Source organism: Brassica napus, chromosome C9, assembly GCF_020379485.1.
Source record: "Brassica napus cultivar Da-Ae chromosome C9, Da-Ae, whole genome shotgun sequence".
In the NCBI taxonomy this organism is placed as follows: Eukaryota; Viridiplantae; Streptophyta; class Magnoliopsida; order Brassicales; family Brassicaceae; genus Brassica; species Brassica napus.
The window spans coordinates 47,622,077-47,694,165 of record NC_063452.1 but is presented as its reverse complement, the minus strand read 5'-3'; the positions used below and the strand labels follow the sequence as shown (position 1 = coordinate 47,694,165).

The 72,089-nt window shown below is 36.6% G+C and overlaps 5 protein-coding genes across 10 annotated transcripts in view; all 5 read left to right on the top strand.

Moving 5' to 3' along the window:
- Positions 1-111, top strand: part of LOC106435858 (receptor-like serine/threonine-protein kinase ALE2) — a 5,133-nt gene extending 5,022 nt beyond the window's left edge. For all 6 annotated transcript variants that reach the window (XM_013876785.3, XM_013876784.3, XM_013876786.3 and 3 more), the window contains exon 11: positions 1-111. This exon is cut by the window's left edge and continues 2,083 nt beyond it. The gene's annotated coding sequence lies outside the window, so the exon portion shown is untranslated.
- Positions 112-14,027: 13,916 nt separating this feature from the next.
- Positions 14,028-15,001, top strand: BNACNNG68810D. Its single transcript, XM_013876779.3, has one exon. The coding sequence runs from the start codon at positions 14,252-14,254 to the stop codon at positions 14,720-14,722; it is 471 nt and encodes a 156-aa protein (XP_013732233.1). The 5' UTR covers positions 14,028-14,251; the 3' UTR covers positions 14,723-15,001.
- Positions 15,002-29,951: 14,950 nt separating this feature from the next.
- LOC125592691 (receptor-like serine/threonine-protein kinase ALE2) lies at positions 29,952-30,539 on the top strand. The gene has a single exon (XM_048768052.1). The coding sequence runs from the start codon at positions 29,952-29,954 to the stop codon at positions 30,537-30,539; it is 588 nt and encodes a 195-aa protein (XP_048624009.1).
- A 16,177-nt stretch (positions 30,540-46,716) lies between these two features.
- On the top strand, positions 46,717-49,844 carry LOC111209537. The gene has a single exon (XM_048768919.1). The coding sequence runs from the start codon at positions 49,179-49,181 to the stop codon at positions 49,644-49,646; it is 468 nt and encodes a 155-aa protein (XP_048624876.1). The 5' UTR covers positions 46,717-49,178; the 3' UTR covers positions 49,647-49,844.
- A 16,049-nt stretch (positions 49,845-65,893) lies between these two features.
- LOC106432839 (GATA transcription factor 21) lies at positions 65,894-68,103 on the top strand. The gene is made up of 3 exons (XM_013873683.3): positions 65,894-66,328; positions 66,597-67,079; positions 67,324-68,103. The coding sequence occupies exons 1-3, from the start codon at positions 66,080-66,082 to the stop codon at positions 67,756-67,758; spliced, it is 1,167 nt and encodes a 388-aa protein (XP_013729137.1). The 5' UTR covers positions 65,894-66,079; the 3' UTR covers positions 67,759-68,103.
- The last annotated feature ends 3,986 nt before the right edge of the window (positions 68,104-72,089 follow it).

Below are 72,089 nucleotides of genomic sequence, written 5' to 3'. Positions count from 1 at the left end.
AACAGATTGGAAGAGATCTTTCCCGGTTCAGTAGTCATATTTGTATCTTAGAGAAAACAAGAGACTCTGTTTGATCTAAATTTTAATGTACATATCACGTTAGAGGCACAAGGCATCATCACCAATCAAGATGGCTCGTAACGTTAAATGGGCGGCTCATAAAGACGTTCTTATTCTGATTGGTAGAATGTTTGTGGGCCACTGAGATCACAAATCATCACATAATAGAAAATTATAACTGGCATATATTTAAGAGAGGAAAAAAGTTCAAATCTCTCACTCACTCTACAGTCTACACACTGACCAAACAAATTACAGATGGCACCGTCCCTGTATATTTCAAAGGTCTGTTAACGTCTTTTCACATCACTAATTTTCTCCAATTTATTTTCAGTTTTTTCTTCTTCTTTATGGTGACATTAAACTAGGCCTGAGACGGATCGGATATCCGAACAATTTTAAGATATCCGGAACCGGATTCTTATCCGGCGGATCCATAATTTTACTATCCTTATCTGGATTCGGGGTTCTCGGATATCTGAGTGTCGGATATCCTTCTAAAAATTGTAATATCCGGCGGATATCCGGATTCGGATTTGGATCCTTAAAATAAATAAAAAATAATATTAACATATATAAAATATTAACAATAGTTTAAAAATAAAAATACATATAATGTTTTTAATTATTTCTATGTATAATATTACAAAATTTACATAAAATTTATATATACTATTATAAAAATGAAAATATATTAAATAAAATTAATTTATATATATAGATATTACTATTTTTGAAATATTTATTAATAAAACTTACGGATCCGGATATCCGGATTAAAAAATTAAGATATCCGGATCCGGATCCGGCTTTGACGGATTCAACATTTTACTATCAGGATCCGGATTCGATCCCTCCGGATATCCGGATTTTCGGATCAGATCCGGATCGAATCTCAGATCGAATCCGGATCTCGGATAAAAGTTCTAGGCCTACATTAAACCCACTCTGGATTTATCATAGAAAAGTCCAGTTTGTTTTAAAATTACTCACCGACTACTTTTCTATATTTGGTAACTCCTCATTAACTTTTCCACATTTTTCCTGGATTTTATATAGTAATCTATATTATAATAGATCAGTTTTTGCTCACTCCTTAGCGCGCCACATCATCGTTTTGTGGGCCCCATTTTTAAAAAGTGTAAAAAAGTGTCAAGCCCATGGCTCGAACCCGGGTTATTGAGACATAAACACCAACATTTATACCACTAAGCTAACTGATACCTTTGTACATTGATGGCCGAACCTAATATATATTTATGAAGGTCGGAAGCCCTTGCTTCTTCGGTTTCCTCTGTGGGTCGGTCCTACAAGTGTGTTTTGGGTTTCATTTTTAAATGGGATTCATCACGTTATATGAAAAAAAACTTAAGTTTGCAACAATTATGGTTTTCCTATATTGTAAACTGTTGTAGTTTAATATGAGTTCTTTTCATCATTGTCTCAAACAAGTCTGAGTTACAGAGTTGCGCCGTGTGTATGTTCATAATCTATTTTTTCACCGGTGAACTCTTCATGTCCCCATCTTAAATCGCTTGATCATAAATGTTCCTGATTTGTAGCCCCTTTGTAAACCATATATATATGATTCTCATCTTTGATGAACTCAATCTGCATCTCCACAAAACTCATTGATTCCTCTTAGCTTTAACCATCTTCTAGAAAATGTTTCTCTCTGCCTCTCCAGTTCGTCAAACCGGCGTCCCGGCGTCCGTCACTCAACCTTCGAGTCTCTCCGTCTTGGACTTAGTAGTCAGAGCATAGCCTCTGGCTTCCTCCGCTTCTGGGATTCCTGAACTTCAAGAAAGACAGGGAGTTTGTGGGAATCACGGTTCTTTTCCTCGATGAAAAGGTAAGTTAATCTTCGATCTATCACACTTATTTAACATAATTGTTTTAATTTATTTCCTGATTCTTTGTTGAATAATACTATTTGCAGATTCCGTGATTCATGGGTTTACTCCCGTCGGACGTGCTAATCATTACATGCCATCTTTGAAAGCAGATTTCATTGTGAAAGTCGATCGTTTTGAGGTTGCTAGGTGCTCCAAGTGATTGCGAACACAAACCTAGAAATTGGTAAACATAGCATATTTGGCAGCTCCAAGCAAGATTACAATCAGGCAAATTCAAGTGGAATGACATACCTACAACTGAAATTGTTAATTAGTCAACAACTTATCCCATATCTTCCTTATCTGAAAAAATTCTACTGTGTTTCTGATCTATTTTTTCATCTACGCAACTTTAGCCTCTGTCATGGATAGCTCTCTCCCAAGAATTGCATTGACTATGGTTTCTGGGAAGAAAAAGATCTTGCTCCTGAAAAAAGACCGTGACAACCCTGTTGTAAAATTTTAGTTTGTGCAGAACAAAAAACTTTGATTTATTTTCTATTTAGTATAGTGATAGTTGTTGACAATCATTAGTTATTTGTCAATATGTTTTTTATGCGGCATTTCAGAACTCTCCATTCCAAGCGGAACAGCAGATGGAAGCTAATTTTTATGGAAGCTCTTCGACTTCAAGACAAAATCAGAAGATAAATGTTGGTGGGAGAGGTTAATCAAGGGAATACTTCAGAGAAGTGAGACAGCCTAGCCAGACTTCATCTTTTGTACAGCCTGAGCAAAGAGTGGAAACACAAAACACGAGAGAAGAAAAAACAAAACACGAAATTAACATATTCAGATCTTCTCTCTTTCTTGTTTAACATCTGGCGCCGACGAAACTCAACACCCACGGCAGACGAAGCTGATGCAAGTAAACCTCTCATCAATCATGCTTAAAATCAATCTACGCTTTTCATCTCACAAACTAAGAAACAATTTTACACTACAAGAAAACAGCAAGGATTCTGAGGGGAAAAATCGTCGGAATTTCGTCGGAATATCGTTATTCCGACGACATACCGACTAAACAAGTCCTCGGAAATAATTCCTCGGAATTTCTTCTTTCCTCGGAAATCCCTCGGAAATTTCCGACGGAATTCCGAGGAACCAAATTTCTGAGGAAATTCCGAGGATCACTAGTTTGTCGGAAATCTCCTCGGAATATACCGAGGGAAAACTTCGTCGGGATATTTCCTCGGAATTAATCGATCGATGCGTTTTTGGACATATATACATCGATCAATAGGAATATACCGAGGGACATGTTCCTCGGAATATTCCGAGGAACATGTCCCTCGGACCTCGGAATATTCCGAGGAAAATGTCCCTCAGAATATACCGAGGAACCGTTCCCTCAGTATATTCCGAGGAAAGGTGTCCCTCGGTATATTCCGAACGTTTTTTTATAAACAGATCGATCGATGGACTTATGTCCAAAAACGCATCGATCGATCGAGTAAAAAATGTAATGAATTTCCTCGGAATGTAAAAAATATTAATTTTTTTTAAAAAATAAAATTTTTGAAATTTAAATTCGAAAATATAAAATTAAAATTAAAATTGAAATCATATTAATTAATATTCAAAGTTTCACAAATAAAAATAAAACATTCCGAGTTTTTGGAAAAAAAAAAACTACGGGTCTGGCACGTCCGGGAACACCTCGTTCGGGTACATCCTCTGCATCATCTCCATCATTTGCTGGTTCAGCCTCCTCTGTGCCTCATAGCCCGCCTGTTGAGCCGCCATCTGGGTCTCCAACAAAGATATGCGATCATCCTTGTCCTTCAACTGAGCCGTAAGTACTTCTGGATCAACAAAGGGCGGTGGTGCAGAAGAAGGAGGAACCGACCGGGTGCGACGACCCAAACCGACCAAACGTCCCTTCTTCTTTGGAACCGACTGAATAGAAAATAGCAAAATTTGCAAATTAAACCAAGAAATAAATGAATTGAACTTTAAAAAAAAAAGAACTTACGGATTCAACGATTTCGTTGATTCGAAACCGGGACAAGTTGGTCGAAGCCGTCGAAGCGTCATCCTCGGTTTGAAGCTGAGACACTTCGTCTACCACCTGAGTTTGGACCAGGTCGACCACGTCCCTCACAAGACCGTCATCAATCTGGCCGGTCTTCTTGTTGATATACGCCCTCCTCATTAGGGCGAGATCATCAACCGGCTCGCCATCATTTTCTTCCGCCTTGAAAAAAAACATAAATTAAAGAAACATTAGAAATTAGAAGAAATGCACAATAAATTAAAATTCTGAAACTCAAATAATTGAAGAAAAACGGGTTGAACTTACCATGCAATCTCCCAGAGTGGCAATAGATTGAGCACCCAAGTTATGCTTGTAGATGCCCTTCCCTTTACGGTCGCTCCTGCGGTTGGTGGAGTTGGTGGAAGAAGTTTCTTTCGTCTCTTCCTTATCCCAATGCGCACACAACTCCTTCCAGACCGTGTCGTTCATCGACTTTGGGACCTTTTAATAAAAAAAAAAAATAGTTTAATAAATTAAAAAATAGTTTAATAAATTAAAAAATTGTTTAATAAATTAAATCGAACCTTATTGATTTCCCACTTCTTCTTCCACTCGTGGATCTGCTTCCCATAGTTGTCCATAACTTTATGGACGAAGTGGTGATAGATAAAGAGCGTCTCATCGGAATTCCAGTTGAACTCTTGCTGAAAAAAAAACACATTAGTAGAAAATTTATATTAAAGATTAAAAATATAAGTAAAAAATTAGAATACTTACCGCAAACTGACGAAACCACAGAACCTGCTTGTCGGTAGGGAAGTGAGTGAAAGTCGGATGTCCCCTGTCGAGGGCCGAGTACATCATACGGTTGATCCATGCGCTGATCCCGTTCCCGGATCGGTTGAACCTAATAAAAAGAACAAACGGTTAATAATGAATCCAAATTTAAAGAAAAAAAATGTTTAATTACCATGTTTGACCCCGTCCATGTGGATACGGAGTGAGATACGGAAGATGGTCACGACCGGGCTGTTGAACCAACTCCGCAACACTCATCACTCCCGGAGGACCCGGAGGAACATGATCGGATGCAGCAGCGGGAGCGAGAGAAGCAGGAGCGGGTGCAGCAGAGGGAGATGTATGGTTGGAGCTGTGGGGCGAAGGGGAATCCTGAAAATGGCTGGAATCCCGAGACTGGCTCCCCGTACCACCACGACCACGACGCTGTCGAGACCGGGTCTGATCATCATGAGACCTATAAATTAAAAAAATATATTTAATAAATACAGAAATATATAATTTAATTTTTTTTTTTAAAAAAAATCCCAAATAATTTAATCACAAAAAAGATTTATATATATTAAAAATATTTAATAAATATATAAAAATAGTTCTAATAAACAAAAAATAGTTTTAATAAATAAAAAATAGATTAATAATTACAAAAAATAGTTTTAATAATATATATATATATATATATTAAAAATATTTTTAAATCCCAAATAATAGTTTTTAATCACAAAAATGTTTTATAGATATTTAAAATGTTTTGTAAAATCCAAAAAATCGAATTTATATACAAAAATGATTTTGTAAAATCCAAAAAATCGAATTTATATAGAAAAATCGTTTTGTAAAATACAAAAATCGATTTTATATACAAAAATCGATTTTATAAATACAAAAAAATAAAAAAATTATAAAAAAATTCTAAATCAATTCAACAAAACAAATTATTCAACCAAATCACAATTCTAAACCTATTATACAACCAAATCACAATCCTAACCAATCACCCTAACAAAAATCTATCAAAACTACACAAAAACCTAACAAATAGAACCTAAGAGAGTGGGATAGGGTCCTTACATGATTTGTGTAAGAGAAGGGGGAGATCGCCGGAGATATCGTCGGATTTCAGGGGGAAATCGCCGGAGAGAAGAGAGGAGTCGCGCAGAGGAAGAAGAGAGAAATGGGGAAGAAGAAGGGGCTCGTGGTTATAAAACCTAGGGTCCGACGGACATTTCCGTCGGAATTCCGTCGGAATTCTAATTTCAATTTTCGCGAAATATTTGCCCGGTAAAATGAAAATATTCCGAGGAAATTCCGACGGATACATAAATATCCGTCGGAATTCCTCGGAATATTCCGAGGAAATACCGAGGAACTAGTGTTTGGGGTTTCAAAACATCAATTTTTTTGCCGTATTTCATTTCTTATACAATTGTAATGCATACCATTGAGGATTCTTTGTATAGATGAGCATAAACCATGAAATAACAAATTTCAAAACTAATTGAAAGTATTCCCTTTACCGTTCATTAAAAGGTACAAGTGTTTCTCTTATGTTGTGGGATTTCGTTCATACAATTGGAAAAGTGTTAATTATACGGTAAGGAACAAATTTTTGACTTCATAATGAACGTAAGACACTTAATAAGGGTTATATAGGTGTTATTCAAACCGTAAAACGTTGTTTTCGGTTTAAAAACCCTATTTCCTCGAAATTTCCTCGGATTATTCCGAGGGAATTCCGATGAAACCCTCTACTTCCTCGGAATTCCGTCGGAATATTCAGAGGAAATTCCGAGGAACTAGTGTTTGGGGTTTCAATACGTCAATTTTTTTTTATAAACGGATCGATCGATGTATATATATCCAAAAACGCATCGATCGATCACTAAGATGGACCAAAGCGTAACAATGTGATCGATCGATTGGACTATCCCATCGATCGATCGAGAATCTCAAGCTTTCCTCGGAATGTCCTCGCAAAATCTCGTGCGTTTTTTTTAAACGGATCAATCGATGTGTATATATACAAAAACGCATCGATCGATCACTAAGATGGACCAAAGCGTAACAATGTGATCGATCGATTGGATTATCCCATCGATCGATCGAGAATCTCAAACGTTCCTCGGAATGTCCTCGGAAAATCGTGTAAGTTTTTTTATAAACGGATCGATCGATGGATATATATCCGAAAACGCATCGATCGATCACTAAGATGGACCAAAGCGTAACAATGTGATCGATCGATTAGATTATCCCATCGATGGATCGAACAAAATATCCAGAGCCTTTTTATTAACGCATCGATCGATCCGTATTTGTTCAAAAACGCATCGATCGATGCGTGTGCGGGAAACAGAATTATAAGGCAAAACCCAAACTTTTTGGATCAAAACCTCAGAACTCTCATCCCCTCCGATTTCCCCTATAATTCGCCCCCCCTTTTTTTCTCTCTATAATCATCCGATTTGAACAATTTTGGGCTCTATTCCCCTTGATTTTTCGAGCTCTACCTGATTCCTACACTCGTTTTCACCCTAAGACAGGTATACTCCGCGAATCTCCACATTCTGAAATCGTGTTCTTGAGCATTTTTTTGGGTTTTGTGAATTTCTTATTTCCGTGTTGATTCCTTGATCAAATATGCATGAAACAGATGTTTAAACATGGAATAGAACACAATTGTCTGTGATCAACGAGTTTGGAACATGATTTGAGATGATTTAGGGATTGAGAATTTTTTTCAATTTGTTTTTTTTTATCACAACTCGATTTCGCCTTTCATTTTCATGTTGCTTTGAGTTCTTAATTGATTATAACCATGTTGAGAGCAATGATTCTATTTTGTAGAGAATGAAGCGCACGAAAACATCAGCAAAGAAGAACACACAAGAAGAGGGTTCGTCTCAGCGAGAGAAGCAAAGGCCAAAGAAGTGGGATAAGTCTGATACCACCCACTACAACAACATGAAGAAGGTAGCCGTTCCGGCTACACAACTCGCATGTCCTGAGATGATGACAATATTGGGAATCAAATCAGACATTGAAGGGCTGTTCCAGAACATGGGTCTAGGCCAACTATGCAACCTCAACGAACCCACTTATCCGGAGTTGGTACGCCAGTTCATAGCATCTGCATACGTCAGCCGTCCATGATAGCCATCAGGAAGGTTTTCTGGCATTCGTAGTGCAGAAAGTATACTTTGAGGTATCTTTCACAGACCTCTGCGGACTATTTGGATTGAGTGCAGGGGAGAGGACATCTGGTCTTTATTGGACTTCAGAGCTGTTGAACTTCTGGGAAACGATTGGCACAGGGTTTTATAGATCTTCTCAGGCAAAGGAGTCACTTATCCGGAGCCCAGTACTGAGATATGCCACACGCCTCATTGGCTCATTGCTATACGGGACAACCACAGCCGCATCAGTCACGCAATGGGAGTTGTGCCTCCTGTACCAAGGTGTGAGGCATTTGCTACCGGCATTTGGAAACTCTACATTCCCACCTGCTACTGCCTTCAACATGGGAGCGGTGCTGGCCGCAAACTTAGCAGGATACAAGGGGAAAGTAACCAAATCCAAGAGCAATGCATGTGGATTTGGTGCAGTGATTACTCGGATCCTTACACATGTGGGTGTAGACTGCGAGAACCATCAGGTAGCACTGGACAGATCGAACAACATTGCTTGGAACTACCTGGATGTCATTTCTCTAGTAAGTAAGGAGTTCATAGCTGGTCCCCACTCGAGGATCGATCGGGATGGTCCTTACGTCTACGTATTCCAGGACCGAGCGAAGAAAACACTCTACTGCCACCTGCCTCAGATCGGCCTGACTGCTCTACTTTCAGAGGCTGCAGTTGAGTTCCTACCCCCTGCTACCGCACTAGTAGACAAGCCATCCTTCTTCACGCCAAAATATCAGACCAAAGGCAAGGCCGTGGTTGATGAAGAAGGAGAAGATGAGGCTGCACAAGCCATTCCAGATGATTCACAACCCCATCAGCTACTCCCATCAGACTCCAGCCAGTACAAGCTGCAAGAGCTTCCACCGAACGCCACTTCGCGCCAGCAACAACATTGGAGAGATCAGAGCATAAAGACAAACAACGACATGCTACACAAGATCTGGGCTGCCATTTCACGTATCAGGCCGTGTCGTTGCCAAAAGGATGATGTAGTTCATCGGGACAACTCTCCATCCAGCTCTGGTTCGGGTTCGTGTGGTACACACATGGTAAGAAAGAGGTCCAAGAGACCCACAGATGCAGGAACATCTGGAGCAAGAGACGAGGAGTATGAGCTATCACCGGCCAGTATTGCCATTTGATTTTCGACCGCGCTATTTTATTTTCTTTTCTATTCTAACGTTTTATGGTCTTATTTTCTGTTAATTTTGAACTTAGTTTTTTTTTTATTTTTTTTCTTAATTATGAGTTCGTATTTCTTTTACATGGTTTCTTCGTTTTATTTGGTTGTGTTTTGAGTAGTTTTTAATTCGTATTCAGCTTTGCATTGCTAGATAAACCAAATAACTAATATCCGAGGAAAGAGGGTATATCAAGTGTTCCTCGGAATTTCCTCGGAATTTCCTTGGTATTTTTATAAAAAAAAAAAAAATCAATGGTAGTCTGTTTCCGAGTCATCATCACCAGATGAATCTGAATATGGATCTTGGTGAAACTCTCCAATCACTGGTTCATCCTCTACGTGAACGACGGCTTCCTCTCCAAAGTCGGTTAAATCGACTACAAGGCCAACTCCAGCTAAATCTTCTGCTGCACTTAAGTTGCCGGATGTGCTTGGTTGTAGTGGGTCTTCCAGCTCAGAACTTCTCTGAACTCGGCCTCTCGGGTTGAGTCTTGTAACAGTAACCCATGGATCATCTCTGTTCCTTACCCGGGGGTACTTGATATAACAAACCTGTAACATTTCGAAAAATTATAAATTAATACACATGATGATGAATCATTCTGAATAATTAACATTTAATTACCTGATCGGCCTGAGAAGCAAGAATGAAAGGATCATAATATTGCAGCTTTCGCCTCGAATTTACTGATGTAACACCAAATGCATCTGTTCTCACACCTCGATCTGGAGTGTTGTCGTGCCAATCACAATAGAAAACAGTACAGCGCAATCCAACCATGCCCAAATACTTGATTTCCAAAATCTCATGTATGTGTCCGTAGTATACATCATCTCCTGATGCAGAACAAACGCCAGCATCATAAGTCGTACTCGAACGTCTCCTCTTCTGAGTTGTGAATGCATATCCTCGAGTACAAAATCTCGGATATGACTTTGAAACAAAGTTTGGTCCAACGACCATCTCACGTATCCAATCGTCAAATGTTTCACCTCTGGCCAAACCAGCAGACACCTATTAATAGCACATATATATATGTTATATCAATAAATGTGAATTAGTATAAATATGTGATAAAATATATTTTAATTTGTTTAAAGCACTCACATAAGTAAACATCCATCCAGTAAATTCTCTCTGCTTCATTTCTTCTAGTTCGTCCTCTGTGGCGTATCTATACTCGAACCGCTTTTCTGCCATGAAAATCCTGTATATGATGACAATAATGTAATTAATTAAGATTTAAATTTCAACTTGTTAAAATAAAAATTTGTAAGCTCATTTATTTACCTCTCATATTGAAGAACGTCTTCGCAGTTGGTGAGCAAATATGTTTGCAAATGACTGCGCTCCTGCTCAGTAAGTCGACGGTCCTTTGGTTTTCCGCTAAGTCGTCCAACGTCTGTGAAAATGTCTGGAACCGTAACATGATATGTTGCCCGTTCGCCTCTATCATCATGCCGAGCAGGTCTTCTGTTTTTGGTCTGAACTTCTGCTGGAAAGTAGTACTCGGCAAAGTTTGAAGTTTCTTCATTGATCATCTGTGCGACTATAGAACCTTCCACCCTACTTAAATTTTTCACCATCTTCTTCAAATGGAACATATACCGCTCATACAGATACATCCATCTATACTGCACAGGACCACCAAGTTCCAATTCTCTTGCCAGGTGAATAACAAGATGCTCCATAACATCAAAAAATGAGGGAGGAAATATCTTCTCAAGGTTGCACTGAATCACGGCTATGTTAGTCTTCAAATTTTCAATACCTTCAAGAGTCACTGATCTCGTGCATAAATCGCGGAAGAAACCACTTATCCCTGCAATTGCTTCATGAACATTTCGTGGTAATAGTTCCTTGAAGGCGAACGGAAGGAGGCGCTGCATCATTACATGGCAATCGTGGCTTTTCAAGCCAGTAAACTTTCCTTCCTTTCTGTCGATACAGTTACGCAAATTTGATGCGTAACCGTCTGGAAATTCCACATCGTTTGAAATCCAATCAAAGAACGCATCTTTTCCCTCTGCATCAAGTCGGTATATGGGAAAAGGAGCCCTACCATTCTCATCAACATGAAGTTCTGAACGAGCACATATATCGACTAAATCCAGTCTTGACTTCAAATTATCCTTTGTTTTACCTTGAACATTAAGGATCGTGTTCATGAGATTGTCAAAAAAGTTCTTCTCAATATGCATGACATCTAAATTATGCCTTAGCAGATGATCCTCCCAGTATGGCAGATCCCAGAAAATACTTTTTTGTGCCAGTTATGTAGTTCTCCAACAGCATCTACCGGAAAACGCTCATGTCCACCGACGTCTGGCGTCCTTTCTGCACCAAAATCTCTTAGTTGTATCTTCAAATCTTTCCCACAAATTTCCGGAGGTGGACTGTCAAACACCCTCTTGTTCTTCGTAAACAAATTCCTACTCCTACGATATGGATGATCAGGTGGTAGGAATCTCCTGTGACAGTCAAACCAACACGTTTTCCTTCCGTGTTTTAGTTGGAAAGCATCAGTGTTATCTTGACAATATGGACATGATAGCCTTCCATGCGTTGTCCATCCAGACAACATACCATATGCTGGAAAATCACTTATTGTCCACATTAGTACTGCCCGCATTTGAAAGTTTTCTTTACACGAAACATCGTATGTTTCAGCACCTTGAGCCCATAGTTGTTGCAACTCATATATTAGTGGCTGAAGAAACACATCAAGTGATCTCTTAGGATGCTCTGGTCCGGGAACGAGAATCGAGAGAAACAAAAACTCTCGTCGCAAGCACAAGTTTGGGGGTAGGTTGTATGGTGTAAGAATGACGGGCCATAGAGAATATTGTCTTCCACTCTTGCCAAACGGACTGAAACCATCAGTACATAATCCAAGGTAGACATTTCTTCTCTCATACGCAAAGTCGGGATACTTTGATTGGAAATGCTTCCACGCTTTTGCATCTGAAGGATGTCTGATCTCACCATCTGTTGAGTGCTCCGCATGCCATCTCATTGGTTGCGCTGTGCGTTCAGACAGATACAACCTCTGCAACCTTTCCGTCAAAGGTAAATACCACATCCTTTTATATGGCACTGGAACTCTTCCACTCGTATCTTTATAACGAGGTTTTCCACAAAATTTGCATGTAACCCGCTGTTCATCCGCCCTCCAATAAATCATGCAGTTGTCGCTGCATACATCTATTACCTGATACGATAAACCAAGACCAGCTACGAGTTTCTGAACCTCGTAGTATGAACCAGGAGCTACATTATCCTCGGGTAGAATACCTTTTACAAAATCAGCAATCGCATCCACACAGTCTTCAGCCAAATTATAATCTGTTTTAATGCCCATCAATCTTGTAGCAGATGATAAAGCTGAATGACCATCTCTGCAACCTTCGTACAATGGTTGCTTTCCAGCATCCAACATATCATAAAATCTCCTAGCTTCTGCATTGGGTAAATCTTCCCCTCTAAAATGATCATTTACCATCTGCTCAGTACCTACACCATAATCTACATCCGTTCTAATTGGTTCTTCTAATCTAACCGCTGGCTGAGGTTCGCTAGTACTACCATGTTCATAATCAGTTTCCCCATGATGATACCAAATTTTGTAACTTCGTGTAAACCCACTCAAATATAGATGAGTCCAAACATCCCACTCTTTAATAACCTTTCTATTTTTACAATTAGAGCAAGGACATCTTAACATACCTGTTTTTGCTTCCGGTTGTCGGTGAACTAACCCCATGAATTCGGTTATACCTCGTTGGTATTCTTCCGTAAGCAATCTCGTGTTCGGATCCAAATGAGGTCGATCGATCCAAGAACGAAAATAATTTGAAGAAGACATATTTTTTATGAATCAAATTCGTGTGTAAATAGAGTAAGAGGGATGATGAAGATATGGAGTGAATGAAGAGTAAGAGGAGTGCTTGTATTTATAGTTTAAATCCTGCCGACAGACCGAGGAAATTCCGACGGAATTCCGACGGAAAAGGCTAGTTCGTCGGAATTTCCTCGGAATTTTGTAAAATCCCCCAACGGCTCTCCAACGGCTATAATATTTCCTCGGAATTCATCGGTTTTTTCCGAGGAACACATATTTCCTCGGAATATTCCGACAGAATGATGTTTCCTCGGAATTCCGTCGGTATATTCCGAGGAAACACAAAATTTGGTTTCCTCGGAATTTCCTCGGAAATTCCTCGGGATATTCTGAGGATTTCTTTTTCCGTCGGAATGTCCGTCAGAATATGGCTGTTTTCTTGTAGTGTTACCTACATGAATCGGGAAATTAGTGCCCACATTCCCGACATAGAGAAAAAAAGGAGTTGAAGTCCTAACAGTTTTTTCAGTATTAGACTAAACCACAGATTCAAGGCTCAGTTATTTTGAAACCCTAACATTTTAAATCCAAATTTATTATATTTTTCCATGCATTATTTGATTTATATACCAACAACTACCTAAGTAAACACTAACAAGTTCCATCACCCTCAACTTTGAATATATAAGATATAAAAATATCATATGACTTCGTCGTTCATTCTTATATCAAACTCATCAACCTATGTAATATCCAAAGTCCCATCAATCACATTATAGACAAAAAAAACAATAAAATCTCGTAAACAAAACTATAAAATACACCTATAATGTAGTCGATTCCGCGCTTGCGCGGAGACTATGCACCTAGTGTATAAAAAGGATTGGTGTTCAAAAAATAATAATCAAAGATTGAATTATGAAACAGTTACATCGTTTAGCATTTACACAAGCCGACATAAAAAAAAAAGTCAAATGATTTCTTCATGAGTTGTTTTATCCAAAGGAAGATTGACATGTGTTTCTTTGTCTATCATTTGCTTGGTGAACAAATAATTATATCAACGAAACGTCAAACGTGTAACATATTTCAACAAAAAAAGGCGTTTATACTTTAATACAGACAGCTGATAATTGATTTGATTTAGACATAATTTCATACCCATTTGGACCCACTTTACAAACCTGATTCACTGTATTCGTGGATATTATCATAAACATGTTATCTTTTATATTGTAGTATATAAAGGTGATCACAGAACATAAATTACATAATGGTACAGTCTTAGCTCTCTCTCTCCATCTCTCTAAATGGAGGAGACACGGAAGAAAGAAGTCAAGAGGGGAAGAGATACGGCGGCGAAGGAAATGCAAACGCCGATGATGATCTCCGGAGGAGGCGATAACGAGGACGAGTATACTCCTGAAGAAATCATGCAGCTCGTCGAGTCTTCTTATCCGACGACGAACATCGACGGAACTAACTTTTCCGGCGAGGATCAGAGTTTCAGAGTGAGGTTTATCGACGATCCGTACGCGGTTCCGGTGGTTGTTCAGTCATCTACCGGTTACATCACGATCAACGTCAACGAGGAAAGCTGTGGTCCGTCGTTTTCAGACAGCAACGCTTCCGCCATGGCAAGCGTCGATGCAAGCGGTCTGTTCGGTTGCTGCCTCGGTTCGAACGGCGCGTGGAGTACAAACGACGTGAGAGCGAGTGAGAACGAGTGTGAGTGGGACGACGAATTGCTGGCGAGGTTTCTAGGTGAAGACAGTGTTTGACCAATGCGTCGTCTTGCGGAGAAAGCTTTTGAATGTTTGGGGGTATTTTGGTCAATTCGAAGGACTGTCATTAAGATAAAATTGATTTGCATGTTGTTAATAGGTAGGTAGCAAGAAAATGGAAAATCAGTTAATGGTAGTAAAAACTAGAATAGTTAGCTAGCATCTACCTAGTTTAATGTGACCATTTTGGTAAATTATGTCACATAGTGGTGCGAATGAGTAATACCTTGAGGCTAGGAAATTATTTTGTAAATTTCAAAAGAATTTTTTTTTTTTACTGAGAGTACTGTTTTTATTTATTTATTTAACTTTAGGTTACATATCAAGGCCCACTACTATCTCTACCATGGATCTAACTCAAGATTTCCCCCTCCTAACAAAAGCCCAAACCAAGGCATCAAACTCCTAAGGATTTTTTTTTAAAAAATAGAGAGGCAAAATGCAAGAACTGAGCTTTTCCTTGTCCCAGAATTTGTGCTCGAGCTAAGAGATCCAACCTTAGTCGTATCGTTTGCTTTATCTCTGCAATGATGGCTTCAAGGGGCCGAGCATATCAGTGTGAATCCTGGAGTTTCTCTCTTTCCAAATCAAGTATAAACAAACTTAACAAATCAACCTCACAATCAACTTCACATTATTATCTCTTGCATGAGCCTACAACCATCTCAGCATGTCCTCAAACAACCGTGGAGAGCTAAGGTGAAGTCTCGATGTGAAAAACGACCACACTTGCTCACTGAACTCGCAGTAAAAAAAAATGCTGTTTGCACTCGTTATGACCCACGCACATCACACAAGACGGTGGCACTATCAAGCCCTATCGAAGAAGTCTATCTCTTGTTACCATCCTATCTATGGCTGCCACCCAAGATAATAAGAAATCATGCTTAGGAATCCTCCCCGAGAACCACACCACCTTGTGCCAAAACACCTCCAACGTGCAGGGAAATAAGGCTCTCCACGTCTCACTAGTGGAGAATGTCTCTGAACCATTCTGCCCATTAGTAACCCAAACATATTGATCATCAACTTCTGGGCCATAATTGGTGATGAATCAGGCAAATTATCCCTTAGGAAGGTGATGATCGAGTTCCTGCTTCTACTCCTTTCAAAACACCACCCATCGCTCGTTAATGCATCTGCCACCACCGCATTTAAAGTAATGCCAGTCACAGCTGGTCCTCTCTCGCCAACCAACTCAATAAGGGGGCCAAGGGAGGTCCAGTTATCCAACCAAAAGCTTGCTGTAATCCCCGATCCATTCTGACAGTAAATAAAAGGTCTCGCTTCAGTCCTCAACTTACACAGAGATTTCCAAATCCAACTTCCCCGACTCGACGGTTGAAGTGTCCAGAAATTCTCTGTCCCATTCAAAAGTATTTAATGTCCCCATGGAAAAAATGTAAATGAATGCTTTATTTACGAATGAATCCCTATATTTACTTGATATTATATATTGCACACATGAAGCCAAAATCTTTAAATCGAAATACTCATTAGTTGTTATAAATCATATTGTGGATGTCCATAACCGACCCGGTTCATAACCGGCCCAATGCTAGAGAGAGAGAGAGAGTCGACTGTGAGGAGAGAGAGAGAGAGAGAATCGGCATCTTGCTTTTTCGTATTAGACTATGATTTGTACTCTTTCCATATTTGTATTTCCTTTCTTTAGTCTTTCCAGTGTTCTATGACGGTTTAATTTCCTATATTTAAAGAGCTCCTTATGTTTATGAATAATACAGAAACATAGATTATATTCTCTAGTTTCACAACACGTTATCAGCTAGATGGAATCTAAATCCCTAAGCTAAAACAAACCGCCTAAAACCCTAACCCTAATCGGCGAACATCCTTACCGGCGAACCATCCTAATTCCGATCGCGAAACCTTACATCCCGATCCTTGTTTACAATTTGTTCCCGATCACCTTCAGCTTAAGGCGTTCCTGATCCTAGCTCTGACGATTTCGGCTTGTTCAACCTCAGCTCACAAACAAGACAATCTCAGACAGATCGCAACCCGATCAGCACGTTGGACAGCTCGCGTTCCCGATCTCAGCAATTAGACAGCTCGCGACAACATCAGCTCGCGTTCCGATCAGTTCCAGCTCGCGGTTCATCTCTTTGGTGGTCCATTCAACCCTACTTGAGGTTAAGGTAATTCAAAACTTTAAAGAGAACCCATAATTGAATTTGATTGTTTGATAAGAATCGAAACCATAAAAACAACAAGCCCTAATAGTATGATCTAATGTTAAAATCAAAACCATAGGGTAATAGATCAAAACCCCAATGAGTAAATCGAAGCTCTTAATAATAAGTTCGATACCCCAAACCCTAATCGAGATTGATTGTTTGATCAATTAAAATTGAAACGTTAATGGTTTTGAATCTCAAAACCCCAATGATCTAAGATCAAAATCGAAACCCTAATATCCATGATCCTAGCCGCATACATGCTTATTGCATGAATGCATGAAATCAATTTTATTTAAAACCCTAATACTAAAACACATTCGATTTGATAAATCCTAATTCGAAATCAAATTGATTGATTGAATGAATTAAAATCGAAACCCTAATCTAATGCTTTGAATCGAAATTGATTTTTTGAATGATTGTATGTTTGGATATAGTATGCTAGCATTGATTAATTAAAACCATATTGAATTTGATCACATAGAAATCGATTGCTAGGATTGATAATCTCATTTTTGAATTTGGTTGTTTGAATTGATAAAACCGATTGAATGATTTTCAAATTGAAGTCGTATTGATTGTTTGATCGAAACCCTAATGTCTTGAAATTAAAATCGAATACTATCTTGTTTGATTGATTAAAATCGAATGCTTAAATTGAAATAGAAATCGCTTGCTAGGTTAAATGATTTATGCATTCTCGTCTTGATAATGATCCAGCTAGTATTGATAGTTTTCATACATTCTCGAATGAACCCTAATTGTTGCATTGCTCGACTGTTTGATTGCAATTACACATTGAACTCTTAGAAAACCGTTTGCTAAGATTGAAAACAAATAACCATTGTATTGATTGCATTGAAATCGTTTGCTAATATTGTAGCCGTGCGGCTTGTTTGCATCATGCATGCATAATAGTACGAACTGATTGCATATAGAATCTAAATGCTAAGATTGAACATGTACGCATCATATACGAATGACCTATTTGCATCATACCTAGAATCCGGATTGCTTGAGCATATTGATTGCATTCGCTTGAACACTTTTGAATCTAAATTATGAAACACATGATTTCAGATGTCGAAAATCAACAACTTGGATTTTGCTGCCCTAAGTCTCTCTGGAGATAATTACTTGCAATGGACACTTGATGCTAAGATCATCTTAAAATCCAAGGGACTCGGTGAATGTATCACCGAGGGCAATAATGCAAGTGAGAAAGTGCGATATTAATTATACGCCATCATCTTATTGAGAGTCTCAAAGATCAGTATTTGACTATTGAGAATCCTCTAGACCTTTGGACATAGTTGAAAACGAGATATGATCACCAGAGAACGGTGCTATTACCAAAGGCTACATATGATTGGAGGAATCTCAGAATCCAGGACTTTAAGTCTGTGGACGAGTAAAACACGGCCCTGTTTAAATAGTTTCGAAATTGAAACTGTGTGGTGAGGATATAACAAATAAGGATATGCTTGAGAAAACCTTTTCCACCTTCCACACAAGCAATGTGTTGTTACAACAACAGTACCGTGAGAAGGGCTTCACAACTTATGCTAATCAGATCTCTTGTCTCTTGCTCGCTGAGTAAAACAATGAACTGTTGATGAGAAACAGTGAATTGAGACCTCCTGGAACAAACCCATTACCTGAGGCACATGCGACCGTTGAGGCTAAGAAAGAGTCGAACCATGTCCAGAGTGATAGCCAACGCGGCCGTGGTCATGGAAAATGGCATGCACGTGGTGGTCGAGGCTGAAACTCGTTTGGTCGAGGCTGAGGCAACTCATATGGCCGTGGCTCCTATGGAGGCCGTGGACATGGCCGAGGCCGTGGTACATCTTTCAAGCCACATAACTCGATCAAATCTGTGTGCCATAGATGTGGTATGGATAATCATTGGGCTAAGACATGTAGGACTCCCAAACATCTCATTGACCTCTACCAAGAGAGTTTGAAAGGGAAGAATCCTGAAGCTCATATGACTTATCAAGATGGTGAAGATGATTTCAATCATGAACGAGACGATCTTATGGATTACGAAACTTCAGATTGTTCAAAAAAATGAAGTTCAATTTGACATTTATGTTTTTGTGTTCTTTGCTTTATGTTTTCTATGTTTTGATATTGCTTTGAACTTGTTTTCTTATTATAATTTAATGAATGAAAGTTTTTGATATAAAAGTCTCTAAAGCATCATGACTATACGTCTTGATAATGCTGGTGAGTTCACGTCCCAAGCGTTTAATGATTATTGTATGTCCATGGGGGTAACTGTTGAACACTCTGTGGCACATGTACATACACGGAACGGCTTAGCCGAATCATTCGTAAAATGAACTAATAGCTAAACCATTACTTATGAGGTCTAAGCCTTCGGTCTCAGCTTGGGGACACGCGGTCTTGCACGCGTCCGAATTGATTCGTATAAGACAGTCTAGTGAACATAGATATTCCCCATTACAATTGCTTACGGGTCATGAGCCAGACATATCCCATCTTAAGACATTTGGTTGTGCCGTCTATGTGCCAATTGCACTACCACAGAGAACAAAGATGGGACCTCAAAGGAGGATGGGGATATATGTTGGATATGTTTCTCCCATGATTATTAAATACCTTGAGCCAACTACGGGTGATTTGTTTAAGGCCAGGTATGCGGATTGTCACTTTGATGAATCCGAACATCCAACATTAGGGGGAGAGAATAGTAAGCTGGTAAAAGAAATTACATGGAATCAAACATCCTTATCTTGGCAAGATCCTCGAACTCAGGAATATGATTTAGAATTTCAAAAGATAATACATTTACAAAAGCTAGCTAATCAATTGCCAGATTCCTTTGCTGATCCGAAAAGAGTGACTAAGTCGCATATACCAGCTGCTAATGCACCAATCAGAATTGATGTACAAGAGGGACACAATCAAGTTGCTACAGAGTCTAGACAATGTTTGAAACGTGGTAGACCAATAGGTTCCAAAGATAAGAACCCTCGGAAAACTAAGAAAGGTGCAGAGAATGAAACCGAGGTTGTTAAAACCCTAGACACGACCGCGGCCGTTCCAAAATCCCGGGACTTAGCCGCGGCCGATCCCAAAACCCTAATAGCGATTGCGGACGATCATGAATGCTTAGATGCTGCCGGCCCTGATGTATCTAATACTGATTCTTGGGACGCCAAGATTCAAGGTACTGAAGGTCCTGATAATAATGAGATCACAATAAACTATGCCTTGTCTGGGATACAATGGAACAGAAAGAATATCGACATTGATGATATATTTACATGCAATGTAGCACTTGAAATCATGGATGATAATGAGGATCATGAACCCACGACTATTTATGAGTGCACTCAACGATCAGATTGGATCAAATGGAAAGAAGCTATAAATGTGGAGTTAAACTCTTTAAAGAAGAGAGATGTCTTTGGACCAATATTCCGGACACCTTATGATGTTAAACCAGTCGGCCATAAGTGGGTCTTTGTGAGAAACAGAAACGAACATGGTAATCTCGTTAGATATAAAGTACGGCTTATTGCACAAGGATTCTCACAAAGACCAGGAATAAATTATGAGGAGACATATTCCCCTGTGGTGGATGCTACTACTTTTAGATTCCTGATAAGTCTGGCTATAAGAGAAAAATTAGACTTGCGGTTAATGGATGTTGTAACTGCATACTTATATGGACCACTTGATAATGAACTTCATATGAAAGTACCAGAGGGTATAGAGTTGAAAAAAAAATCGAGTACTCGAGAACAACACTGTATAAAGTTGAATAAATCACTTTATGGATTGAAACAATCAGGCCGAATGTGGTACAATAGACTAAGTGAGTACTTAGTGAAAGAGGGATATAAGAATGATCCGATCAGCCCTTGTATCTTTATAAAGAAATTCGGCCAGGGCTTTGTAATCATAGCAGTGTATGTTGATGATTTGAATATCCTAGGAACCTTTGTAGAGATTTCTTAAACAGTTGAATATCTTAAGGAAGAATTCGAGATGAAAGATCTAGGAAAAACGAAGTTTTGTTTGGGATTACAGCTTGAGTACATAAGAGATGAAATCCTTGTGCATCAAATGGCATATACAGAAAAAGTACTCATGAGATTCAACATGGCCTAGTCTCACCCATTGTCTAACCCCATGGTCGTGAGGTCCCTCGGCCTGGACACTGATCCGTTCCGTCCTAAGATGGACGATAAAATGTCCTTGGTCCCGAAGTGCCATATCTCAGTGCCATAGGAGCTTTGATGTATCTGGCTAGTCACACGACCAGATATATGTTTTGCCGTGAATCTATTGTCTAGATTAAGCTCTTGTCCAACCCAAAGACACTGGAACGGGATTAAACATGTTCTTCGTTACCTGCAAGGAACGAAAGACTTGGGTTTATTTTATATTAACCAAAACAAAGAAGGTTTAGTTGATTTTGCTGATGCATGTTATCTTTCGGATCCACACAATGCTCGATCACAGACCACTACAAGAAAACACACCGAATTCTGACGGAGGTTCCGACGGACACCAAGGTCGTCGGACATTTGTGACGGAATACTGACAAATTTCTGACAAAATCCAAAAAAATTAAGTCGTCGGAATTCCGTCGGCCATTTCCGATGGAATTCCGACGAAATATGGTTCGTCGGAACTTTCCGACGACTTTTCGACGACATTCCGATAAAAAATGTAACCGTTGTAGTCGTCGGAAGTTCGTCGGTATATTCCGACGAATTTCCGACGACATTCTGATTAACAGCAAAGTCGTCGGAATTTCGTCGAAAAATACCGACGGAATTCCGACGAACCATGTGACCATTGCCGACAAATATATATGACCGTTGTATAGCCGTTTGAGATTGGACAATACCGACGGAATTCCGACGGACTGCTTTACATCCGTCGGAATTCCGTCGGAAAGTCGTCGGAGGTCCGTAAGCAATTTCCTATAAATACAACCCCTCCTCATTCAACTCATTCACACTTCATTCTCTCTTCATTCTCTTTAGTCATAACAATTCCGTGAAAATCATGTCTTCAGAAGTTTATTATCGTTCGTGGATGGATAAACCTCATTTGGATCCGAACACTAATTTGCTTACGGAAGAATACGTTCAAGGGATTGGAGAATTCATGAGGCTTGTTCAACAGCAACCGGATGCAAAAAGTGGTATGTTAAGATGTCCATGCTCTTCTTGCAATAATAATAAGGTTATAAAAGAATTTGATGTTTGGACTCATTTGTATATGAAAGGGTTTTCACGTAATTATAAAGTTTAATACCTTCATGGGGAAACTGGTTATGAATATGGTAGTACTAGCGAACCTCAGCCTGTTAGTGAACCTCAGCCTGATATTAAGTTAGAAGAATCTAGAACGGATATAGATTATGGTGTAGGTACTGAGCAGATGGTACATGATCATTATAGAGGGGAAGAACCAAACCCCGAATCTAGGAGATTTTTTGACATGTTGGATGCAGGAAAACAACCTTTGTATCAAAATTGTAGAGATGGTCATTCAATCTTATCATCTGCAACTAAATTAATGGGTATTAAGACAGACTATAATTTGGCTGAAGAATGTATGGATGCGATTACTGATTTTGTCAAAGGTATTCTACCTGAGGATAACCTTGCACCGGGTTCATACTACGAGGTTCAGAAACTTGTTGCAGGTCTTCAACTACCGTATGAAGTGATAGATGTATGTATTGACAACTGCATGATCTACTGGAGAGCGGATGAGACACGGAATGTATGCAAATTTTGTGGTAAACCTCGTTATCAGGAGACGAGAGGAATAGTTCCGATCCCATTCAAAAGAATGTGGTATTTGCCTTTGACGAAAAGATTGAAGAGGTTGTATCAGTGTGAGCGCACAGCAAAAGCAATGAGATGACATGCAGAGCATTCCACAAATGGTGAGATTAGACATCCTTCAGATGCAAAGGCTTGGAAACATTTCCAGTCAACATATCCAGAATTCGCGGAAGAGAGAAGAAATGTTTATCTTGGATTATCTACTGATGGTTTCAGCCCATTTGGAAAGCATGGAAGGCAATATTCTCTATGGCCAGTTATTGTGACACCGTACAACTTACGGCCGAGCTTGTGCATGCGACTAGAGTTTTTGTTTCTCTCAATTCTCGTCCTCGGGCCAGATCATCCTAAAAGATCACTAGATGTGTTTCTTCAACCACTAATATACGAGTTGCAACAACTATGGGCGCATGGTTTTGAGACATACGATGTTTCGCGCAAAGAAAACTTTCAGATGCGGGCAGTACTTATGTGGACAATAAGTGACTTTCCAGCATATGGTATGTTATCTGGATGGACAACACATGGAAAGCTATCATGTCCATATTGTCAAGATGACACAGATGCTTTCCAACTAAAGAACGGAAGGAAAACGTGTTGGTTTGACTGTCACAGACGATTTCTACCACCTGATCATCCATACCGCAGGAGTAAGACTTCGTTTACGAAGAACAAGCAGGTGTTTGATGGTCCACCTGAGGAAGTTAGTGGGAAAGATTTGTTGAAGCAGTTTAGGTATTTTGATGCAGAAAGGACGCCAGATGTAGGTGGACATGAAAACATTCGAGTCAATGCGGTTGGAGAGCTACATAACTGGCACAAAAAGAGTATTTTCTGGGATTTGCCATATTGGGAGAGTCATCTATTGCGGCATAATTTAGATGTCATGCATATTGAGAAGAACTTCTTCGATAATCTGATAAACACAGTCCTTAACATCCAAGGTAAAACGAAGGATAATTTGAAGTCAAGGTTGGATTTAGTCGATATTTGTGATCGTTCTGAACTTCACGTTGATGAGAACGGTACGGCCCCTTTTCCCATTTATCGGCTGGATGGTGCTAGAAAAGAAGAGTTCTTTGATTGGATTACAGATAAAGTGAAATTTCCTGACGGATATGCATCAAATTTGGGGAACTGCGTTGATAGAAGCGAAGGAAAGTTTACTGGCTTGAAGAGTCATGATTGTCATGTAATTATGCAGCGCCTCCTTCCATTTGCTTTTTCAGCATTATTGCCACGTAATGTTCAATCATATATGTTTAGTTTAAATTTAATATATATAAACTAATTAACTTTTCAATCATATATGTTTTTAATTTATAGGTGAATGATGGTTTGGCCAGAGGTCTTGTGTTCGATGATTGGATACGCGAATTTGTGCAGGGACCAAACTATGTGGTCAAATCATATCCTAAATTTTGTACGCGAGGATATGCATTCACAAGGAAAGGTCATTCTAAGACAACATATGATGCTGGTGTTTCATCTTCTTTTGGTGACGATGTCTACTACGGCAACATAAAAGAAATATTGGAAATCCAATTTCCTGGAATGGTTGGATTGCGTTGTGTAGTATTCTATTGTGATTGGTATGACACCACCCCAGATAGAGGAGTGAAGATTGATGCGTTTGGTGTTACATCAGTTCATTCGCGGCGGAAACTTCAATATTATGATCTCTTCATTCTTGGTTCGCAAGCTGATCAGGTATGTCAATCTATTCATATTTTTTTACCAATATAATTAATTAATGTTATATATTTTACTAATACTTGTATAATTGATATGTATAGGTGTGCTACATCAGTTACCCTCGGATGACGTACAGAGACGATCCATGGGTTACTGTAACGCAAATCAACCCAAGAGGACGAGTGGATGGAACTTCTGATGATGATGAACCATTGCAACCAGAGTCTACCAGCAACGCCCAGGCAGTTGAAGATTTGGAAAATGTTCAACTCGTTGAGAATTTGACTGTGTTTGGACATGATGCTGTCGTACATTCAGAGCCGGAAGCCGAGGTTGGGGAGTTTGATGAAGATTCAGAAGATTCTGATTAGTTTTTTTTTTTTAATTTTTAATGGTCCGTCGGAAATCTCTCGCAATATACTGACGACATAGCGACGACAATGGGTTTCATTGAACATTGGAAAGGTCGTCGGTATTTTCCGACGAAATACCGACGACATATGTTTCTATAAAGTTTCAATCATAAAAATCTATAAATTTAGATGCCAAAACTATGAAAATAACACATAATAAGTGTTTAGTATAGTATTAGATCGCAACCGTTCTAATATAACAACTCATTAAAATATTTATGTATGCATATCATTGTTTTCATAACATCTCATCTTAACATTATATACTTATACAATCATATTTATATAAGCTTACACTACAAAAAATGTTATTGTGTAAAATCGTGTTATAAAACATTTTTATTGTTAAATCTTTATGCAAATACTATATATATTATCAAAGATTTAGATTTTGCATTTAGAAACTTGAAATCAACACCCTAAACACTAAGTCGTCGGAATTCCGTCGGAATATACCGACGGAATGTGTCCGTCGGAATATACTGACGGACACATTCCGTCGGAATTTAAATTTGCCCGGGAGAACCAAACCGCTTGAAAATTTTCGCGAATTGGCATTTGGTATATTTTAATTATACCGACGGAATACCGACGAACCCGTGTCCGTCGGAATCGTCTGATATAATAACCCTCCTCCTTCTTTCTTCGTTATCTCCGCATCTCTCTCTTTAAATTCCTCTCTCCACCGGCGATTCACCGGCGATTCCTCCCCCAAAACCGGCGATTCATCCCTCTACACCGGCGATTCCTCCCCCAAACCCTAATTCATGTAAGAATCATCCCAAACCTTCTTTAATCTCAATTGTTTAGGGTTTTGGATGTTAGATCTCGGATTTTAGGTTGTTTGATTGATAGTTTAGGATATATAAGTTAGGATTGTTGTTTGGATTGTTGTTTTATTTTTTTTTGGAACATTTTTTTATTTTTAAAAACGTTTTTTGATTTTTTTAAACGTTTTTATTTTATTTTTAAAAACGTTTTTCAAGTTTCCAGTAATGAAATATATATAATAAAACGTTTTTAAAATTTTTTAAAAATATTTAACAACATTTTTCTATATTTATAAATTTTTTATAATTTTGTATACATATATATATATGTAAATCATGTATAATAAAAATTTTAAAATTTTTTAAAATTTTTTATAAGTTTCCACTAATAAACTATGTATAATAAAACATTTTTTAAAAAAATATAAATATTTAACAATATTTTTCTTCATTTATAAATTTTTAACAACATTTTTCTATATTTATAAATTTTTTATAATTTTGTATACATATATATATATGTAAATCATGTATAATAAAAATTTTAAATTTTTTTATAATTTTTTATAAGTTTCCAGTAATAAACTATGTATAATAAAACGTTTTTTTAAAAAAAAATATTAATATTTAACAACATTTTTCTTCATTTATAAATTTTTAACAACATTTTTTTATATTTATAAATTTTTAATAATTTTGTATACATATATATATATATATATATATATATAAAAGGTTTAATAGTTTTTTTTTAAACGTTTATAAAACCTTTTGTAAATATATAAATGAAAACATTAAAAATAGAAATGATTTGAGAATATGTTTGATGTATTAATTTTTTTTTTAGGGCCGAGGATGAAGCCCGCCCCGCAGCCCGTCTTCGACGTAGTTCGGTGAGCAGTTCCCGTGCATCGGGATCGTCTCATGACTCGGTTCCCGCATATATTCCCGCTCCAGCTCCCTCTGCCCCTCACGCTGCCCCTCACGCTGCTGCTCAACAGGATCCGGGGGTCATGCCGGTTCATCTATTGGTTCAACAACCAGGTCGAGAGCATCTCCCGTTTCTTCAACCCAACCCACGACTAGGCCATAGTACTTGGTTAGTATTTTTTTATTTGTACTGTTATATTTTTTCCTTTAATTAACTTGCTAACTTGTATTTTTTTTAACAGGTTCACCAAGTCGAAAAATGGCATTAGCCGGAGCATCAACCAGATGATGTACTCCATGCTCCGTTTTGGATATCCAAAGTGGAGTGTGATCCCTAACGACGAACGAGAGTTGTGGTTTCGTCAGTTTGCGGTATAGTAACTCTTCATTTTTTTAAAGTTTTTACATTTTTTTAAATATATTTACTTATTAAATTGTGTTTGTTTTGTAGCAAGAGTTCAACTGGCACTCCGATCTTACGGAAACAGTCCGTAAGAAATTCAACGAGAAGGCCATGGACTCTTACACAAAGCAGATAAACACGTGGAAGACAGTTTGGCAGAAGAACAAGAAGCCACGGTTCATCAACGGGACAGTGTGGGAGCAGTTGATAGGTCATTGGGAGAAGGAAGAAACTGCAGAGACGTCTTCTAGGAACTCCAGGAACCGGAAGAGCGATCGTGGCGGGAAAGGTATGTATGTGCACAACCTCGGCGCTTGCTCAATGTCTACTAAGGAGGATGAACTTGTAAGTTTTTTATTATTATTTATCTTTATATTTTTTAAATAAATATTTTATATATTTATTGGCTAATAATGGCGGTTTTTTTAGATCGAAGCAAATGACGGTAATCCCGTTGATCGTCTCCAACTCATTAAGGTGGCTCACACTAACAAGACGACGGGTCAAATTCAGGACCCCGTGATCAAAGGTGTAGTTGATTTGGTGGAAGCTGAAATAGTTGCCCAATCTCAGCCTCTCTCTGATGACGGCGAATCCACGGGAGCTTCAACCAACCTGTCTCTATTGCAAATAAATGAGATGGTTGAAAAGGTAATTTTTTTATTAATACATTTTTTTTATAATGTCGATTACTTACTTGTCCCTATTTACTTACTTTAAATATTTTTGTAGGCGGTTCCTAAAAGGAAAGGAGGCCGTTTAGTTGGGTTGGCCCGTCGTGCTTCTTCGTATCCGGCATCTTCTTCGCAAGCTCTGTATGCCGATCCCATGATTCTCGAGGAGCTACATGACAAAGATGAACGGATTGGGGCATTGGAGGAGCAGAACACCACTATCCTTTCGGAGAATGCCACTATCCGTTCGGAGAATGCCACTATCCTTGCTGAGTTGGCATCCCAGAAGAAGTTCAACACCGAGATTATGCAGAAGCTAGATCGTTTGATGTCTTCGAGTTCATCTTAGTTTATTTCGGCTTTTTAAAACTTTTGGAATGTTTTTTTTCTATTTCGGTTTGTATGAATTTTAAACTTTATGAATGTTTTTTTCCTATTTCGGTTTTTATGAATTTAAATTTTAGAATATTATTAGTTTTAAATTTCTAATTTTTTAAATTTATTAATATCGAAAAATATATAAAAATGCAAAATTAATTTTTTTAAAAAAATGGGTATATACCGACGGACAGTGGTCGTCGGAATATACCGACGGACATATATCCGTCGGAATTTACCGACGAACCCCATTTCCGTCGGAATATACCGACGAACGAGGTTCGTCGGTATATTCCGACGACCGTTGTCCGTCGGTAAATTCTGACGCCTAAAGTTCGTCGGAATACACCGAGGAACACTCTACGTCGGAATTGTCCGAGAAACGTTCTCCGTCGGTACGTAGTTTTTCCGATGAACTCTGGTCTCGTGTATCCGCATCGTAATATCGTCGGAAGTTCGTCAGAATGACGTTTCTCGGTATTCGTCAGAAAGTCGTCGGAAGTTCTGACGAAATTCCGACGAATTTTGTTTTCCGACGAAACGATACCGACGGACGGATTCGTCGGAAATTCGTCGGAATCGGTCTATTTCGACGAATTTTCGACGATTTCCGCCATCAGAATCCCCCTGTTTTCTTGTAGTGGACAGGCTATGTTTTCACACATGGTGGAACAGCCATATCATGGCGTTCCATGAAGCAGACGATCGCGGCCACATCTTCAAACCATTCGGAGATCTTGGCTGTTCATGAGGCCAGACGCGAGTTGTTCAGAACAGGGGGAGTAATACGTGTTGTACTCTTTTTCCTTCACCATGGTTTTGTCCCACTGGGTTTTCTTGGTAAGGTTTTAATGTGGCAACATCTAAAGCGTATTAAAATCCCTTTATGGTTATGGCATCCAAGGGGAAGTGTTATAAATCATATTGTGGATGTCCATAACCGGCCCGGTTCATAACCGGCCCAATGCTAGAGAGAGAGAGAGACGACCGTGAGGAGAGAGAGAGAGAAAGAAAGAGAATCGGCATCTTGCATTTTCCTCATTAGATTATGATTTGTACTATTTCCATATTTGTATTTCCTTTCTTTAATCTTTTCATTATTCTATGACGGTGTAATTCTCTATATATAAATGGTTCTTTATGTTTATGAATAATACAAAAACATAGATTTTATTCTTTAGTTTTACAACATTAGTATTATTATTGTGTGAATTTATTTGGCTATTGATGATCAATAATATACATATTGTATCATTCATTCTTCATTCTTGTAATAGGAGCAAAACTCCGTAAATGTGTTTTTTGGCCCATCTATGTCTCTAACTTCAAAGCAAAGCCAGAGAGTCAAACAAATGAAACACCTTTCTTCTGTCCTGAGAACTTTTATTTGCTGTAGAAACTTTTCATGTTCTTTTCACCAGAGAGATTCCATTAGGATCACCATTCACCACCCCACTCTTCAAACACTACTATTAGGTTCCGAGGCTTCAGCCATTGGCCCATGAACGAGGTACATGGTACCTGCAGATGGAAAGATGGAGAGAGGAATGCTACTAATCAAGATTTGGATTATAATACAATAGACATAAGAAGAAACTGTTTTTTTTTTCTTTGTGCGACTTTTTGCAAACAAACCAAAAACTATAAAAGATGGGTTTTTAATGTTAAAACCTCAGACAAAGTTTGTTTTTAATAAAAACTCTCTAAGTATTTAACAAAAAAAAAACCCCAAATTATTAAGTAATAAATTAAACCATAACAGGTTATAATTACTATTACTACCAGTAAATATAGTTGAAAGGTTTTACCATTAAAAATCTAAAAAAAAAAAAATTCAATATTTTATAATATTATCTAAAAATAGACGGGCTACAAACACCCTTGATGATGAAGATAACAGACATATCTCTACACGTGTAATGGGAACATTCGGCTATGTGGTGCCAGAATACGCAATGACAGGTCATCTTTTGGTGAAGAGTGACGTGTACAGCTACGGAGTTGTGCTTCTCGAGCTACTCACGGGGAGGAAACCTGTGGATATGATGCAGCCGCCAGGTCAAGAGAACTTAGTTTCATGGACTAGGTCTCTTCTCACGAGCAGAGAAGGGCTTGAAGCTATCATAGACCAGTCTTTGGGACAGCCCGAGATTCCGTTCGACAGCATAGCTAAAGTCGCTGCGATAGCTTCGATGTGCATTCAACCGGAAGTATCTCACCGTCCTTTCATGGGAGAGGTGGTGCAAGCTTTGAAACTTGTGTGCAACGAAGCTAAGGAGCTCAACTTTGTAGCTTCGCTTACTCAAGATGAGAATCGAGCTGAGAGCTCTTTTGGTGGAGAAGGCTCCGGGAGGATGGCTCGGTATCCGTTGCTACCGAGTTACGACTCTGAGCCTGACACTGAGAGAGGACTTTCTGTGTCGGAGATGTTCACTGGTTCGGGGAGGTTAGAGAGACAGTCTAACTCGGGTCCATTGGCTTCAGGTCGAGGCAAGAGGTTCTGGTAGAAGATGAGGAGATTGTCTACGGGAAGCTTGAGCGAGCACGGGTTGTAGAAACACAATATCGATAATAAGAAGTCCTTCTCTTATTATTCAGTCACAAACTCTTAAGATCACAATTCACCAATATCCAAAATCACACACAATGCATCATACTATGCATCCATATATATAGGACCTAACATATTCCTATTTCAACTATCATTATCATATTTCCTAATCCTTAAAGATAATCATAACTTATAAAGAAAAGGAAACTTGTATCTCAGGTAATATTCAAGCTTATCCAACATTCTCCCCCTTAAGCTTGAACTTGCTTTCACACACATCTTGAACACCGATAAGGTCCCTCATTTCCTTGAACTTGATTCTACCAAGTGATTTGGTAAGAATGTTTGCTTTCTGTTCGCTTCCATGAATATGCTCGATCTCAACTTGCTCCTTCTCGACACATTCTCGTATGAAGTGAAATCTTCTGTGAATGTGCTTGCTACGTCCATGGAACACAGGGTTTTTACTTAACGCAATGGCAGATTTGTTGTCCACCTTAATCACCACTCTCTTACTTTCTTTTCCAATGGCTTCACTCAGAAGTTCTTGCAACCAAATCGCCTGTTTTGCTGCCTCCGTTGCAGCCATAAATTCAGCTTCACACGATGACAAAGCCACTATTTCTTGCTTTGTCGAACACCACATTATAGGACTCTTGCCAAAGTAAAACATGTGTCCCGTCGTACTCTTACCGTCATCAGCATCAATATTATGCGAAGCATCGCTAAATCCCACGAGCTCAGTACCTTGATCACGGGGATAAAACAAACCCAAAGTGCAAGTACCACGAAGATATCTTAGAACCTGCTTCAACGCTGCACCGTGTGACGTCCTTGGATCCTGCATGTATCGACTGAGCACACCCACACTGAAAGACAAATCAGGTTGCGTGTGGAGCAAATATCGGAGACACCCGATGGCACGGCGATACTCATTTTCGTCTATCTTATCCTCCTTGATCGACTTAGAGTGGCTTGCATTCAGTTCCATCGGAACATGGACCAAGTTCCACGAACTCATCTTAGCTTCTTCAAGTTTCCTTAAAGCGTATCGATCTTGCTTGACCACGATCCCATCCTTTCCTTGCTGTAACTCAATTCCTAGATAATAAGTTAACAGCCCGAGGTCGCTCATCTCAAAGTTTGTTTGCATCTCACGCTTGAACTCTAATATAGCCTTTATTGAAGATCCAGTGACTAGAAGATCGTCTACATAAACCACAACGATAAGCATCTCATGGCCATGTTCTCGTCGATAGAGTGATGGCTCCTTAGAGAAACGTCTGAAACTCAAGTCTCGGAGGATCTGATTCAGTTTTATATTCCACGCTCTAGGTGCTTGCCGTAACCCATACAAGACCTTCTTTAGCTTATAGACCTTGTTTTCTTCTCCAGCGACAACAAAGCCTTCTGGTTGCATTACAAACACATCTTCCTTTAGCTCTCCGTGTAGAAACGCAGTTTTAACATCAAGGTGGTGTACTTCCCACCCATATGATCCAGCTAGAGCTATGATCAAACGAATTGTTTCAATGCGAGCCGCATGAGGGAAGACTTCATCATAGTCAACGCCATGGCGCTGAACATACCCTTTAGCTACCAAACGGGCCTTGTATTTGCTGATGGTTCCGTCTGCATTACGTTTGATCTTAAACACCCACTTCAGACCGATTGGTTTCACTCCTGCTGGCAACACAACGAGATCCCAAGTATTGTTCTTCTCAATCAAAAATATCTCATCCTTACACGCATCCACCCATACCTTTAATTCCTTAGCTTCCTTGAAGTCCCAAGATTCTTCGTTAATAATCATTAACAGGCGTTCACCTTCTACTTCAGCAAACAGAATGTAGCCGTCCAAGTATCGAGGTCTAGTGGATACTCTCGCTGAGCGTCGAGGTTGCTCTGCGAAGTTGTCACCATTGTTGTCACTACCATCATCATCATCATCATCATCATCATCTTCGACGGTATCATTGTTTTCAACGATACTATCCGCGTTTTCAATACCTAAGGGACCATCACCTGGACTGTTCTGTCTGATGATAATCTCACCGGCTTCGAAGTCGTGTGTTTTCTCTGTCCAAGCCATTCCTTGCCTTCGTCAAACACGAAGTCACGGCTCACAACAATCTGCTTTGTATGAGGATCAAGGAGCCGGTATGATTTAGATCCAGGTTCTGTTCCTAAGTGGACAAGAACTCTCGATCTATCATCAATTTTCTTACTACCAGCAGTCTCTGTTCTAGCATAGCACACACACCCAAAAAACCTTCAAGTGGGAAAGATTAGGTTTTCGATTCCTCAATGCCTCAAACGGAGTTTTTTCTTCCAGGGTCCTTGTTCCAACTCTATTAATCAAGTAAGTAGCATGTCTGACCGCTTCACCTCAAAGATAATTTGGCACATTCATATGTTTCAAGATACTTCTTCTCATCTCTAGAAGTGTTCGATTTCGTCTCTCCACTACTCCGTTTTGTTGAGGAGAATAGGGTGCTGTCAGGTGATGACTAATGCCGTATTTGTCGCAGTAGGACTGGAACTCTCGTGATACGAACTCGCCTTCTCTATCTGTTCTCAAGGTTTTTAGCTCGTTTTTTGTTTCTTGTTCCACACATCTCTTGAAAATTTTGAATTTCTCGAATGCTTCACTCTTGTCTTTAAGAAGTACTGTCCACATGTAACGCGAGTGATCGTCGATAAGCGCAAAGACATATCTCTTATGTGATGGCGTTGGTGGCGTGATAGGCCTGCAGAGATCAGTGTGGACTAGCTCCAGAGGCTTTGAGGCTCGGTAAGAGGTTTCTTGCGGGAAGGGTTTTCTGGTTTGTTTCCCCTTTAGACAAGAAACGCATGTCTCTTTGTTATCAGCTAGTGCAGGTAGGCCAGTAACGAGCTCCTTCTTTATCATCATATTTACTGTATCCTTGTTGACATGGCCTAAGCGTGTGTGCCATATTGTAGTTTCTTCTCCAGCCGTAGTTGCATACACTCGATAAGTTCTACTTGTAGTGTGACCTTGTACAAACGGTTCTTTGCCCTTGTTGACTTAACCATTAGTTGTCCGTGTCTGTCAAGTAACTTGAGCGTGTCACCTTTCAAGTTTACTTTGCAGCCGACCTCTGTAGCTTGTCCTAACGAGATGATGTTGCTTCGTAGTGCTGGGATATAATAAACGTCCCTCAAGACCTTCTTTTCACCATAAATAACAAACGTAATCGAACCCTTTCCCATTATATCAAATCTTGAATCATCTCCAAACCGTACTCTTCCCATAATGGTGATGTCAAGCTCGTGGAAGAACATACGGTTCCCACTCATATGGTTGCTAGCCCCATTACCTAGATACCACACGTCCCTTGCATCTGTCTATGTATCGAATGCTTTAGGGTTCACATTGTTTTCATTCAAATAAACCACCTCGTTCATCATCAAAGTATCAGCTTCATGGGTGTCTTCGTCCTTCTTCTCATCCTTTCAACAGTTTCATGCAGCTTTAACATCTTATCTGGACAATCAGTGGCATAGTGACCAAGTTTATCACAGTTTAAACACGTGATATGTGAGGCATCACCTCCAGCTCGTCCTTGTTTATACGCCTCCCGCTGTTGTTGGAAGTTTCCAAAACGACCGCATCCTCTTCCTCTCCAGTTCGATCTACCACCGCGTCCTCCACCATTGTTTCCATAACTTTCATGGCTCGAGTTTGTATTAGCGTACATTAATTTTCCCGAGTCATCATCGTCATCGTTTTCCTCTTCGGCTATCCTCTCTTCGTATGCCTTTAGTCTACCAACGATGTCCTCATAGCTCGTAGAATTAAGATCGAGAACTTGTTCAAGCGAAGCAACCATGCGGATAAACTTCTTTCTTGGTAAGCTCTTGAGAATTTTCTTTACAAGCTTAGGTTCTTCGATTACTTCTCCTAAAGAAGCGGCTTTGGCCACTATTTCTGATAGCTTGCCGGGGAACATGTCGACTGTATCTCCATCTTTCATCTTGATCCTGTCGAACTCTACCATCAAGGTTTGTAACCTAGCCTCTTTGACTCGTTCAGCTCCAACATGTCTTGCCTTTATTGCATCTCATGCTGTCTTTTGCTGTATCTATGTCACCAATTTGTAAGACTAACGTTTCTGGTATGGATTGGAATATGAACGCAATAGCCATGTTATTCCTCTTCTCGTCTTTGGTTCCGGGATCAATTGTTTCCCAAACCTCGCTGACTTTGAGTGCTATCTTCATTCTTAAGGCCCAGACAGTGTAGTTCGACGGAGTTAACATCGGAAACTTAATGGAGTTTGGTCCCGCTGCCTTGTGTAACACGATCTCATCCTTGACGTCTCCCATTGTTTGTAATGCGTAGGTTCCAAAACTTTATGAAGCTCTGATACCAAATGTAGAAACACAATATCGATAATAAGAAGTCCTTCTCTTATTATTCAATCACAAACTCTTAAGATCACAATTCACCAATATCCAAAATCACACACAATGCATCATACTATGCATCCATATATATAGGACCTAACATATTCCTATTGCAACTATCATTATCATATTTCCTAATCCTTAAAGATAATCATAACTTATAAAGAAAAAGAAACTTGTATCTCAAGTAATATTCAAGCTTATCCAACACGGGTCAGCATCGCTCATGGTACGATCTGGTTCGCGTTGAATAACGTGTTGAATGATCTTTTCCGGTTACAGAACATTTGGGGTTTCTGATTACCCTAAGTTAAGAAAGGGAAAGGAAAGAGAGTGTCTTGTACTACAAGCAACTCTTTACCTTCTGGATACACCGGTTAAGCAACAGGTTGGAAGAGATCATTCACGGTTCAGTAGTCATATTTGTATCTTAACAAAAAAACGAGATTCTGTTTGATCTTAATTTCAATGTACATATCACGTTAAAGGCACAAGGCATACTACGTTCGTTTTTTTGGGAATCAAGATTGCTCGCAACGTTAAATGGGCCGTAGGCTCCTAAAAGACATTGATATTCTTATTTGTAAATTTGCGTATGGGCCATTGAGATCACATATGTTTGTTTAAGAGAGAGAGAGGAGGGAAAAAAGGTTCGAATCTCTCTCACTCTACACACTGACGACCAAACAGATGGCACGTCCCTGTTTTTTTTTTTTTTTTTTTATCAACTTAAATTTATTAATTAGAATGTAACATGAAACGAATACATATACAATACATAAGATAATAAAACACAACTAATAGCATAATCAAGATGAAGAGAAAACAACACTAGATCAAATGAATTAACTTGTAAATATGCTTTTCCCTCCACGGTCTTCATTTTTGATAGAGTATCAACTCTATCAGTTCTTCTGCGAGCTTTAAATTTGCATCGCATCATAAACACCACTTCCTTTTGTTGTATTATGTTGATCTTATCCCAGTTTAGAACTATAGATATTTTCCAGTTTTGAATCCAATATATTGATTTAACTGCAAAAACTAAAAACTGGATAACCAACTTTCAACGAGTGTAAAAACGTCGCCATACAACAAAAATGCTTCATCTTCTATTTTGGAAGATCGTTTTTTCCATGGTGCACTACAAGAAAACATCAAGGATTCTGAGGGAAAAAATCGTCGGAATTTCGTCGGAATATCGTTATTCCGACGCAATTCCGACGAAATACGTCGTCGGAAATAATTCCTCGGAATTTCTTTTTTCCTCTGAAATCCCTCGGAATTTTCCGACGGAATTCCGAGGAAATAAATTTCCGAGGAAATTCCGAGGATCCTTGTTTGTCGGAAAAGTCCTCGGAATATACCGAGGTAGAACTTCGTCGGGATAATTCCTCGGAAGTTCATCGATCGATGCGTGTTTGGACATATATACATCGATCGATAGGAGTATACCGACGGACTTTTTCCTCGGTTTATTCCGAGGAACTGTTCCCTCGGTATATTCCGAGGGATCCGTTCCTCGGAATTTTCCGAGGGAGTTGTCCCTCGGAAAATTCCGAGGGAAATGTCCCTCGCTATGTTTTTTAAAAAAAACGGATCGATCGATGCGTTTTTGTTCAAAAACGCATCGATCGATGTAGTGAAAAATATAATTAATTTCCTCGAAATGTAAAAAATATTAATTTTTTTGAAAAAATAAAATTTCTGAAATTTAAATTCGAAAATATGAAATTAAAAGTAAAATTGAAATCATACTAATTAATATTCAAAGTTTCACAAATAAAAATAAAACATTCCGAGATTGGGGAAAAAAAAACTACGGGTCTGGCACGTCCGGGAACACCTCGTTCGGGTACATCCTCTGCATCATCTCCATCATTTGCTGGTTCAGCCTCCTCTGTGCCTCATAGCCCGCCTGTTGAGCCGCCATCTGGGTCTCCAACAAAGATATTCGATCATCTTTGTCCTTCAACTGAGCCGTAAGTACTTCTGGATCAACAAAGGGCGGTGGTGCAGAAGAAGGAGGAACCGACCGGGTGCGACGACCCAAACCGAACAAACGTCCCTTCTTCTTTGGAACCGACTGAATAGAAAAAAGCCAAATTTAGAAATTTAAACCAAGAAATAAATGAATTGAACTTAAAAAAAAAAACTTACGGATTCAACGATTTCGTTGATTCGAAACCGGGACAAGTTGGTCGAAGCCGTCGAAGCGTCATCCTCGGTTTGAAGCTGAGACACTTCGTCTACCACCTGAGTTTGGACCAGGTCGACCACGTCCCTCACAAGACCGTCATCAATCTGGCCGGTCTTCTTGTTGGTATACGCCCTCCTCATTAGGGCGAGATCATCGACCGGCTCGCCATCATTTTCTTCCGCCTTGAAAAAAAACATAAAATTAAAGAAACATTAGAAATTAGAAGAAATGCACAATAAATTTAAATTCTGAAACTCAAATAATTGAAGAAAAAGCGGTTGAACTTACCATGCGATCTCCGAGAGTGGCAATAGATTGAGCACCCAAGTTATGCTTGTAGATGCCCTTCCCTTTACGGTCGCTCCTGCGGTTGGTGGAGTTGGTGGAAGAAGTTTCTTTCGTCTCCTCCTTATCCCAATGCGCACACAACTCCTTCCAGACCGTATCGTTCATCGACTTTGGGACCTTTTAATTAAAAAAAAAAGTAAAAGTTTAATAAATTAAAAAATAGTTTAATAAATTAAAAAATTGTTTAATAAATTAAATCGAACCTTATTGATTTCCCACTTCTTCTTCCACTCGTGGATCTGCTTCCCATAGTTGTCCATTACTTTATGGACGAAGTGGTGATAGATAAAGAGCGTCTCATCGGAATTCCAGTTGAACTCTTGCTGAAAAAAAAACACAATTAGTAGAAAATTTATATTAAAGATTAAAAATATAAGTAAAAAATTAGAATACTTACCGCAAACTGACGAAACCACAGAACCTGCTTGTCGGTTGGGAAGTGAGTGAAAGTCGGATGTCCACTGTCGAGGGCCGAGTACATCATACGGTTGATCCATGCGCTGATCCCGTTCCCGGATCGGTTGAACCTTATTAAAAGAACAAACGGTTAATAATGAATCCAAATTTAAAGAAAAAAAATGTTTAATTACCATGTTTGACCCCGTCCATGTGGATACGGAGTGAGATACGGAAGATGGTCACGACCGGGCTGTTGAACCAACTCCGCAACCCTCATCACTCCCGGAGGACCCGGAGGAACAGGAGCGGATGCAGCAGCGGGAGCGAGAGGAGCATGAGCGGGTGCAGCAGAGGGAGATGTATGGTTGGAGCTGTGGGGCGAAGGGGAATCCTGAAAATGGCTGGAATCCCGAGACTGGCTCCCCGTACCACCACGACCACGACGCTGTCGAGGCCGGGTCTGATCATCATGAGACCTGTAAATTAAAAAATATATATTTAATAAATACAGAAATATATAAATTAATTTTTTTTATTAAAAAAAAATCCCAAATAATTTAATCACAGAAAAAGATTTATATATATTAAATTTTTTTAATAAATATATAAAAATAGTTCTAATAAACAAAAATAGTTTTAATAAATAAAAATTGTTTAATAATTAAAATGTTTTGTAAAATCCAAAAAATAAAATTTATATAGAAATTTTTTTTTGTAAAATCCAAAAAATCGAATTTATATAGAAAAATCGTTTTGTAAAATACAAAAATCGATTTTATATACAAAAATGATTTTATAAATACAAAAAATAAAAAAATTATAAAAAAATTCTAAATCAATTCAACAAAACAAATTATTCAACCAAATCACAATTCTAAACCTATTATACAACCAAATCACAATCCTAACCAATCACCCTAACAAAAATCTATCAAAACTACACAAAAACCTAACAAATAGAACCTAAGAGAGTGGGATAGGGTCCTTACATGATTTGTGTAAGAGAAGAGGGAGATCGCCGGAGATATCGTCGGATTTCAGGGGGAAATCGCCGGAGAGAAAGAGAGGAGTCGCGCAGAGGAAGAAGAGAGAAATGGGGAAGAAGAAGGGGCTCGTGGTTATAAAACCTAGGGTCCGACGGACATTATCCGTCGGAATTCCGTCGGAATTCTAATTTCAATTTTCGCGAAATATTTGCCCGGTAAAATGAAAATATTCCGAGGAAATTCCGACAGATAGTAAAATATCCGTCGGAATTTCCTCGGAATATTCCGAGGAAATACCGAGGAACTAGTGTTTGGGGTTTCAAAACATCAATTTTTTTTGCCGTATTTCATTTCTTATACAATTGTAATGCATACCATTGAGGATTCTTTGTATACATGAGCATAAACCATGAAATAACAAATTTCAAAACTAATTGAAAGTATTCCCTTTACCGTTCGTTAAAAGGTATAAGTGTTTCTCTTATGTTGCGAGATTTCGTTCATACAATCGGAAAAGTGTTAATTATACGGTAAGGAACAAATTTTTGACTTCATAATGAACGTAAGACACTTAATAAGGGTTATATAGGTGTTATTCAAACGGCAAAACGTTGTTTTCGGTTTAAAAACCCTATTTCCTCGGAATTTCCTCGGATTATTCCGAGGGAACTCCGACGAAACCCTCTTCTTCCTCGAAATTTCCTCGGAATATTCCGAGGAAATTCCGACGAACTAGTGTTTGGGGTTTCAAAACGTAATTTTTTTTAAAAAAACGCATCGATCGATGCGTTTTTGAACAAAAACAAATCGATCGATTACTAAGATGGCCCGGGCCGTAAGATTGTGATCGATCGATGAGAGTATCCCATCGATCTATCGACAATCTGAATTGTTCCTCGGAATTTCCTCGGAAAATCTTGTATGTTTTTTTAAAAATGCATCGATCGATGCGTTATAGAACAAAAACGCATCGATCGATTACTAGGATGGACCGGGCCGTAAGATTGTGATCGATCGATGAGATTAACCCATCGATCTATCGACAATCTGAATTGTTCCTCGGAATTTCATCGGAAAATCTTGTATGTTTTTTTAAAAATGCATCGATCGATGCGTTATAGAACAAAAACGCATCGATCGATTACTAGGATTTACGGGGCCGTAAGATTGTGATCGATCGATGAGAGTAACCCATCGATCTATCGACAATCTGAATTGTTCCTCGGAATTTCGTCGGAAAATCTTGTATGTTTTTTTAAAAATGCATCGATCGATGCGTTATAGAACACAAACGCATCGATCGATTACTAGGATGGACCGGGCCGTAAGATTGTGATCGATCGATGAGAGTATCCCATCGATCGATCGACAATCTGAATTGTTCCTCGGAATTTCCTCGGAAAATCTTGTATGTTTTTTTAAAAACGCATCGATCGATGCGTTATAGAACAAAAACGCATCGATCGATTACCAAGATGGCCCGGGCCGTAAGAATGTGATCGATCGATGCGTTATAGAAACAAAACGCATCGATCGATGCGTGTTCGGAAAACAGAATTATAAGGCAAAACCCGACCTTTTTTGGATCTAAACCTTAGAACTCTCATCCCCTCCGATTTCCCCTATAATTCGCCCCCCCCCCTTTCTCTCTCTATAATCATCCGATTTGAACAATTTTGGGCTCTATTCCACTTGATTTTTCGAGCTCTACCTGATTCCTACACTCGTCTTCACCCTAAGACAGGTATACTCCGCGAATCTCCACATTCTGAAATCGTGTTCTTGAGCAATTTTTTGGGTTTTGTGAATTTCTTATTTCCGTGTTGATTCCTTGATCAAATATGCATGAAACAGATGTTTAAACATGGAATAGAACACAATTGTCTGTGATCAACGAGTTTGGAACATGATTTGAGATGATTTAGGGATAGAGAATTTTTTTCAATTTCGTTTTTTTTTATCACAACTCGATTTTGCTTTTCATTTTCATGTTCAGCTTTGCCTTCTTAATTGATTATAACCATGTTGAGAGCAATGATTCTATTTTGTAGAGAATGAAGCGCACGAAAACATCAGCAAAGAAAAACACACAAGAAGCGGGTTCGTCACAGCTGGAGAAGCAAAGGCCAAAGAAGTGGGATAAGTCTGATACCACCCACTACAACAACATGAAGAAGGTAGCCGTTCCGGCTACACAACTAGCATGTCCTGAGACGATGACAATATTGGGAATCAAAGCAGACATTGAAGGACTGTTCCAGAACATGGGTCTAGGCCAACTATGCAACCTCAAGGAACCCACTTATCCGGAGTTGGTACGCCAGTTCATAGCATCCGCATACGTCACCCGTCCCGATGATAGCCATCAGGAAGGTTTTCTGGCATTCGTAGTGCAGAAAGTATACTATGAGGTATCTTTCACAGACCTCTGCGGACTATTTGGATTGAGTGCGGGGGAGAGGACATATGGTCTTTATTGGACTTCAGAGCTGTTGAACTTCTGGGAAACGATTGGCACAGGGGTTTATAGATCTTCTCAGGCAAAGGAGTCACTTATCCGGAGCCCAGTACTGAGATATGCGACACGCCTCATTGGCTCATTGCTATACGGGACAACCACAGCCGCATCAGTCACGCAATGGGAGTTGTGCCTCCTGTACCAAGGTGTGAGGCATTTGCTACCGGCATTTGGAAACTCTACATTCCCACCTGCTACTGCCTTCAACATGGGAGCGGTGCTGGCCGCAAACTTAGCAGGATACAAGGGGAAAGTAACCAAATCCAAGAGCAATGCATGTGGATTTGGTGCAGTGATTACTCGGATCCTTAGACATGTGGGTGTAGACTGTGAGAACCACCAGGTAGCACTGGACAGATCGAACAACATTGCTTGGAACTACCTGGATGTCATTTCTCTAGTAAGTAAGGAGTTCATAGCTGGTCCCCACTCGAGGATCGATCGGGATGGTCCTTACGTCTACGTATTCCAGGACCGAGCGAAGAAAACACTCTACTGCCACCTGCCTCAGATCGGCCTGACTGCTCTACTTTCAGAGGCTGCAGTTGAGTTTCTACCCCCTGCTACCGCACTAGTAGACAAGCCATCCTTCTTCACGCCAAAATATCAGACCAAAGGCAAGGGCGTGGTTGATGAAGAAGGACAAGATGAGGCTGCACAAGCCATTCCAGATGATTCACAACCCCATCAGCTACTCCCATCAGACTCCAGCCAGTACAAGCTGCAAGAGCTTCCACCGAACGCCACTTCGCGCCAGCAACAACATTGGAGAGATCAGAGCATAAAGACAAACAACGACATGCTACACAAGATCTGGGCTGCCATTTCACGTATCAGGCCGTGTCGTTGCCAAAAGGATGATGTAGTTCATCGGGACAACTCTCCATCCAGCTCTGGTTCGGGTTCGAGTGGTACACACATGGTAAGAAAGAGGTCCAAGAGACCCAACGATGCAGGAACATCTGGAGCAGGAGACGAGGAGTAGGAGCTATCACCGGCTATTTTATTTTCTTTTCTATTCTAACGTTTTATGGTCTTATTTTCTGTTAATTTTGAACTGAGTTTTTTTTTAGGTTTCTTAATTATGAGTTCGTATTTCTTTTACATGGTTTCTTTGTTTTATTTGGTTGTGTTTTGTGTAGCTTTTAATTCGTATTCAGCTTTGCCTTGCTAGATAAACCAAATAACTATTATCCAAGGAAAGAGGTTATATCAAGTGTTCCTCGGAATTTCCTCGGTATTTCTTAAAAAAAAAAAAAAAATAAGTTCAATGGTAGTCTGTTTCCGAGTCATCATCACCAGATGAATCTGAATCTGGATCTTGGTGAAACTCTCCAATTACTGGTTCATCCTCTACGTGAACGACGGCTTCCTCTCCAAAGTCGGTTAAATCGACTACAAGGCCAACTCCAGCTAAATCTTCTGCTGCACTACAGTTGCCGGATGTGCTTGGTTGTAGTGGGTCTTCCAGCTCAGAACTTCCCTGAACTCGGCCTCTCGGGTTGAGTCTTGTAACAGTAACCCATGGATCATCTCTGTTCCTTACCCGGGGGTACTTGATATAACAAACCTGTAACATTTAGAAAAATTATAAATTAATACACATGATGATGAATCATTCTGAATAATTAACATTTAATTACCTGATCGGCCTGGGAAGCAAGAATGAAAGGATCATAATATTGCAGCTTTCGCCTCGAATTTACTGATGTAACACCAAATGCATCTGTTCTCACACCTCGATCTGGGGTGTTGTCGTGCCAATCACAATAGAAAACAGTACAGCGCAATCCAACCATGCCCAAATACTTGATTTCCAAAATCTCATGTATGTGTCCGTAGTATACATCATCTCCTGATGCAGAACAAACGCCAGCATCATAAGTCGTACTCGAACGTCTCCTCTTCTGAGTTGTGAATGCATATCCTCGAGTACAAAATCTCGGATATGACTTCACAACAAAGTTTGGTCCAACGACCATCTCACGTATCCAATCGTCAAATGTTTCACCTCTGGCCAAACCAGCAGACACCTATTAATAGCACATATATATATATTATATCAATAAATGTGAATTAGTATAAATATGTGATAAAATATATTTTAATTTGTTTAAAGCACTCACATAAGTAAACATCCATCCAGTAAATTCTCTCTGCTTCATTTCTTCTAGTTCGTCCTCTGTGGCGTATCTATACTCGAACCGCTTTTCTGCCATGAAAATCCTGTATATGATGACAATAATGTAATTAATTAAGATTTAAATTTCAACTTGTTAAAATAAAAATTTGTAAGCTCATTTATTTACCTCTCATATTGAAGAACGTCTTCGCAGTTGGTGAGCAAATATGTTTGCAAATGACTGCGCTCCTGCTCAGTAAGTCGACGGTCCTTTGGTTTTCCGCTAAGTCGTCCAACGTCTGTGAAAATGTCTGGAACCGTAACATGATATGTTGCCCGTTCGCCTCTATCATCATGCCGAGCAGGTCTTCTGTTTTTGGTCTGAACTTCTGCTGGAAAGTAGTACTCGGCAAAGTTTGAAGTTTCTTCATTGATCATCTGTGCGACTATAGAACCTTCCACCCTACTTAAATTTTTCACCATCTTCTTCAAATGGAACATATACCGCTCATACAGATACATCCATCTATACTGCACAGGACCACCAAGTTCCAATTCTCTTGCCAGGTGAATAACAAGATGCTCCATAACATCAAAAAATGAGGGAGGAAATATCTTCTCAAGGTTGCACTGAATCACGGCTATGTTAGTCTTCAAATTTTCAATACCTTCAAGAGTCACTGATCTCGTGCATAAATCGCGGAAGAAACCACTTATCCCTGCAATTGCTTCATGAACATTTCGTGGTAATATTTCCTTGAAGGCGAACGGAAGGAGGCGCTGCATCATTACATGGCAATCGTGGCTTTTCAAGCCAGTAAACTTTCCTTCCTTTCTGTCGATACAGTTACGCAAATTTGATGCGTAACCGTCTGGAAATTCCACATCGTTTGAAATCCAATCAAAGAACGCATCTTTTCCCGCTGCATCAAGTCGGTATATGGGAAAAGGAGCCCTACCATTCTCATCAACATGAAGTTCTGAACGAGCACATATATCGACTAAATCCAGTCTTGACTTCAAATTATCCTTTGTTTTACCTTGAACATTAAGGATCGTGTTCATGAGATTGTCAAAAAAGTTCTTCTCAATATGCATGACATCTAAATTATGCCTTAGCAGATGATCCTCCCAGTATGGCAGATCCCAGAAAATACTTTTTTTGTGCCAGTTATGTAGTTCTCCAACAGCATCTACCGGAAAACGCTCATGTCCACCGACTTCTGGCGTCCTTTCTGCACCAAAATCTCTTAGTTGTATCTTCAAATCTTTCCCACAAATTTCCGGAGGTGGACTGTCAAACACCCTCTTGTTCTTCGTAAACAAATTCCTACTCCTACGATATGGATGATCAGGTGGTAGGAATCTCCTGTGACAGTCAAACCAACACGTTTTCCTTCCGTGCTTTAGTTGGAAAGCATCAGTGTTATCTTGACAATATGGACATGATAGCCTTCCATGCGTTGTCCATCCAGACAACATACCATATGCTGGAAAATCACTTATTGTCCACATTAGTACTGCCCGCATTTGAAAGTTTTCTTTACACGAAACATCGTATGTTTCAGCACCTTGAGCCCATAGTTGTTGCAACTCATATATTAGTGGCTGAAGAAACACATCAAGTGATCTCTTAGGATGCTCTGGTCCGGGAACGAGAATCGAGAGAAACAAAAACTCTCGTCGCAAGCACAAGTTTGGGGGGAGGTTGTATGGTGTAAGAATGACGGGCCATAGAGAATACTGTCTTCCACTCTTGCCAAACGGACTGAAACCATCAGTACATAATCCAAGGTAGACATTTCTTCTCTCATACGCAAAGTCGGGATACTTTGATTGGAAATGCTTCCACGCTTTTGCATCTGAAGGATGTCTGATCTCACCATCTGTTGAGTGCTCCGCATGCCATCTCATTGGTTGCGCTGTGCGTTCAGACAGATACAACCTCTGCAACCTTTCCGTCAAAGGTAAATACCACATCCTTTTATATGGCACTGGAACTCTTCCAATTGTATCTTTATAACGAGGCTTTCCACAAAATTTGCATGTAACCCGCTGTTCATCCACCCTCCAATAAATCATGCAGTTGTCGCTGCATACATCTATTACCTGATACGATAAACCAAGACCAGCTACGAGTTTCTGAACCTCGTAGTATGAACCAGGAGCTACATTATCCTCGGGTAGAATACCTTTTACAAAATCAGCAATCGCATCCACACAGTCTTCAGCCAAATTATAATCTGTTTTAATGCCCATCAATCTTGTAGCAGATGATAAAGCTGAATGACCATCTCTGCAACCTTCGTACAATGGTTGCTTTCCAGCATCCAACATATCATAAAATCTCCTAGCTTCTGCATTGGGTAAATCTTCCCCTCTAAAATGATCATTTACCATCTGCTCAGTACCTACACCATAATCTACATCCGTTCTAATTGGTTCTTCTAATCTAACCGCTGGCTGAGGTTCACTAGTACTACCATGTTCATAATCAGTTTCCCCATGATGATACCAAATTTTGTAACTTCGTGTAAACCCACTCAAATATAGATGAGTCCAAACATCCCACTCTTTAATAACCTTTCTATTTTTACAATTAGAGCAAGGACATCTTAACATACCTGTTTTTGCTTCCGGTTGTCGGTGAACTAACCCCATGAATTCAGTTATACCTCGTTGGTATTCTTCCGTAAGCAATCTCGTGTTCGGATCCAAATGAGGTCGATCGATCCAAGAACGAAAATAATTTGAAGAAGACATATTTTTTATGAATCAAATTCGTGTGTAAATAGAGTAAGAGGGAGGATGAAGATATGAAGTGAATGAAGAGGAAGAGGAGTGCTTGTATTTATAGTTTAAATCCTGCCGACATACCGAGGAAATTCCGACGGAATTCCGACGGACAAAACTAGTTCGTCGGAATTTCCTCGGAATTTTGTAAAATCCCCCAACGGCTCTCCAACGGCTATAATATTTCCTCGGAATTCATCGGTTTTTTCCGAGGAACAGAGTTTTCCTCGGAATTTCCTCGGAATATTCCGACGGACTGTAGTTTCCTCGGAATTCCGTCGGTATATTCCGAGGAAATTCCGAGGAAACCCAATTTTGTGTTTCCTCGGAATTTCCTCGGAAATTCCTCGGTATATTCCGAGGATTTCATTTTCCGTCGGAATGTCCGTCAGAATATCGCTGTTTTCTTGTAGTGGTGGTTTCCATGGCTTCAACGATAATGCAGATTTATCCATATTTCGATACCAAATATATTGTATCGAAATATAGATTTTAAAAGATTCTCCATTTGTGTTCTCCTAAAGTTGATCTTCTCATCTTGATCTTGTGATGTAGTTGCTTCTTAAAAGCTTGTAACTTTCGTGGATCCCAAATTCTTCGGCCAAGGCACCATCTATAAGGATGAATAAGCAAGATTTCATCGCAGTGGACTTTTTCCACCACGGAGATAGAAGATGTCATAGTGAACTTGCCGTAAGACTGTCCCGTACCGACACCGTGAATGTATTCATATAACATGTTACGTACCGAATGTTGTTGCGTTAGACCTCTTGTTGACGATGGATGAACCGATCTCAAACCCTGAAAATCCAGATTCTGATTGATGATGATCATCATCAAGACGAAGCCCTCCACAACCACCACGGTTACGAGAAAGAGAAATGACAAAATACTATGTATTTGTCGTTGGAGAAGAGCCATAACCATGGCTATTTTCATCACTGCAATCACCATGATGACGTTTGGATTGTAGATGCATCACCAGAAACACTAGTTGTTGCTTTGATCAGAGCCAAATTTTGATCAGTGGGAAGGAGAAAAATTCGCACTTACGATCAGTGGCACGTCCCTGTTTTATTTCAAAGGTCTGTTAACGTCTTTCGCATCACTAATTTTCTCCTTTTTTATTTTCATTTTTCTTTTTCTCTATAGTGACATTAAACCCACTCAGGAATTACCATAGGAAAGTCCAGATTGTTTTAATATTACTCACCGACCACCTTCCTATATTCGGTAACTTCTCATTAATTTTTGCACATTTTTTTAGATATTATGTTCTTCTTATATATGAGTAGTAATATACTTCCTCAGTTTTACAATATATGATTTTTTGGCTTGTTGCACAAAAATGAAAAATTTTACTTTTATCTAAAAAGCATTTAAAAAAATAGAATTTAAAAATTATTGAACCAATTATAGAAAAGATTATAAAATCTATTTTTTAAATCTTACTATTATTAGATTTTAAAAACCGTTACATGCAATGACCGGAGCCATACAGTTCAACAAGCTATCACAAAAGTGAAATATATCACATAAAGAACCAGAGACAATCGTAGTTTCGATTGAATTGTGGTAGAAAAATAATAATTAAATTTAGCCATTTCCACGTCCGCGTCCATGGCTTCTTCGGCCGCTACATGTGAACTGGAAATGCAACTCTCTAGCTTTTGTTGGTGGCTTAACTGGTCTTTCTCGAAATATTCTTTTTCCATAAGGTGTCATAATTAAGATCCATCGAGTTCATCTCTAAGATAAAATTCGGTGGGACTCCTTCTTCCAAAGATCTCAATGAGGCAGACTTGTTTGAGCGGTCCAGCTATTCTACTACCTTCTCTTTGGACCGTTGGAGGTACTTGAGCTATCAAAGTATCCGTGATTGGCAATGAACGAGTAGACTCCATACTCGGGGAGACACCAGCTTCATTGATACAATTAAAAGTAGGAGAAACATACATTGTTCTCAGGTTCCGTAATAATAATTTAATTGGTTATTAAATTTCAATAAAAATAATTAACATAAAAGTATCAAAACATTTTCTATTTTCAAATAACAAAATTTTTTTAAAACATTATCTATTTTGAAACCGAAAGATATCATCAGTACAAACTCTGATACCAAGCATTGGAAGCTTGAGATTCCGGCCCAAAATAATATGAGTTATTATTCGGCCTTTATTATTCAAAACCTCTTTATAGCGTGGTGGTTTAACTAACTGATATGCTGTCTAAGGTCATAAGTTGGAAACACTTCTTTTACTATTCATCTCTTTTTTTTAAAACATATCTATTATCGGCCATAATTTTATTTTGGGCTTCTGGTCTTAATATTTACCAGGCCAGCACTGGATATCATGCAACAGTAAAAAAAATCAAAGCTTGAATTATGATACAGTTACATCGTTTAGCAGTACACAAGCCGACATAAAAAGAAAAGAAAGTCAAATGGTTTCGTCATGGGTTGTTTCATCCAAAGGAAGATTGACATGTGTTTCTTTGTCTTTCATTTGCTTGGTGAACAAATAATTATATCAACGAAAACGTCAAACGTGTAACATATTCCAACAAAAGAAAAGCTTCTATACTACAGCTCTGATAATTGATTTGATTTAGACATAATTTCATACTCATCTGGACCTACTTTACTAACCTGATTCACTGTATTCCTGGATATTATCATAAACATCAGTTTTTTGATAAGTAATATTATCATAAACATGTTTTCTTTATAAGTGATCACAGAACATAAATTACATAGAGAGAGAGAGAGAGAGAGAGAGAATACGACCGCGAAGGAAATGCAAACGCCGATGATAATCTCTGGAGGAGAAGATAACGAGGACGAGTATACTCCTGACGAAATCATGCAGCTCGTTGAGTCTTCTTCACCGACGACGAACGTCTACGACGGAACTAACTTTTCCGGCGAGGAGAGTTTCAGAGTGAGGTTTACCGACGATCCGTACGCGGTTCCGGTGGTTGTTCAGTCATCTACGGGTTACATCACGATCAACGTCAACGAGGAGAGCTGTGGTCCTTCGTTTTCAGACAGCAACGCTTCCGCCATGGCGAGCGTCGACGCAAGCGGTCTGTTCGGTTGCTGCCTCGGTTCGAACGGCGCGTGGAGTACAGACGAGGTGAGAGTGAGAGTGAGAGTGAGAGTGAGAGTGAGAGTGAGAGTGAGAGTGGGACGACGAATTGCTGGCGAGGTTTCTTGGCGAAGACAGTGTTTGACCAATGTGTCGTCTTGCGGAGAAAACTTTTAAGTGTTTGAGGGTATTTTGGTCAATTTGATGGGATGTGATTATGTGAAAACTGATATGCATGTTGTCAATAGCCCTGGGACGGATCCGGATATCCGAGAAATTTAGGGTATCCGGATCCGGATCCGTGGATTTAATATCCGGATCCGGATTCGTGGTTTCCGGATATCCGGGTTTCGGATATCCGTCTCGATATTCTATTATCCGCGGATATCCGGATCCGGATCCGTCAAAATAATTAAAAATAATTTTTTTAACAAAAAATACTAATTTTTTAATATAATACATAAATTAAATATTTATAAATATATTTATATATGTTTATAATATTTTAAAAACTAAAATATTATATTATAAAATTAATTCATGTATAAATATTAATATATCAAATATAAATATTAATAAAATTAACAAATTTAATGTATTTTAAAAATACGGATCCGGATATCCGGACCTAAAAATTAAGATACCCGGATCCGGATTCGGTTTGCACGGATCCAAGATTTTACTATCCAGATTCGGATCCGGACACCCCGGATATTCTATTTTCGGAGCGGATCCGGAGCGGATCTCTGATCGAATCCGGATTTCGAATAATAATTCCCAGGCGTAGTTGTTAATAGGTAGGTAGCAAGAAAATGGAAAGTCGGTTAGTAAGACTAGTCTGGTTAGCATCTACTCCCTCCGGATACGAATGTATGATGTTCTATCTTTTTATTTTGTATACAAGTGTATGATGTTTTGAGATATAATTAATGTATTTATTTTTAAAATTTAAACATAAATTAAAAAGTAAAATTATGAGTGGTGAAAATTTATTGATATAACCAAAAAGTAACAATTAAAATAATGTATTTATTGTTTTTTAATATGTGTGTAAAACCTTAAACATCGTACATTTAAATCCAGAGGGAGTATTTTGTAAATTTCAAAAATATTAAATGCCACCCTGAAAAAAAAGAAGTAAATGAATGCTTTCTTTACGAATGAATCCTTATATTTACTTGGTTTTAAATATTGCACGGAGGAAGCCAAAATATTTTAATCGAAACCCTCATTAGTATTGTAATTGTGTGAATTTTACTTGGCTACTGATGATCAGTAATGTACACATTGTATAATTCTTGTAATAGCAGCAAAAATCCATAAATGTTTTTTTTGGCCTAGCTATATGTCTCTGTATCTTCAAAGCAAAAGCCAGAGAGGCAAACAATGAAACAGCTTTCTTCTGTCCTGAAAACTTTTATTTGCTGAAGAAACTTTTCTTGTTCTTTTCACCAGTGAGATTCTATTAGGATCACCACCACCCCACTCTTCAAACACTACTATTAGGTTCGGAGGCTTGAGCCATGAACGAGGTAAATGGTACCTGAAAAATAGAGAGTGGAGAGAGAGAGACAACTCTACTAATCGAGATTTGGATTATAAGACAATAGATATAAGAAGAACTTTTTTTTTTGTTTTGTAATGCCCACAGTTTCCTTGAGCTTAATGACGTCCAATGTTTTGACAGACAGTTTATCCAAACTTGGCCTTCCCCCACCCCCACTGTGTTCATGTCCACAGCCAATGGTTCATTTCCTGCTGGTGTGACAAACGTAAACTGCATAAAGAACAATAGTTTTTAGTATTTTTCCTTGTATCAAGTCTAATTTTGTTCTATGGAATGGACATGATGTTTAATGCTTGTGTTTTCTCTTACCTTATCTTATACCAGGTCAATGGTTGCTTCTTGATCACGAATGATCGTTGCTTCCATCTCACGGATGGATTGCCGGTATTTCACTTAAGATTACATGAAAGCTGGTCACTGACAAACACATGAAGAACATGTCAAGCTGACCATATTGTAAGAAGAGGGTAATCTCTACATATCGATGCTGTAACATACCAACTAGTCCAATTATTTGTCCACATTTTGTCTTGTTATCTGAGCTCCGTTTGAAATCCTCACAGTAGTAAGTTTTGTGGATAACTGATTGGTTTCTATATATCATGATGGTTTCATAAGCTTATTCAAGTTCGACAAAGCTTCTTAATTTTTTTTTATGATAGATCTATTTATAAAGGCCTCGATGTTTTATAATTATCTAGCATCTAATCTAAAATCGTTTGAAAACTGATATAATATGAATTGTGCTTCTAAATTTTGTTAGTAAAAGGAAATTGGTTGGAGTTGACAAAAAAAAAACGAATTGGTTGGGCTCAGAAAGAACCAAGCTAAAAATTTCATTATAGCCGTCTGGGCTTGAAAGCGTAATCTTTTATCAAGCACGATGAGTTTTATGAAACTCGTAAACTTCTCGAAATGTTGGACTTGGAGAACCCAGTCACTTGGAGAACCCAGTCAGCTAAAAAAAAAAACTGGAGAATAATATAGCATACTAGAAAAGATGATATAGATAAAATATGACATGCATAGACAATTACATTTAGTGTTAATTTCTATTTTTGGTAAACTTTTTAAAATATGATATAACTTATATATCATCATTAAAATAAATATATCTAAACATAAAATTAAATAATATAATAATAGAAATATAAAACTTTTACAACTTACAATATATTATTTTTGTCTAGTTTTATAATTATACAATTTTTTATTACTAAACAAGATTTTCAAAATCTTATACAATCTTTTTAAAAAAAATTATTTAATCAATACCATTTGTTTCCTTTTGATACATACAAAATTTTATAAATTTTGTTTAGTTTTATATTTTTGATAATTATACAATTTCTATAATTATATAATTTTATACAAGTGTATTTAGTATATCTTAACCCAAAGAAATAAATGAAAATCTATCTACTGTCATAATTTTAAATATATACATATCTTAAATATAAATTAAATTGTTTGTTTTATCTTAATTTTATCTTTAAATAAATCAAAATTATATTTAAATAGCGATAAAAATTAAAAAAATCTAAAATATTAAAAATATAATTTAATTTAAAAATTTAATTTGTACATGATGCAGAAAACACCTAGTTTTTAATATTATTAGCATGGTTCTGAAAACTGATCTAGGCGGCTACGCAACAAATCAGTCCCAAATATTCTTAAAATCCGATTTATAAAACTCAAGTATGATCGATTAATGATTTGATCAAATTAAAATTGTAAAAATATCTATTTTTAGAAATTCAAATATGATGCAAAATTTCTAAAATTTTAAAATAAAAAATTGTATATTTTTATATGATCTATAGTTTAATTTAATCGTATTTTAACTGATATTAAATAAATATTTATTTTTAATATGAATATATTAAATAAAACTTCTTACTATAAGGTATTATGTTCATTTGTATTTTTCCATGATATATTTTTATATTACAAAAATAATAATGTGAGACTTTTAATAGGTTTAATAATTTATAGTCGTTTAAAATTCAAAAGATTAACATATTGAAAAAAATCTAAATTTTATAATATGGTTAATATGTTTGTTTAATTTATTTTAATAATATAAAATTAAACAAAATGATGGAGGATACACAAAAATTGTTATCAAATTTTTATTATTCAAAATCATTAATTGCCATGTATATTTTTATCACATTAGGTAGTTTTTTAGCTTTTATTTAAAGAAATAATATTTGTTTTTAGACCATTAGGTAATTTTATGGTTATTCAATGAGAAATATATTTTATGTTTAGACGTAGCAACTTATTTCTATAATTATTTTAAAAATCATTATAATGATGACATATGACATAGTTCACAAGTCGTAATGTTTTTGAGATAATATATCAACTAATATATCAACGATTATTAGCCACAATGTTTTAACAATGAAATTAGTCATGTGATATAGTTTTACAACAGATTAACAATTGTACTTTAATTGTAAAATACATTCTCCGGTCGCCTCCGCATCATGTTTACTTTACACGTCTAACTTCTTACTGCTTCAGTAATTACTGTCACCATTTATCATAACATATGTCGATATTTTTCTCTAAGCATGAGGCATATGATATGATGGGAATTGAATGAAGTACGTACTAATAATCAATAATCCTCAGTTTCTAAATGTAAGTAGTTTTAGCAAAAAGAATTTGTTTCACAATATAAGTAGTTTACATATTTCAATGCATCTTTTTCATTTATTGGATATTGTGTGACCAATGAAATAATGTTAGATTTTTAATAATTGATTGAATTAATTGGTTAAATGATATACTCTTTTAAATAATAATTTTCTAAATATTGGTACTTTTAATCAAAACTATTTACAATTAAAAACGGATTAAAAACTGAGGGAGTGTGATAATAAACGAATCATTCGATCAAGAGAGAGAGAGTTTTTCACATCACACAAATCAATCTGTCACGAGGCAGAGGATACGGTGATGAAGATGAGAGAGAGAGAGAGGCTCAATGGTCCCTTTGGGGAAATTTTATTGGGAAGAAACAAAAAAGACAAGTCATGAAAAGTACCAAAATGTTGGACATAACTCCATCTGTCTGACACTTCAAATTGACATAATTCATTATACACATATACATACATACATACGTATCTCTGTCTTATTGCTTCCAAAAGTGTTTACTTCCTTGGAGATTGTGATCAATATGCCGCATACGTAGCCCATCTCTCTATCGTTTATTTTCTTGGATCTCTACTTTTGTTAGAAATGTAATTTTAGATTTATTTTGATAATCTCTATAAATTGACTATTTTCCCAAAAAATAAGTTTTTGTGGGTGCAATTAACTCAGCTTATCCGGTTAGGATAAACCCAATGACAACTAATCGATTTTAATTTGTGTATTGTTAAGAAGAATAACCTAAAATACCATACGTTTTAGGTTTAAGAAGGATTCCAAGAAGATTTGTAAGAATTTTAAGCAAACAGCCCTTATTCGTTAACTTTGAAATACCTTTCAAATATAATGCTTGTGATATTGATGAAAAAGTATTGGATTTTGGTAGTAATTTTGGAAAGTACACACACGAAATATGGTATTTTCAAGAATTCTCCTTCGAGTTTTTAATCCAATCATTTGATTTGACATCATATATATTCTTCATTTTAAAACGATTTTTAAAATACACTAAAATATTATTTTATGAAACCATATGTAAAAGTTTGTTTCTGATAGTCTACTTTAAAATTAACAAAATTAAACAAGCATGCTTATTAGTTAGATATGCTATCCAGGGCCGGCCCTGGGCCAAGCCCAATGAAACATTCGCTTTGGGCCCCCAAAATTTTTGAAATTTTTATATGAAAATAGATCCCTAATTTATAAAAAAAAATTTTTAGGCCTCCAAATTTTTGAAGTCTTTACTAAATAGTCTTGGTCCTCCAAACTCTCGGGGCCGGCCCTGATGCTATCTAGTTAATAGTTGCTTTTGTTTTAATTTCGAGCTACCCCAGGTTGATGACTATTGGTGAGAGAAGCGTGTGATCACTTTCCAAATAATATGACCATGTTTATTAATTTGGGGAAAGAGACAAAAGAACATTTGCTAGAAGAGTTAGATTCGTATGCTCCATATTGCTCATTGCTTATGATTCAGATAAATAATACAACTCAATTCTCGTTTTTTACAACTTTTCATGTGTGTGATCTTGGTAACTTCATGTGGATATTTTCAAATAAACTTTAACTTACCAAGGAAGGAACAAAACTCATTCGGCAATTCATCATTGTCTGTGCGAACCTTATATGTATATACATATGGCGGCCGTCCACTGTCTTTTGTATTTCAGTCCTAGTGTTTGGAATCTGTAGCTAGTAAATTATCGTGGTCCCGTTTGATATCTAACGTCTTCTTTCTATTTCAAGATATATTATAAAAAATATCTACTTTTATAAATATGAGAAGAACTAAGGATGTAGTAGATACCGAGTTCCTTAGGTTGAAATTACGTTGGTTTGTGGTCTAGGTAAGGCAAACAAAATCTTATTTTACGTTTATAGTAAATTAAAAAGTTTTAATTATGGAATGGATCTGATTTAATATCTGAATCTTAACGGATAATTAAACAAAAGATATCTAGTTCTGAACTGGATACGGCTTAAAGAAAATACAGTGGGATGAATCTAAATAGATTACATATATATACCACTAAAGTACATTATATGTCAGTTACAAAAAAAATACATAATATGTTCAGTGCCTTCCCTTAATTGATACTCTCTCCGTTTCTAAATGTAAGTAGTTTTAGCAAAAACAATTTGTTTCACAATATAAGTAGTTTACATATTTCAATGCATCTTTTTTATTTATTGGATATTGTGTGACCAATGAAATAATGTTAGGTTTTTAATAATTGGTTGAATTAATTGGTTAAATGATATATTCTTTTAAATAACAATTTTCTAAATATTCGTGCTTTTAAACAAAACTACTTACAATTAGAAACGGAAGGAGTAGATAGCATGATGTCTTTTTTAGTATGGTATATGAAAGAACAAAACCCTTAAGAGCTCAGAGAAGGTAAGCTTAGCTAGCTACCTGTTTCGATCTATAGATATCTGTCTTTGCTCTGTGGCTCTATTTCTCATCGATCTCCGTATATCACTTCGTCATCCAACGGCTCTGAATAGCTCGCTTTTCAAGAACCCAATGCAAAAGAGAAGAGAACTAGTCAAACAATAAAATATTACAGAGGAGAGAGAGAAGTACCTACGGTCAGTTTGGTTTTAAATATAATGAAACCCTTTGATACTAGGGATCCCTTGATACTATCCGTTCTACGTGTGGGGTTTTTTTTTTTTGACTAAATTCTACGTGTGGGTTTTTGTGAGAGTTAAACAACAACTTTAGGGTTTGATTAGTTGGTGTTGGTTAAGGGATGTTAAAATGGTAAAACCCACCCCATTTAAACTCATCCCGTTTAAGACCCCCAATAAACTCATATCTGTTTAGATCCATTTCAAAATAGGTCTATTAGGAGTATCCATTTACACCCATAAATTTTGTACTAACCCATTTACACCCATTTAAACTATTGTTGATTTAATTTTTAATTGTTTTAACTTTATGGTTTTTAAACAAAAATTAAATGAAACAAATAAAAAAATTTAACTGATTTTTATTATATAAACGCAAATCAATTTGTTCTAGTAAAACAATGGAATCGAGTTTTCTTCTAAAACCGCAAAATTAAGTTTTCCCGCTAAAACCGCAAAATCAAGTTTTTCCGCCAAAACCGTAAACCGAGTTTCCCGCCAAAACCGTAAAATTGAGTTTTTCCGTCAAAATCGTAAAACAGAGTTTTCCCGCCAAAACCGTAAAACCGAGTTTTCTCGCCAAAACGCAAAATCAGATTTTTCCGTCAAAACCGTAAAATCAAGTATTTCCGCCAAAACCGCAAAACCAAGTTTTCCTGCCAAAATCGCAAAACCAAGTTTTCCCGCCAAAACCGCAAAACCGAGTTTTTCCGCCAAAGCGCAAAATCAGATTTTCCCGCCAAAATCGTAAAATTGAGTTTTCCCGCTAAAACCACAAAATCAGATTTTCCCGCCAAAACTATAAAATTTTGTTTTCCCGCCAAAACCGTAAAACCGAGTTTTCTCGCCAAAACCGTAAAACCGAGTTTTCCCGCCAAAACCGTAAAAATTGAGTTTTCCCGCCAAAACTGCAAAATCGTAATTTTTCCGCATAAATCGTAAAACCGAAATTTTCACCAAAACTATACAATCACATTTTCCTACAAAAAATAATTAATTAATTATATTAAGTTAAATGGGTTAATAGAGTTCCCACTAATTTTAAGTAGAACTCATTTAATAAATGAGTCTTAACAAAACTACCCATTTAAAACCCCTTAAACTAAATGAGTCTAAATGAGCTTTTTTTTAACCGATTAAAAACCCGCTAAGAGAACCCATTATAACATCTCTATGTTGGTTGCACACAAAGAAAAGATTAGTTGGTGTTTTTTTTAACAACTAAAAAGATTAGTTGGTGTTATAGTTTTAGTTTCCTTTTTATTAGAATTTAGGCTGTGTATATTTTACTTGTGACTTTTTTTTTTTTGCTTTGATTTATTTTTAAAGATAGTTAAAGTAGTAAATTAAAGCTTTAGAAAAATTAATTTCAGAACTAACATATTTTCTTATATATTTTTGGCTGTATATCAAATTTTAAAGTAAAACAATTGGGACTTTAAAGAATGTTTAAATAGAAAAGAAAATGTTTTTACTTCAAGCATATTGACTGAAAAAACTAATATTTTTTTTTGTGAGATTAAAATTTTATAAGAAAAATCGTGTGACCATGTATCGGTCACACGATTAAACCAACATATTTTGTTTTTGTTTTTTTTTTACGATGAAATGGTAAATTTCTTACTTTGTAGACGTTATAAACTGATTTTAAAAGAATAATTTGTGCTTTCTGCTTTTGAAGTTTTCTTAGAGCATTTCCTTTAGTCTAGTGGTAGAGTGTGCTTGCCAACACTTTCAACCCCTGTAACAGGGATCCGAACATCATATAACCATCAAAATTTATCAAAAAAAAAAAAAACTTTTCTACTATATATATATTTTGGTTAATGGTCTGACCAGTGTTTTTAAACCAGGACCGAATCGGCTGTCAGACTGAGTTGAACCATGAACCAAAAATAATTTGGGTTGAGTTAATGCAAAAACCCAACTAAAATTGAACCAGTTAAAAACCCCTATCGGACCGTTAAAAACCCAAGAACCGGCGACCCAATGAACCGACCAAACCCCGGTTCATATATAAACCAAAATTTTGTTAATGAAACAATTAATTTTTCTTATTTTTAAGTAAAAATAAGATTTATTAAAGATTAATAGAGCATCCTCTCTAGTCTTTTTTGTTGTTTCTACAACTTATAAATTACAAGATTCACAAAGTTTAATATTCACGTCAAGATATTAGTTTTGTCTACTTCTCACTATGTTTAAATTTGGGAATTTTGGAAAAAACGAACAAGTAAACTAAACTATTGTCTTCTTAGTACAAAATCAAATTTTGTCACTTTTAGATTTTCACTACCTTTTTTGTAAATAAAAATTCATATCAATATATTTACAATGCAAAAAATTAAGAAAAATATAAAACATGAAGTAGTCAAGCATGTGCATATATGAAAAATATTTTTGGATTCAAAAAATATTTGGAATAGTAAGTTTAAAAATGGGCTAGAGGTGCGAGAATATCAAATCTACCATCTACGACGATTTAGAATAAACAGTCTACCTAAGACACAATGATCTATCCAACGTAGAATGCACAATACACCAAAAACACTTCGACCTACTAAGACAGAATAACAAATCTGCATTTCCTTCTATGTTCTGTATATTTGGTAGATTATAAAGCATAATAAAACTTCTCACATCTGCCTCGGCAGAACATACTTTCTTCACACTTTTCCTTTATCTACGGTATTAGTGTTTCATATCTACCACTTCATCTTTTTTCTAACTTTGTAAAATGTGATTTCTACTAAATTTGTAATTATTATCCGAAAATCTAGCTAGAAAATGGTTAGAAAATATTTTGAAGATCTTTTAAATCTTTATTACTTTCCTTTTCTTATTTTTGCAAAAGATTGACCAAATTCGTCTTCTTCCACAATGATATATATTAGTGAATGATTTGCAAATACATATTAATACGTTGTCGTGGTCTAATGGTAAGAGAGAATAGTTTGATGTCCATATCCTAAGTTCGACTCTAGAGAAGGCTAACTTTTTTTTGGTATTTACATATCTAGTCAAACCAGAGCAATACATGTGTGATATAGACTTGTTGGCTTCCAGCTCGTCAACGTTACCAAGACTAAACCCGAGTCCGAGTGGACCAACACAAGATAAAAAATCATGTTTCTACTCCTCACGTGTCTTGTTTTCCAAGAAAAACGAGAGCTTCACATTCTCGTATATGGAGGCCACCTCATCGGGTCATGGGATCCCTGCAAACCCATCAATGATCCTAAGTTGCAGACCATGCAGTTCCAAAAAATTCCTAAGCTGTCGATGGCCACACATGAGCTATTTTGTTCATGTTTTCAACATTTCTAGAGATTTTGCATTTGTTCTTTTTTCTTTTTATGTTGAGATAAATATCTTAATAATGAATAAATCATAGAGCACGACAACTGATACGCTCAACAATATTTGCCTATAAGATAAAAGCGATGTGTTTCCTATTCCACAGAAGTAAAAAAAAAAGATACATATGAGGGAGTGTTACAAAGGGAAGATGAGTTCAACGTGGAACATCAGATAAAGCATGAACAGTAGAGAGTGAGTCTAGTTCACAGCCATGAACCCTAAATCGGTAGATACAAGTGTGTGAATTGCTTCCATGGTTTGATCTGAAGTCTAGCCTCACAATGTTGACAAGTCTCGAGTGATCAGACTTCGCAATGTTGAATGTTTATGTGTTGGATCTGTCCAAGTCGTAAGTTAACTCTGTCAGGAGTCTTGTCTCACTCTCCATTTCTTTTTCTTCTAGCCATCCTGATACATGACATTCCTTTAGAGCACTCGATCTATCATTTGCGACAGCCCGTTCGATTTCATGATGCATAACCTCTCAAATCAGTATTGTCTTTACGTGGTCAGGCGAGGAAAAAATAGTAGACAAATGTTTACAAGGAAGGGAGAAAGATGAAAAGCAATGTGTGACCATCATCAACGTAAACTCTCTAAGCAATGAGACTATTACTCCTATGCTATTTTTATACAAATATCTTCTGCCTTGTAACAGTTCGGTTCACTAATTTTAAACTGATACAAGCTCCTCAGAGTCCAATACTCTGTTCTTTGTCAATGTTTATCCAAAGTATATAGCACAAAAACAGAAGCATATTATTCAAAGTATTCTATTGTCCCTGAATAATAAACAGCAACCCAACCCAGATTCCATCTTTTTTTTTTGTCATCAACAATACAGACTCATATTGACTCTGTGAACCAAACCGGATGATCTGCATCCATGTGAACGACGAAAGACGACTGTTTTCTAGCACTGCGTGCTAGACTATCCGCCTTTGAATTTTGCGTCCGTGGTACATAGATGATCTCTGATCGGGTGAAACTCTCTTTCAGGGTCTTGATATCTTCCAAATATGTTGCAAAAGTTGGTCATTCTTCTGGTTCCGAAACCATCTTCACCAATTGAGAACAATCTGTTGCAAACGTAACCTGAAATTGACGTAAGTTCCTCATGCATTCCATTGCCCATAAAAGTGCTTCCATCTCCGCATGAAGAGGCGAAAGACTAGCCCTTACATTCCTCGCCCACAGTAATCCATCGAAACCTTCCAAAGTACTAAGCCAACCTTGTCCTGAAAACCTAGCACCCTCCTTCCACGAGCCATCCGTAAAACACCATCTTCGTGAGATCGACGGCAATACCGTGTCTATTCTTGATGTTGGCGTCCTCTGGTCATTTACTACTTGTGCCTCAGCCCATAATGTTGATTCTGTTTCCGCCAATTTAATCGTATCCATAGGATCTATATCCAAGTTGCTGAAAACTTTATTATTCATACCGATCCAGATATACCATAGAATCCATGCAAACTGGTGATCCTCCATCTGCGGGAAAACTCTCCAGAATAGATGATCCATATTTGTGAATATGGAACTTGTTGGAAAATAGACACTCAGATTCCATCTACGAACACTAAAGCTGATTTTCCAGCAATCACTAATCCAAATTAAAAAAGATAATATTCTCAGTCAGGAATTAACACAAATACCTAGTGGGCAGATCACTAGCCTTGGCATTTAACAGACAAATATGAAATTTTCAGCACAAAATATGCAGTGCAATCTCAAGAACCAACATGAATAACAAGTGAATGTGAGATTGCAATATCCAAATCAGAAAGATGTCGTACTTGAAACTACAATCCTATTGCCGCGAAATTAGTAATTCAGATTGACCTGAAAACGCTAGGAAAAATGCATTGAGGCAGAAGTAAACCGGCTACTAGAGAGGCAGAACGACGAAAATTGTTTCTGTAATTCATTTTTAGTAAAATTAATACTAAAATTTGTTTTTAGAAAATTTATAATTGTATAATTAGAGGGTTAGAATGGGGTTAACATTAATATTCATTCAAAGTGGACAAGAACTTCCAAAATAATTCTTAGGGGACAATAGGTGATTCTTTTTATTCTATTTTGGCAATTTTTTCTTTAAATTTTATTTCATGATCACTTGTTTTGAAGACTTTAAATAATTGAAACATTTACGTTTTGTGAAATTTGTATTTCAAAATATATTTTTTACCTAATGTGTATATAATTTCTTTTTAAAGGTAATAAAGATTTAGGTCTTGATTGACAGAGCATTAGCATTATGCTCTAAATTATTCAATCAACATTTGTTAGCAAATCATTAAGAAAAACATTTCCTATATGTTAATGCTCTCCAAATGCTCTCTGACAAATGCTCTCATACGAATATTTTAGAAGAGCATTTACATTTATAATTTATAAAACTAAAAAAAAAAAATTAGTTCATTTATTTTATTTAATAGTATCATAAAATAATTTTTATATCCATAAATTTAAATTTTGATTTCTAAAATAAATTTACAATAAAAATATTTTTAAATAGTCTTTCACATTTAAAATATAATATAATTATATAAATTAAATTATATTTTAAATGTGAAATATTATTTTTAAAAATAAATATATTAATTGTAAAATTTATTTATAAAATAATATTTTTTGTATAAACATAATTTTTGAAATTTTTTATATAAATAAATTAATTATATATCTTTTTATTTTATATATTAATATATATATACATATATATAAAATATATTCATTATAAATAAATAGATTATATATTATATACTAAATTTTTATTGTAGCTTTAAATAGCATATTGAGACTGTTCTACCAATCATTCTATTAAACAATTTAGCAAAAGAATACAACTTCTACAGCATACTGTTTCTATAATAAACTGCTACTGCTTTATCATATGTTTTGTCAATCAAGGCCTTAGAGTTATAAGATCTGCGACTAAAGTTTAAATATGTTTTTATATTGATTTTAGATTTTAATTGTTATTTTTAAGTTTTTTTACACATTATAGTTATTTAAACACTTTATTTGATATTATCTATTTTTTTAAAAAAAATATGCATATTATTTATAAAATATCATTAGATTTAGTTTAATCTAATTAAACTCGATTGAACCCTGTTCAGATCCGATCGAACCACAATGATCCATGACTCAAAAAAATTTCATTTCGCTGGCCAGTCTGGTTTTAAAAACACCGGGTCTGATCCAATTTGGCAAGCGAATGCTGGTATGTGGAAAACTTCCCAACTCCGAAAAATATAACAGTAAGAGTTCAAATAAAAATCAGATGATAATAAGTTATTAGCCAGATTTGATATATTATTTTTTGTCGTATATTACTTCATATATATTATTTATTGATAGTACTTGAACTAGAGATGATAACTATTCTAACACTTTTTGGACAAAATCTTATAAGATAGTTGGATCAACGTGATGAATTTAAAGTCGCGCGATTATGGATCAGACTAATTAGAACAATTTTAGATCGGATCAAATTTTGGATCACTGTGTGTTTAAACAACGATATCATATGAAATTATATGTTTTTTTTTTAACTCAAATCTAATTGAAATGAATACATTATTCTATGTTTATATTATTCAAAAATTTATCTGATTTTAAATGTGAGATTTCAAAATTTTCTTACATTTTATCGCATTTGCTTAAATATTTTTTAATTCATATATACTACTATGAGATCTATGAGATTTTTTTTTTTGCTAGAAGATATATGAGATTTATGTTCAGACCCACATGATTTTCAATTTTGTTTTCTCTTTAAAGCACATATATATATATATTTGTTTTGTTTTGGATTGTTGTAAGCGAGGTGAAGAACGAATGTAAACATATATTTGATTGTTCACTAACGAACTTCTTGTTTAAAATAAAGCGTCGATCTTCTTTATCCATAATCTTTTTATTATTATTTCTGTATCCATGACTCAAAGTCTTTTTTTTTTGTTTATAACCAGTAGATGATCCAACCTTTATATCATTTGACTAATTCAAACTTTTATCAGATCTTTAAAATTTGAAAGTAGACAATGGTAATGTTTTTGTTTTTTTTTGATAAAACAATGGTAACGTTCTTAAACGGTTAAAGCATAAATCATTTTTCTTTATACAAAAAAATCCATTTGAACTTGTATTACTTGAACATATCTTTTTAGTATAGGACATCTAATTACTAGATACCTGCATATGACTTCAGATCTATTGAAAGTGTGATTGAATAGATCATATTCACATTCCATAAAAAAACTAAGTAGTAGATCATTGCTTTCTCTTTGATCATTTAGCCTATGTAGTTCATATACAGATACATAAATTGATGGGCTGATTTTAAAATTTGAAATAAAAATGAATTTGTCTCTTTGTGTTGGGGGGGGGGGGGGGGGGGGGGGGGTCCTCAATGATCTGTAAAATAACTGAATAATTTTGGCAATACTAAGGTGGGGATCTTTTCTTCCTTTACCATTCTAAACCTATCTCTTCTCTCCCTCTGCCTCGCTTCCCATCTCTCAAATAATGTTTCTCTCTCCTCTGGGACAGATTATTATTATTGATGAATCACATGCAGTTGAAAGGATCACGAGCTACATTCAGTATACTAGGGTTTCAAGAGATCTTGAATTTTCTTTGTTCACTGAGACAACTTTGATTTTTTATAGTAGATAAACAAAGTAAGCATTGTAACATTTATTGGTATTTACTACTCCCTCCGTTCCTAAAAAAATCCATATTCTAGAGAAAACTTTTGTTTTAAAAAGATATATATTTTATATTTCCACTGTATTTTTATCAACTAATAATGATAAATTGTGAAGTTTAAGAAGATTAATTGCATTTCTTAAAATTTTATTAGTTTAAAAATATAGAAAACATAAAATTACAAAAAACTATGCATTTATAGCTAAGTTTTAATATGTTTTATTAAAAAGTGTGAAAAATCTAAATCATGGATCTTTTAGGAACGGAGAGACTATTTAGCAAGTTATCTTGGATCAATGGCCTTTACAACAAAATCATTAATCTTAGGGACTAACGTACCACTACTATATGGGGATAATCAATGATTTAATACTAGTTTGTCTCTTGCTAATTGACCCTTTTAGTGTATATTGTCAATAGTCAAATGTATGAACGCTAGTTGGTTATATAGGTTAAATAAGAAAATGTTGAACAAATTTTATTATTTGTGTTCTTACCAAATTTATCTAAACTCGTTTTACTTATGCTAGTATTTGACACAGTTATGTAATATAAATTTTTACCAAGATAAAGGTTATCTAACCTTTTGTGCGTTTTGATATAATATGTTTTTAGTTTATTTTTTTGAACACATATGTTTTTAGTTTAATGGCCATGAAAAGAACATAAGAAATCGTTTTGACTTTTTTCCTGTAATAGAACCTTGAGATCTAAGAAAACCCTAGATTTGAAAAGACTACAAGTAAAAGGATCTTGTTTGTTTCAACTATTATCAGGATCTATGTGGCTCAGACCCTACTTAAAAATTATATATAAATTGTTTAAGAAAATCCTGTCTCTCTAGTGGGGTAAATAAATTACAGATAGGGTTCGTTCTGGATGGGGTCGCCCAGTACCATTCCACATACAAATAGTTTGTCTCATGTGTTTGGCTTCGTATGGGGGCCATGGATTCACGTGAACCTCTAAATTATCGACATTTTACTAACGATATCACTATTAACCGGCTCAAAATATTATTTATTTATAAGGTGTGTACACTAACAGTTTTGGATGATATACGAAAACATTGGATCGACTAGTTTTTTTTTTTTTTGTAAACTTGGATCGACTAGTTTACATAAGGTTGTTTACATATAATCGAAATAAATTCTATAAATGCAAAATCTATCTTTTCTTATAATTACTATTCAGTTTTATTATTTAATATTTTCTAGTAATAATATATTATGTATAATTCGCAACAAATATAAAATATAACCCGAACTAACATTTGTTGTGGGTTTACGATCGTACTGGTAAGGGATTCGTAGAATTTTTTTACTGTTGCCAAAAAAGGAATTAGTAGAAATTAAAAACAGTATTTTTATAATTTTATCCATGTCTTCGAAAATTCACTGTACAAGTTGATAACTCTAGACTCACTTTTATCAAAAAAAGAACTCTAGACTCACATAAACTTTAACTTGTATATATCTATAATAGAAACCATGTGTGTTTGGCTCGTGTCTCATCTTATGGCCTTTAAAAAGGATCATAGTATAGCTTGGACTCTTTCTGCCGTCTATGATCTCTTTCAATCTCTCATCTAAGATCAACCTATCATCTAAGTTCTCTCTCTCTTGATCAGTATTTTCATCTCTCTTTCTCATCAATGGGTTCGAATTTTCATTACTCTATAGATCTAAACGAAGATCAAAGCCATCATGAAGAGCCCTTTTTCTATCCTCTTGGATCCTCTTCGTCTCTTCTTCATAATTATCAAGTTCCTTCTAATTCTTCGTCGTCCATTTCTTCTCTCTCCTCTTATCTCCCTTTCTTGATCAACTCTCAAGAAGATCAACATGTTGCCTATAACAACACTTATCAATACGAGCATCTCAATTTTTCTCAACCCCTAAAGGTACACACACACACACACACAAAGTTTTTATAATAATATATCAACCTTAACTGGGTGTACAGATGTTATTTTGAGCGATATTTACTTTTTCGTCTTCTTGTTGAAAATATGCCTGATCATGTAAGTTCATACAAAAAATAGTATTTTTGAATTTAGAATGAAAAAATACATAAAAGAAATTTAAAAATTATCAGAGGGGGCATCTTAAGAAACCATATAAATCATCATTTTCTTTGTTAGTTAAACCTCGATTGTTGCTATATATCAGGCCAACATGTTTAACGGTGGATCATCATCATCTTCATACGATCATATGGTGCCAAAGAAGGAGAAAAGACTGAAACTAACGATAAGGAAAAAAGATCATCACGACGATCAAACCGATTTTCTTCATCAAAACCCGACAAAACCCAATTCAGAGTCCGACAAGTGGATGATGTCCCCAAAGATGCGGTTGATTAAGAAAACAATCACCAACAATAAACAGCCCACTGATCAGGCTAATAACAACAATAATCGTAATCATAAAGAAGATCACTACCCTTTAAATCAGAAGACTAGTTTCGAAAAAGATCACGATGAAGATCTCAAGAAAGTCACGACCAAGACGACCACGGCCGTCACCACGGAAAATCGCTACAATACAATCAAGGTTAATGGTTATGGTAATAACAATGGCGTGATTAGGGTTTGTTCCGATTGTAACACTACCAAGACTCCTCTTTGGCGAAGTGGGCCTCGAGGTCCCAAGGTAAATTAATTGATTTTCTTGAATTTATCTCTTGTTACATAGATCTTAATTCAATTTTTAAAACACATAATTATGTGTCTATAACGCATATATATTTGATTTTTTCTTGTTAATTTTGTTTTTGGTTTATTAAGTCTAACGCATCTTTAGACTTAATGATCTCTTATCCTTAATGGTAAACACACGAGTCCAATATTATGTGAATTAATTTGACGCACATTAAGTTTCACATTTTTTATTACAGTCTCTTTGTAACGCATGTGGCATAAGACAAAGAAAGGCGAGGAAGGCCGCAATGGCTGCAGCCGTCGCTGCGGGCGACCAAGAGGTGGTGGCGGCACAGCTGCAACAGATACTTGCGAAAAAAAAGTTGCAAAGCAAGAAAAAGCGATCTAATGGAGGAGACAAATTTAATCTCTCTCCTCCGATAATGGCCAAGACAAAAAAGTGCAAGATCAAAGAACAAGAACAGGAAGACACGACCACGGTTGCCGGAGATTCAGAAATTAGCAAATCAACAACCTCTTCTGATTCTTCAATCTCGTCGAACAAGCTGTGCTTCGATGACTTGGCGATAATGTTGAGCAAAAGCTCAGCTTATCAACAAGTGTTCCCACAAGATGAGAAGGAAGCTGCTATTTTGCTCATGGCTCTGTCGCATGGAATGGTTCATGGCTGATCAGATCATTACACGATATCTTCTGGTTACAGAAAAGAGGTTTACTTCATAATTATATATACCATAGTAAGCAAAATAATGATTGATTGTTAAATCTTGGAGTGATTAATGTAGTTTTTGCAGTTGGTCTAATATGAGAAGTCAAGACATTATATAATAAGAGTGTGCGAGAGTTCAATATAATAATTAATATATCTATAGATGTTTTGGGAGATTTTGGTTTAGGGTTTATGTTGTGTTTTTTCCCAGATGGAGCATTAATCACTAGATAATGTGCGAATGTTCTTGCTTATTTACATCTTTATATTTAGTGTTACGTGATATAAGAAATAATTTAATCATGAAGAGTATTTCTCTTATCTTTTTATTATTTCTTACATGAAGAGTATTTCTCTTATCTTTTTATTGTAGGTACACCGCTAAAATGACAACCAATAAAAAACTGTCAAGTCATATTTTATTTACAAACAATTATGATCAGTTAGATGACCGATTTTGAATTGTGATAACTAAACCATTCAACTTTCTTAAACAAGCTTAGTGTCGGATATTATTGGATTTAATCATTTGTGAAAATATTCTGAACACAAGATTTCTTAATGGATGAGGGAAAAGATGGTTGACATGAGAGCTTATGAATGTGTGTAGGATAAGAGAACATGTGTGGAGATAATGCGTTTGTCTTGCATTTAATGGCGACGACAAATATTAAGTTAAAAGAGATCTTCTGAAAGTTGTAATCGCGCGTAGTTAAGATTTTCTAGATTTATTTTTTGTTTCAAAATGTGAGATTTTCTAAAATTTTAATGTACTTTTAACAGTTAATGTTAAAAAGTTGTATACTTTTAAAAAACATTAATTAAAAATATTTGAATTGGTTAGGTTGATATTTATTGGAAAATGTATTGTAAAATAAATAATAAATTCAATTGTAAACATTTATTATATTCTTAATATGTTTGAATGCTCTAGAAAATTCTTCTTTCGGAAACTGAGAGAGTATTTTTCTTCTACTTCTCATGAAATCATTTTTACTAATTTATTTGCTTTTGCTTCTTGAAAATATAGATGGGTTGACCTAACTGAAAAAGTAGTTATTTTTTCTTTCTCTCTCGTTTACTTTTTTTCCTGCTACATATATATATATATATATATTATAAAAGAGAGTTTCCTCTCTCCAGGACGCGCTACATCAGCATCTACGTCAGAAAGTCGGAGGCTGAGAGCGTGACACGTGTCGTCCAGGCAATTAAACTCACCAAACTCACTGTTTCATTAAATAGGAAAACAAGAAAGTAACACGTATGCTCATTTAAACTATTCACTTGGGCAGTTATATGGGCTTAAAAAATTGTTGATTGTTGTTTTCAGTCCATTTTAACAGACCCAGCCGTCTCTATAAAACGCTCTAACTAAACCCTAAATGACAATACTGTTCATCTTCCTGCTGCAGGAAATTGGCAACGTTTTGCGGTTTATTCATTCGAAGGGTCGTCTTCAACACAATTATTAACTATCGTCGGTATATGATTCAATGCTTCCTTATTTATTGACTCAGCCAGAAACTTTAAGTATAAAAAGGTATGCTTGAAATGCATCAGTCTTTCACCTCATTTATAAACTCTCTAAGAAACCTATCTTTGATAATGGCTAGTTCTTTTGCTAGAAACGCTTTCTTCGTAGACTCCAGCTAAAAAGCTTACAACGAAGATTATGATTATCACTTTCTCCGTCAAATAGTTTCCTCCGAACATCAAAATCAATGGAAACATCTACGTGGGAAGGAGAAACAATCTCGGCGAAGGCAGATCAAACGCTCACCGGTGGAGAAGGCGCTAATCAGGCGGCGTTTGGAGCGGAGTTGCTTTACTCACCTCTATCTGCTTCACGAGTTGCCACCGTGAATCTTTAGGGTTCGTTGTTAGCTCGAAGCTCTGATTAGTTTCACCAACAATGGAAGTTCTGAAAGGTTGTGTAAGATTAGTCTTTATGAGTAATCTTTATAGCTGTAGATTTTTTTTTTGAATTTATATATACGAAACTTAAACAGCTGATGAGCGAAGAACATGTTAGTGTTTTTTGTTTTGAATTTTATCATGAAAAGGCAGAAACTTTACAACTTGGATTATTTTTGCTTGATTTTATGATAATTGTATTTTCTTTGTGAGCTCATGGTTGTTATACAATACATGTATTTGCATCTGACAGAGCAAAACCCCATGAATTTGTACGGTTTGGAATGATTGGAGACGTTTGCGGCGAAAGGATATGAATCCACAAGAGAATGAAGAGAAATGATGCAGATCATGGTGAGTAATATACATCTTTAACCTTTGGCAATGATATACAGAATATTGCTCTGTAATCTTTACAGGTCATTCAATCAAAATTATAATAACCTGTATGGTCTTAGTTGTGCTATTGTTTGTTGTAGATGCAATAATGTACCATTAATTAGTCTAGAGTCTATTTGAAAACCAAAATCTCTATTTAAATCTCGAAAAGGGTCTAAGTTGGTTAAACCTTTAGGGGCTAACTTGTAGAAGAAGAAGAAAAACACAATATAACGAATGCATGTATTTTGATATATATGAGAAGAAAGATGCAATATAATTGTCAAACAATATAGATACTACTTAGGTTTTCTTTCTCGCCTAGGAATTTGAGTTCATGTTTCTTTATAAATATCTATATTATTATTTTTTCTACGTTTCAGATACTCCATTTCCATCCACTTGTATTGTAGAATAAAAGAATCCTTAAAAGTTGATACTCCAGATGATCAAAAGTATTATAACAATTACTACAAGAAAAATGGGCTTTGATAGCAGTGAAGGATAACGTTTTTTGCCTTTCTGCTATGGTTGACATACCCGTTAGTTTTAGATAGCGTTTGTATATTTAGAACCGCTATGATAGAACTGTATATTTAAAAACGCTATGCTAGCATATTTTTAATAGCGCATTATTAAAAACGCTATCTTTGACTTTTTAAATCTCTAAACCCTAAACAAGTTTTAAACCCTAAACTTTAAACATAACTTCAAAATCTAACTATTTTGATATCAAATCTTAAATTTAACCTCAAATATTAAATATAAATTCAAAAATTATTTCTTTTTCAATAATTAATCTTAAATCCCAATACCTTAAACCTTTAACCCCAAACCCTATACATAAACCTTTATTCTAAACTCATAACTTTAAATCTAAAATCTAAATTCAAAAAAAAAAAATCAAACTTAAACTTAATTCTTCAAATTAATTCAAATTTATTTTCGAATTTTAACTTAAAGTCTTAACCTTGAACTCTAAACCTTATATACTCAAATCTTATATATCATAATAAACCTCAAACCTTCAATATACACATTTAGTTATTAAACTAAATCATAAATCACAAATCTAATGTTCTCAAAGTTAGACACCAAACTTTGAGCATACATTTTTAAAAATTAATATGTTTAAATTTTAAACCTTTAAACTAATTTTATTTACTATACTCTTGTATTTTAAACCTTTAAACTAATTTCATTTTACATTTAAAGTAAATCATAACTTATAAATAATATTAAAATTTTCAGTCTATTATTTGAAACATTGAACCAAACTATAATTACATTAATTATATATACTTTTTGGTCGAAATTATATATAAATATTTAACTTAATTATTATATTAAATGAAAACAGTTTTTAATGGATTAATTTTGGCATTTGATTGATTTCAATCCAATGGCCACAAATATGTTTGGTTTATCTTTTTTCTTCTTTCTCATTGGTCAATATCTTAATCACAAGGATAGCAATCTTAACCACTGAATATTTTTGATCATATGGCTAGAAATCACACATCTCATATCTCATATCTCAATCTCTTTCTTCTTGTCTCACGTTATCTCTCTCTCTCTCTTTTTTTGTTACAGATCTAAATATGATCTCATATTTTTTTAATTCTTTGGATCTCTATCTTCCTCAATCACCACCACCACAACCACCCATTTGTTTTCGCCGTCCCAGCATCACAACCACCACCACACGACCGTTCGTTCGCCGTCCAAGCATCACCACCACCACACAACCACGGTTAGAACTCATCTCTCTCTCTCTCTCTCTCTCTCTCTCTCTCTCTCTCTTTCTCTCTCTCTCTCTCTGTTTTGAACTTTATTATTTTTTTTAGGGATGGAGGAAGCAAGGCAAGGCAGGTATGGCGGCTAGAGGAGGAAGATGACGGCTTCAGATTCAGGAAGAGGAAGCTGACGGCGAGTTGGTGGGGAGGCGACGAGATTAGGTCTAGATGGATGTGATGTTTGCCTCCTCTCTGCAACTTG

Excerpts from the sequence above, each read along its gene's own strand:
- BNACNNG68810D (XM_013876779.3), top strand. The coding sequence starts at position 14,252 with ATGGAGGAGACACGGAAGAAAGAAGTCAAGAGGGGAAGAGATACGGCG.
- LOC125592691 (XM_048768052.1), top strand. The coding sequence starts at position 29,952 with ATGGGAACATTCGGCTATGTGGTGCCAGAATACGCAATGACAGGTCAT.
- LOC111209537 (XM_048768919.1), top strand. The coding sequence starts at position 49,179 with ATGCAAACGCCGATGATAATCTCTGGAGGAGAAGATAACGAGGACGAG.
- LOC106432839 (XM_013873683.3), top strand. The coding sequence starts at position 66,080 with ATGGGTTCGAATTTTCATTACTCTATAGATCTAAACGAAGATCAAAGC. Across the intron at positions 66,329-66,596 it reads ATTTTTCTCAACCCCTAAAG|GCCAACATGTTTAACGGTGG; the intron begins GTACACACACAC and ends GCTATATATCAG. Across the intron at positions 67,080-67,323 it reads GTGGGCCTCGAGGTCCCAAG|TCTCTTTGTAACGCATGTGG; the intron begins GTAAATTAATTG and ends TTTTTATTACAG.